This window comes from Gigantopelta aegis, chromosome 5 (genome assembly GCF_016097555.1).
Source record: "Gigantopelta aegis isolate Gae_Host chromosome 5, Gae_host_genome, whole genome shotgun sequence".
Taxonomy (NCBI): domain Eukaryota; kingdom Metazoa; phylum Mollusca; class Gastropoda; order Neomphalida; family Peltospiridae; genus Gigantopelta; species Gigantopelta aegis.
In genome coordinates this window covers 37015812-37077132 of record NC_054703.1, presented here as the reverse complement: position 1 = coordinate 37077132, position 61321 = coordinate 37015812, and the positions used below count along the sequence as shown (strand labels likewise).

At 37.3% G+C, this 61321-nt stretch overlaps 2 protein-coding genes across 2 annotated transcripts; one reads left to right on the top strand and one right to left on the bottom strand.

The window, feature by feature from the left end:
* Positions 1 to 1813: 1813 nt before the first annotated feature.
* LOC121373715 (ras-related protein Rab-27A-like) lies at positions 1814 to 9539 on the top strand. Its single transcript, XM_041500454.1, has 3 exons — positions 1814 to 2676; positions 7194 to 7421; positions 8336 to 9539. The coding sequence occupies exons 1-3, from the start codon at positions 2552 to 2554 to the stop codon at positions 8529 to 8531; spliced, it is 549 nt and encodes a 182-aa protein (XP_041356388.1). The 5' UTR covers positions 1814 to 2551; the 3' UTR covers positions 8532 to 9539.
* A 9705-nt stretch (positions 9540 to 19244) lies between these two features.
* LOC121373136 (coadhesin-like) lies at positions 19245 to 42385 on the bottom strand. The gene is made up of 8 exons (XM_041499588.1): positions 42376 to 42385; positions 39892 to 40086; positions 31622 to 31816; positions 28821 to 29015; positions 28352 to 28543; positions 27167 to 27361; positions 21961 to 22051; positions 19245 to 21315 (listed from the first exon to the last, which is right to left on the bottom strand). The coding sequence occupies exons 1-8, from the start codon at positions 42383 to 42385 to the stop codon at positions 21060 to 21062; spliced, it is 1329 nt and encodes a 442-aa protein (XP_041355522.1). The 3' UTR covers positions 19245 to 21059.
* Between the last annotated feature and the right edge of the window lie 18936 nt (positions 42386 to 61321).

The window sequence follows — 61321 nt, the reverse complement described above, 5'->3', positions numbered from 1 at the left end:
GTGAGTGAGTGAGAAAGAGAAAGACAGAGTGAGAAAGACAGAGATGAATCCTGTTGCTGCCACACAGGCTACTCTTGGACAGCAGCAGTGTGTGTTTTATGAGTGAGTGAGTGAGTGAGAAAGAGAAGACAGAGAGTGAGAAAGACAGAGATGAATCCTGTTGCTGCCACACAGGCTACTCCTGGACAGCAGCAGTGTGGTGTTTTTTATGAGTGAGTGAGTGAGAAAGAGAAAGACAGAGTGAGAAAGACAGAGATGAATCCTGTTGCTGCCACACAGGCTACTCTTGGACAGCAGCAGTGTGTGTTTTATGAGTGAGTGAGTGAGTGAGAAAGAGAAGACAGAGAGTGAGAAAGACAGAGATGAATCCTGTTGCTGCCACACAGGCTACTCCTGGACAGCAGCAGTGTGTGTTTTATGAGTGAGTGAGTGAGAAAGAGAAAGAACAGAGTGAGAAAGACAGAGATGAATCCTGTTGCTGCCACACAGGCTACTCCTGGACAGCAGCAGTGTGTGTTTTATGAGTGAGTGATTGAGAAAGAGAAGACAGAGAGTGAGAAAGACAAGAGATGAATCCTGTTGCTGCCACACAGGCTACTCCTGGACAGCAGCAGTGTGTGTTTTATGAGTGAGTGAGTGAGAAAGAGAAAGACAGAGAGTGAGAAAGACAGAGATGAATCCTGTTGCTGCCACACAGGCTACTCCTGGACAGCAGCAGTGTGTGTTTTATGAGTGAGTGAGTGAGAAAGAGAAAGACAGAGTGAGAAAGACAGAGATGAATCCTGTTGCTGCCACACAGGCTACTCCTGGACAGCAGCAGTGTGTGTTTTATGAGTGAGTGAGTGAGAAAGAGAAAGACAGAGTGAGAAAGACAGAGATGAATCCTGTTGCTGCCACACAGGCTACTCCTGGACAGCAGCAGTGTGTGTTTTATGAGTGAGTGAGTGAGAAAGAGAAGACAGAGAGTGAGAAAGACAGAGATGAATCCTGTTGCTGCCACACAGGCTACTCCTGGACAGCAGCAGTGTGTGTTTTATGAGTGAGTGAGTGAGTGAGAAAGAGAAAGACAGAGAGTGAGAAAGACAGAGATGAATCCTGTTGCTGCCACACAGGCTACTCCTGGACAGCAGCAGTGTGTGTTTTATGAGTGAGTGAGTGAGTGAGAAAGAGAAAGACAGAGAGTGAGAAAGACAGAGATGAATCCTGTTGCTGCCACACAGGCTACTCCTGGACAGCAGCAGTGTGTGTTTTATGAGTGAGTGAGTGAGAAAGAGAAGACAGAGAGTGAGAAAGACAGAGATGAATCCTGTTGCTGCCACACAGGCTACTCCTGGACAGCAGCAATGTTCTGTTTTATCTATGTACTTTCCAATAACGAAGACAGCAATATACACTGGCCTTTGATATAGCAGTCATGAGTCTCTTGTTGGGAAGGAAGGAATGTTTATTTAACAATGCACTCAACACATTTTATTTAGTTATCCATTCAGATGATTTGGTTTTTCTTGTTCCAACCAGTGCAATACAACTGGACAAAGGCTTTGTATGTGTTTTCCTGTCTGTGGGAAAGTACATATAAAATATTTCTTGCTGTATTAGGAAAAGTGAAGCGGGTTTCCTCTGATGATTACAAGTCAGAATTACCAAATGTTTGACATCCAATAGCCGATGATTAATTAATTAATCATTGTGCTCTGTACAGTGGTGTCATTAAACAAAACAAACTTTATTTTAATTAGTTATAAATATGGTATATAGGACCAGGGAAAGATGGAATAACATTCTGGTTATGTTACTTGTTACTTGTAGTAAGCTGTTTAGAAAGTAGTGTTTGAAACAGGTTATGTTACTTGTTACATTGAGTGCAGAATGTAGCAATGTAAAAGGTTGTTTTGAAAGTAGTTTCATTTAATTCATTTCAACTTATTTTCATGCTTATATCCAATTAAGGTTAAAGCACGCTGTCCTGGACACACACCTCAGCAATAGGACTGCAGTGGGTTAGTTGTTAGTGGTTAGTGAGAGAGAAGATGGTGTAGTGGTCCTATACCTACACATGGAGTCATTAAACCTCACTCTGAGTAGGAGCTGGTACCAGGTTGTGAACACTACCTGCCAGTGGGTTAGTTGTTAGTTGTTAGTGGTTAGTGAGAGAGAAGAGGGTGTAGTGGTCTTACACCTACCCATTGAGTTATTAAACCTCGCTCTGGGTGGGAGCCGGTACTGGGCTTTGAACCCTGTACCTACCAGCCTTATGCCTGATGACTTAACCATGACACCACCGAGGCTGTAGTAGTAAGTAGTTAACATGGTGGATCAGTAGGCGGAGTTACCTTTGCAATTCCAGCTAAGTTGAATCCCTTTCCAAAAGATAAATAAGCAATGTTTGGTTTCATTTATTTTATTTTCTGCGTGCGACTCATTAAAATGTTTTGTTGAATGTGATAATACCTTTTTCCTCCCCAAACGTTTCTAGGAATGTGGCAGAAACGGAAGCAGAAAAAGGGCTGAACCAAAAGCTGTTAGGCTAATCAAGGGACTTAACTCTAATATGACTGTAAATGATATCGGAGTTATCTTTCTTTTCAAGGTGCGCAGAATGCCCATCCACTCTGGTGTTGTAGGGCATGGGGAGAGAATTCTGCTACAGTTTTGGGATACGTCGGGACAGGAGAGGTATTTTGCATGCATCCTCGGTTTACACCTATCCCAGAGAAAAAACCTGAAATTCAGTGGGATCGAACCCCACTTACTGACCACCATAGTATAGATAGTGTAAACTAGAGAGAGTCGCACTGTGTGACATACTATAGAGGCACACGTGTATAGGGTCTCCACGAGTACTTGAGTACTCGGGCATGGGTCAAGTCCAGCAAGACTCGAGTCCGTTCACAGGCCTCGTGTACCCGTACAAGGTGGAATATAAGGATCAGCTACAATACAATGGGCAATGAGGACAATAATTCCAGCAGTAGATAATCAATGATATACGTTACACAATAATTATATGACAATGCACTAATTTCTCTTTTTTAAACTGGCCGTCTGTCAGTTACAACACTGAACATATCAGCCGGTTTCTAAGTGCAATACAATGGCATGATTTGGCATCCATGTTCAGTGCTGGAATTAAGATGCATAATGCTATTTTACTTTATTCCTCAGTCCCATTATCATCTAGTATAAGTGTCGGGTACTAGAGTCTGAGTCGAGTTTGATCTCCGAGTACTCGGAACTCGTGGAGACCCTACACATGTAACAACAAGGGTGATGATGTAATATCACGATGTTATATCACCTAGTCCTAGGTCAGTCAGTGCATGTGAAATATGATGTCATTTCGTCGTCTTCTAGTTGTGGTTGAATCATTCTGAGACTGTCCTTGTTATTCATAAAACAAAATAACAATAATATGGATAATAAAGAAATTATTACACTTGCACTGATTTTGCGAAATTGTGTCACATGTATTACCCTCGCTCTCGCTCGGGCAATACAAAATTCCTGACACTTGTTTTTTAAAATCAGTACAACACACAAGCTCTTATAATATTCTCTATATAACAGTAAATCAAATCCCATAGACATACATGTACATGTATAAAGGGCACAATATTTAACTTGAACAGCCATGCCGTTTGTGTGTCAGTTATGCTAGTTTTAATTCATACTAATCACCTGTAGCAGCCCCCGCAATTACTGACAGCAGTCCCCGCAATTGCCGATAACAGCCCCCGCAATTGCTGACAGCAGTCCCCACAATTGCCGATAGCAGCCACTGCAATTACCAATAGCAGCCCCTGTAATTGCCAACAGCAGCTCCTGCAATTGCCGACAGCAGCTCCTGTAATTGCCAACAGCAGCTCCTGCAATTGCCGACAGCAGCCCCGGTAATTGCCGATAGCAGCCCCCGCAATTGCCGGTAGCAGCCCCCGTAATTGCCAATAGCATCCCCTGTAATTGCCAATAGCATCCCCTGTAATTGCCGATAACATCCCCTGTAATTGCCAATAGCATCCCCTGTAATTGCCAATAACATCCCCTGTAATTGCCAATAACATCCCCTGTAATTGCCAATAGCAGCCCCTGTAATTGCCGATAACATCCCTTGTAATTGCCGATAACATCCCCTGTAATTGCCAATAGCAGCCCCTGTAATTGCCCACGGTAATGCCGGGGAGATTGTGGTGGAGTGTTTAATTCTCCACGGCACATTTGTTTTTCTGTGGACTATACATGTACATGTATATTCTGTCTGTTTTCCTCGGCATGTTTTTTGCAGGGGGAATTTTCATAAATGCATGAATTGCAGTAGGTTACATGGTAAACATTTAATGTTCTGAAGTTAAAAGTTATTAACTTAAGGAACAGCAGAAGTTTATTCATGTATTTGAAAATGATTTAAATTGATTGCGTTTAAAATGTGCTGAGGTGTCATTAAACAAACATTCCTTTTCCTTTCCAAATAGCGATAGTTTAAATGTGCTGAGGTGTCAATAACAAACGTTCCTTTCCTTTCCAAACAGCCATAGTTTAAAATGTGCTGAGGTGTCGTTAAACGAACATTCCTTTCCTTTCCAAATAGCGATAATTTAAAATGTGCTATGGTGACATCGAACAACTATTTCTTTTCTGTACAGATTTTTACCAGACTCCATTAACTGGGTAATAAAATTATATTAAAGCAATTTTTCTATAAAAAACCCCTGAAGTATAGTCCGTCCCATCATTCTATTAAAATGTTTTTTTTTGTAAATAATTTCAGTTTGGTTTGATGTAAGAATAAAAATAAAAGTGTTTTGGAAATAACACAAAAACCCCAACTATTTTTGTGTGCAGTTTACAATTCATTCGGCTCAGAAATAAATAACTTGTAGTAAATTCCATAGTATAAGAAAAAGATGTTCCCTGTGGGACGGACTATAGATGTCTGTACATTATGCATGATCCTAATAAGCATAACCTTTTTACCTGGGCGAGTCTCAAGATATTCTTTATTCAACCTCCGACTACCTGCAATTCAGGGGTGTCACCGATTGTGGAGACTGGTTCAACCTCAGACTACCTGCAATTCAGGGGTGTCACCGATTGTGGAGACTGGTTCAATCTCAGACTACCTGCAATTCAGGGGTGTCACCGATCGTGGAGACTGGTTCAACCTCAGACTACCTGCAATTCAGGGGTGTCACCGATCGTGGAGACTGGTTCCACCTCAGACTACCTGCAATTCAGGGGTGTCACCGATTGTGGAGACTGGTTCAAACATTTTTTTAGCCTCTGCGTAATCCGGCACTGTCTGTACCTCTGTCTGTTGATAGTGCTTGATTTGTGTTACAGCCAGTGCACCACAACTGGTATATCAAAGTCTGTGGTATGTGCTATCCTGTCTGTGGGATGGTGCATATAAAAGATCCCTTGCTACCAATGAAAAAATGTAGCAGGTTTCCTCTCTAAGACTATATGTCAAACTTATCAAATGTTTGACATCCAATAGCCGATGATTGATAAATGAATGTGCTCTTGTGGTGTCGTTAAACAAAACAAACTTTACTTTTTATACTTTCATTTGTTTAACAAATGTGTTGAATGTGTTTCTTGTTGCATGTTTAGCTTTGTAGTGAGACCACCTAACTACATACTATGAACAAGGGTGGACCCAGGAAATGATTTAGGGAGGGGCAAAAGAGCATATGGACCAACCCCTGGAAAGTTCACCTCAATAAATGTTTGGCATTTGTGGAACGAAATAAATTGTTAAAAAGGGTGTGTGGGGTGCACTTCAAATTTATTTAGAGGAGACAGCTCACTTGGTCCCCTCTTCCTTGGATCCACCCTTGACAAGTGTCCTCTTACCCTGTTCTGTTTATATGTGAGGTCACGGCTAGAGGGTACTCTATGTAACATATTGTCAATTTTCATTAACCAAACGGTGGCTGCACATACCTGTACGCAGGGCTTCTAGAATTTTATAAAAATTCACAAGACATGGGATCAGTGATTTTAAAAATGTACTACCCATGGTTAAAAAATCACTAGCCCTACTTGAAATAAACACATTTTAATTAATAGTAATAATCAGTTACATCACCTAAAGAGGGAGATAGAGTTTTAAAATCCTTAGATGCAGCATTTGACAAGGGTTTTTTCCCACTAGCCGTCGGGCTAGTTATAGTAGTTATTTAGTAGCCCAACACTGAATATCACTAGCGATGGGAGTGGGGCTACCATAATGTAGAAGCCCTGAATATGTTTCATAAATCTCACACAACAGACATTTTGTTTTGATCCTTTTGTGAGTGTACTCGTATCGTTAAAGATTTTAAACACACTAAAGGCATATTTTGTTCACTATTAGAGCCGTTTATGATCACTGAAATCAAACATTACTTATATTTTATTGTTTAGATTATCCATTTCCGTATAACTGAAGTTTTTCTGGTCATCCTGGTGTTTCTAATACCACAAAATGCATTTTTTTAGATTTTTAAAAATGCACATGTGTTTGAGAAGTAACGGTAATGGAGTCGAGTTTTGGTCTATTTTTAACAATATTTCACTGTTTCAACTTCACAGACTTTTTTTTTTTTTTAGTCTCTTGTAACATTATTCTAGCCAGTGCACCATGACTGGTATATCAAAGGCCGTGGTATGTCCTATCCTGTCTGTGGTATGGTGTATATAAAAGATCCCTTGTTGCTAAACGAAAAGATTAGGCCATGAAGTGTCAACAGTGGGTTTCCTCCCTCAATATCTGTGTGGTCCTTAACCATATGTCTGATGCCATATAACTGTAAATAAAATGTGTTGAGTGTGTCATTAAATAAAACATTTCCTTCCCGCTATTCAAGGATTTACGGTAGTTGGAAACATGTAAAACATGTAACTCATTCTTGAAACCCTGTTACACATGGAGTATCAAGGATTTGTATGAAATTTGATTATAGCTTTAAAAGTGACATTTGTTAAATCAACACTATAACATTCATGCTTTGATAAGTTTCTTGCTTTACGAAATAAAAAGGTGACATGCAGGTATTAGTTTACCGACGGTGGTGATGGTGTCAACTTTTGTGTTAAAGTTTAACATTAAAGTTTAGCGTTTTTGGTCGGTAAAGCATTTAATTCTGTGGAATTCTTGTTACAATCTAATGTCTTAATGGAGTTTCTTAACTGCTACTGTTGATCACTTTCAGATTTCGCAGTCTCACGACAGCATTTTTCCGTGATGCTATGGGCTTCCTATTGTTGTTTGACCTGACCAATGAGCAGTCGTTTCTGAACATACGGAACTGGCTGACGCAGCTACAGACTCACTCGTACTGCGAGAACCCCGACATAGTGTTGTGTGGCAACAAGGCAGACCTGGAGGAGCAGAGAAGGGTGTCTGATGAAAGGGCGAGGGAAATCTCAGAGAAATACGGGTCAGTTGTAGAGAATACGACATTAGGGAGGGGAGGGAGAGAAAAAGGGAGAGAGAGGGACGGAGAGAGAGGGGGGAGAGAGGGAGGGAGAGAGGAGGAGGGTAGAGAGAGGAGGATGGAGGGGAGAGAGAGGGGGAGGGGAGGGGAGGTAGGAAGAGGGGAGAGAGAAGGAAAAGAAGAGGAGAGAGATAAAGAGTGAGTGAAATCTCAGAAAAATACGGATCACTTATAGAGAATACAACATGTGGATTTTTTTATATCTTTTATCTACAAGTCTAAGCAAGGAAGAGGGAAGCAAGAGAGGGAGGGAGGGAAAGATGGAGGAGAGGGAAAGGATGGGGAGGGAGAGGGAATGAGGGGATGGGAAAAGGGATGGGGAGAGCGATGGAGGGAGAGACAGAGACAGAGAAAGTGAGAGAGAGATGGAGAAAGTGAGAGACAGACAGAGAGAGAGAGAGAGAGAGAGAGAGAGAGAGAGAGAGAGAGAGAGAGAGAGAGAGAGAGAGAGAGAGAGAGAGACACACACACACACACACACACACACAGATAGAGGGAGGAAAGAAAGTATGTGATGTGTGTGTATCTATTAAAATTTCTGTTAAATATAATTTATTTGTGCATTATTAATAGAACAATATTGTTATCTGTGAGGGCTTATAAAAGATACCTTGCTTTTAATAGGAAAATATGTTTCCTCTGAGTGAGATTTACGACAGGTTTGACATCCAGCAGCTGATGATTAATCAAATGTTTTGCTCATAAACTGTGTGCTGACTGTTTGATCTTTTATGTAATATGACAAATATTTATTTACATTGCAGAATTTTTATCCTTGTAAAAGAATGTTCCTGTAAAAATGTTTAGAAAATTTCTCTTTCTAATTCTTACAACATTTTGTTTGTTTTTGTTTCCAGATTGCCGTACTTTGAAACGAGTGCTGCAACTGGTCAGAATGTGTCAAAAGCTGTTGAGTGTTTGTTGGACCTGGTCATGACGCGAATGGAGAAATGTGTCGATAAATCGCATATGCCGTGGGGAGGTGTTCGGAACGGCCGGCTAAGCAAGGCGGAGATGGGGGAGACGAAAAATGAAGGGGGTTGTGCATGCTGATAAATATACCGTTGTTTATTTATTACTCTATTGTGATTGTGATAGCAACTTCATTAACACTGCCACGAGGCAATGGATGTTTTTATTTGAGAGTTTAAGTTTGGTGTCAGAATTGGGATGAAAAACGAAACTGGAACAAGAGTTTAGAAAACTTTGCACGGTCTTCGAAAGGAGGGGTTTACTGTGAGCTTTTCATCAAAAAACAAGGATGGAAACAGTTTTAGGGCATTCTGGAGAAATAGGGAGGATTTTCTAAAGGGGCACTGCCACCATTCCTGCCCCCCCCCCCTCTTCCACACAACTTCACTCATTGACCCAACCCAACCTCTTAGAACTGAAAACGTTTCTGCTGTTTTATCATTATCATCAGTAGCTAATTGATTTGTTTAATCATCAGCTATCAGAGATGCCAACTAATATGAATTTGCAGAATCATTATGAATTTAAAGCATAGATTACGCTATTATGATTGTCTTGTTCAAAATTCTGATTTTTAGAAAGAAAATCATAATTTCGCTTATTTGGTGTCAGATCGTATTTTGGAAGGCAGAAATGTTGTTAACACCGGAGAAATGGAACTTTTCCCCTCTTCACTGTCAACAATCATAGATTGGTTTCCTGCCTTGTTCTTTAAACTTATGGATTCTGAATAGCGAGCATAGCAAGCGTGGGCAATATAGAATAAACCAGTCTAGCAATCAGTTTTCCGAGCAGCCCCGATGTTTGCCGCTTGGGAACGGCCTTGAACTTGACTTCACTAAAATGTTAAAAAAAACGTGCTCCAGAGCCATTACTGATAACATTCCTATTTTGGGGAGGGGGTGGGGGGTGCCTATTTTTGAAGGCCTGGATTCCTATGACACTCCAACTAGGACTGGCATCTCTGAGCTATTGAATGTGAAAGACTGTAGGTCCTGAAGTTAATGCCATCATAATATTAATGCGAAACATTGTAGCTTGTGTTATTTGCATAAATAATATTACATATTTATTTCTAGACCGTCCTCGGTGGCATCGTGGCAGGCCATCGGTCTACAGGCTGGTAGGTACTGGGTTCGGATCCCAGTCGAGGCATGGGATTTTTAATCCAGATACCGACTCCAAACCCTGAGTGAGTGCTCCGCAAGGCTCAATGGGTAGGTGTAAACCACTTGCACCGACCAGTGATCCATAACTGGTTCAACAAAGGCCATGGTTTGTGCTATCCTGCCTGTGGGAAGCGCAAATAAAAGATCCCTTGCTGCCTGTCGTAAAGAAGAGTAGCCTATGTGGCGACAGCGGGTTTCCTCTAAAAACAGTGTCAGAATGACCATATGTTTGACGTCCAATAGCCGATGATAAGATTAAAAATCAATGTGCTCTAGTGGCGTCGTTAAATAAAACAAACTTTTTATTTATTTCTATGTTTTGTATACGCGTCCGACGTTATTAAAACAAAACCAACACAGATTAAAATTATATTTATAAAAGACAACTGGATAACAATTAATTGTAGGCCGGACAGACAAATTGTTCAATAGTCCAGCAGACCATGAGTTATCTCACTCAAACACTTTATAGGCACTAAACAGGTTAATTGATGTGTACACAGAAATGTTAATGAGCTGATCTCATTGAAGACGACTGTAACTCTGATTTAACAGAAAAGTACACAGATGTGTGTTGTTAGGAAAGTAATATTTCAAAAGGCGGCCACTCGCATTAATTTCATGTCACATTTTAGTCTGCACACCGTCACTCGCATTAATTTCATATCGCATTTTAGTCTGCCATGCAGCGTCACTCGCATTAATTTAGGGACGCATTAATTTCGGGATCTGCAGTAGTTGTTAACTTTGACACAAGTCTTCAGTTTTCAGTTTTTGTGGCAATCCTGTTGACCTAATAATTAAGATCAAATGCCATGCGAATCGATGCAGTGGGTAGGGCCTCCACAAGTTCAAAATATTGGACTTGAGTCCTCGAGGGTCAAACTCTGTTAGTTGATAACATCTTAAAAAGTGCAGCAAACTCAGGAATGTCCCTTTAACACAGGACAATTCAAATGGGGTGGGGTGGCCTTACACCGGGTTTATTCCCAAAATTTGACTGCTGTACAGATAGCCAGCCTTCATTAGCCAAAATTAAACACATGGCTTCTGTTTATATAGCCACTTCTATGTTAAGTGATAAAGACGACATATGCCCATTGCTGTTGTATTAATGCAATTCATCCTTGTACGCAATATTTAGCATAGTGTGTGTATAGTTGACTGGAACTGATCGCAAAAAGATCCTTGCAAAGTGTGGCATCAGGCAGTGCAGATCAAAACAGGAGATGTCAGAATGATCAGAAATTACTAAAACTGCTTTGTGTTTAATGCTATAGATTTAACTCAACAATGTCTTGAAGAAATCCAACATTATTACTGCTTTCAAAATGAAGTTTGCTAGTTAACTACAAGTAGGTTTATTCTGTACTGATTGAAAGAAATAAGGGATCACTCCTTTAGTAAGATGAAAGTGTGACTACAGCCAGAACATTTATGCATAGTGTTAGGAAGATAATTGTGTTACTGGTACTGAACTCCACATTACTGACATTCAGTGTTACTTTACGTATTTGTTTCTTATGAAAAGACTAGAACACATTGATTTGTTAATCATTGGTTCTCGGATGTCAAACATTTGTTAATCATTGGTTCTCGGATGTCAAACATTTGTTAATCATTGGTTCTCGGATGTCAAACATTTGTTAATCATTGGTTCTCGGATGTCAAACATTTGTTAATCATTGGTTCTCGGATGTCAAACATTTGTTAATCATTGGTTCTCGGATGTCAAACATTTGTTAATCATTGGTTCTCGGATGTCAAACATTTGTTAATCATTGGTTCTCGGATGTCAAACATTTGTTAATCATTGGTTCTTGGATGTCAAACATTTGTTAATCATTGGTTCTCGGATGTCAAACATTTGTTAATCATTGGTTCTTGGATGTCAAACATTTGTTAATCATTTGTTCTCGGATGTCAAACATTTGTTAATTTGACATATAGTCTTAGAGAGGAAACCGAGAATTTTTTTTTCCATTAGTAGCAAGGGATCTTTTATATGCATCATGCCTTATACAGGATAGCACATACCACAGCTTTTGATATACTGCTTACTATGAATACAAACATGTTACTAATAGTGAATTTTGTAGTCTTCAATACCACATATTCCACAATAGCTTTCTCAGCATCTTGTGTGACTGGTGGATTCTTTACACAGGAGGCTGCTTACTTGAGGTGGATATTTTAAGTGAAATTATCTATCATCTGACAATCAGTAGTCTATTTTTATCATCAAACAATCATTTGTCTAGTGTTCGTCAATAATTTTCAGCTATATGGTGTTTTTTTCATTATTTCTTTGTACATTGTATATATTTATTATATGTCTACTAAATATTGTTTTCATTTCTCTATTTCTCAGAACCAAGTTTCAAATGTTATCAAGTGCTAATTTTTTTTAAAATGCTTAAATATTTAATTCTAAAATATATTTATTATTTTTTTAATCTTCCATTGTTTAGTGTGATCTATTGTGTTTTTCGAATTGTGTATATTATATATTAACAACTGACATAATATTACTATATTTTGATTGTAAACATGTAATGTTACATTTGATTGTTACCTGTTATAATCTATTATTACTGTGTGTACAGTGACCACTTGGACTGTATGTATGTGTGTATATAACAATACTAGAATATCGAATAACAATATGGCCGCAATACAGCTCAACACTATACAAGTGGAACATACGTGGCAAACTAAGGCTATAACCATGGTACTGTCTATCTGTCTGTATGTCTGACTGTCTGTCTGACTGTCTGTCTGTCTGTCTATCGATCTATCTATCTATCTGTCTGTCTGTCCGTCTGACTGTCTCTACCTCTCTATCTATCTATCTACATGTATCTATCTACCTACCTACCTACCTACCTACCTATTTATTTGTCTTTCTGTCTGTCTGTATGTCTGACTGTCTCTACCTCTCTATCTATCTATCTATCTATCTATCTATCTATCTACCTACCTATCTATTTATGTCTATCGATATATGTATATATAGTGAAAACTCTCAAAACCGGACCCTTTATAAACCGGAATTCCCTAAAAACCAGACGTTTCACGGTCCTTTTTTAAAAATCAGTACAGAACTTAACCTGTCAAAACTGGATACCTCTTAACACTGGACATTTTACGTGTTCCAGAAGGTGTCTGGTTTAGAGAGGTTTCACTGTATATATATACTTATAGGATATTAAACGAGCTTCCATTTTGTATCATGTTTGTATCATGTTTATGTCCCGAGTGAAATAATTTCCAGTTGTTACGAGCTTCAGTTAAATTTATTTAACGAGGGACATAAACATGATACGAAATGGTAGCGAGTTTAATATCCTATTTATTACCCATAATCGATCTTAATTTATATCACTCAACTCGTTTGGTTGACGTTCCTGTAAGGTTGTACTGCGCCAATTGATGACGTCACGGAGTGTTACTCGCACTTGGCGTTATAGTGTGACGTCAGTCGTCTCACTTTGATATGTACCAATATATTTTTAACCATATGGGTAATAACTGTATATGTATATATTAACCACTTTAAATGTCTTTTTAATTGTATATGCCAGTTATGCATTATACATTAACGATTATCCATTTCGTTGATACAATATACATGGATATGATTTCTTACGCTCATAAAATGGGTTGCTTGGAACAACTCAAGGCTCCATACCACATTTATTGTGTCGTTACTAGCATATATAATATATAATTAATATAGTCCAGTTTAGGAAATGGGTGTTAATTTAAAAAATAATGAAGAATTGATAACTGCTTTTGTAACATTTGTCTTAACAATTACAGCTGGGTTGATGATTGTACCATTTAATTAAGCCAGTCTTTTGACATGGTGGCTGACTTTACAAAGCATGTCTTACACGTGTGTACTTCATACATATACAATGCTTAAACACCTACACTTAAAGCCGCACGCCCTAGTTCCATCCAGCAAAAATAAATTATAATTTGGTTAATCTACAAACCTGTAAGACACTTAGGTCACGTTTATATCGATAAATACTTAGCAACATTATTGATTTTAAGGGTTTGTAACGTTTTGTATTGAGACACTTACTTGTCTGAACTTTATTGTTACTGAAAATGTTCACGAACTGTGAAGAAAAATCTCACAAATGAACAACAAGCAAACGACAACAAATCGGATGTTGATTGCGCGAACCGTGCACGAGAAAACAAACCGAACCAAAATGATAACGGTCACGTGGTATACCAACGTCTGTGACGTTTACACAGGAAGATTCCCTCTAAAAATAGATTGGACCTCGCTTGCTTAACGTTTTTTTCTCGAGTGCGCGCGGCTTTTTAAGAAATACAAAAAATGCATTTCGTGGTTTTACAAACATCAGGATTACCAAAAAGCTAAATAATAAAATGTAAGTAAAGTGCAATTTTATTTGTGAAAAAATGGGTTTCATAGCGAAAAATAACGCCGTAATGGTTAACAACTAGCTGTAACTAGCGCGTGTCCCTTTAAGGAAGGCAGGGAACTCAATTTACGTGCCCATATCCCGAAGGTTCGGGCACGCCCACCCCGGACTTCGCCAGTGGCCAATTTTTTTATTTAACGACGCCACTAGAGCACATTGATTTTTTTATCTTATCATCGGCTATTGGACGTCAAACATATAGTCATTCTGACACTGTTTTTTTTAGAAGAAACCCGCTGTCGCCACATAGGCTACTCTTTTACGACAGGCAGCAAGGGATCTTTTATTTGCGCTTCCCATAGGCAGGATAGCACAATGGATGACTGGTCGGTGCAAGTGTTTTTACACCTACCCATTGAGCCTTGCGGAACACTCACTCAGTTTTTGGAGTCGGTATCTGGATTAAAAATCCCATGCCTCGACTGGTATCCGAACCCAGTACCTACCAGCCTGTAGACCGATGGCCTAACCACGACGCCACCGAGGCCGGTCTTCCGGGACGGGATAGTCTGCACTTAAAACAGTCTTCATAGATTCGTCTCTTTATCGTTATTGCTGTTACCAAGTAGCCACATTTCTAAGTGTGGTATGTGGTCACATGGAAATGGGTTACCTACGATTAAGTCTTGATTCCGTGTCAGTGGTTCTAACACGGGAGGTTTAAAGCTTGAACTACGCTTCAAAAAACCCAACAAAAAACCCCAACCAACAACAAAAAACAAACCAAAACAACAACCTTGGTGTATCATCACGAAAATCCGGCTGAGTTTAACCAGACCGAGCAGAAAAAACGTCTGTAGGACTGGTTCATGGGCTCCACATTAAACCAAATGGACACGTCGGAAACCAATCAAATAGTTCGCCAACGTTAGCGAAACGTTTGCTGGCTGAACTAAGGGCTGAGTTTAAACAGATTTTGGACAGAAATCAAAACAAAATCGTTGGTGTGAAATGTAATGTCCATTTAAGATCTCCATTTCCAAACCAAATTTAGACCATTAACAGGCACGGTGGAATCCCCCTACCCCACCCCCAATAATTCTGAATAAAAAATATTATTGGTAGTAAATCTTAACGCATAGATGAATTTTACTTGTAGAATGCAGGAAACTGCATTAATTTTTTTTTATATTTTTTAAAATTTTATTGGTGAGCATACCCCCGAAACCCGTAGAGACTTTGCTTTCCGCCCTCTATCTGTCGCCCCCCCCCCCCCCCCCCCCACCCCCCCACCCCCCCACCCCCATGTCTTCTTGCTTCCACCGTGGATGATTAATTGTGTTTGAACTGTCAACAAGAAATCGGGCTTGGTGTTACTGAATTATCATGTAATGTTTAATTTATAATTATACAAATGTTATAATATATAATTATATTATCAATTAATATACTCTCTTTATAAATATACTGTACATATTTCTATTAAATTCATAGAAATGTACACAGCATTTTAAAAATATTTACATTATTTTATGAAATAAAATATGTATGTATACCAACATTGTTTTCTGTTTCCAATTATTAGCCATTCTTAGTACGACTGGTTGATAGATAATAATGTGTTCGTCTAAAGGAAGGAAATATTTTATTTAACGACGCACTCAACACATTTTATTTACGGTTATATAGCGTCGGACATATGGTTAAGGACCACACATATATTGAGAGAGGAAACCCCCTGTTGCCACTTCATGAGCTACTCTTTCCGATTAGCAGCACGGGATCTTTTATATGCACTATCCCACAGACAGGATAGCACATACCACGGCCTTTGATGTACCTGTGGATGGAACGAGAAATAGCCCGATGGACCCACTGATGGGGGTCGATCCCAGACAGACCGCGTATCAAGCGAACGCTTTACCACTGGCTTCGTCGCGCCTTCCCTCCCTTGGTGAATACAATGGCTTATTTCTTATTCTAGCCAGCAGTTAACGCCTACCATTTATACTCTACACACAAAAAAACATGCAACATAAACTTCATAAATCTGAACCGACAAAACCGTTATCCGCGACCAAGAAAAAAGTTTGTTTTGTTTTATCATCGCTAGAAGATAATGGTTTAATTAATCATCAGCTATTGGTTGTGAAACGGATGGTAATCATCAGCTATTGGTTGTGAAACGGATGGTAATCATCAGCTATTGGTTGTGAAACGGATGGTAATCATCAGCTATTGGTTGTGAAACGGATGGTAATCATCGGCTATTGGTTGTGAAACGGGTGGTAACTTCGACACGTAGTCTTAACTTAAGTGTTGTTTGTGTTCAAGGATTAGAGGACATCGATTAATTAATCATTGGCTATTGGGTGTTAAAACATTTAGAGCCGAATTTACGAAGCCTGTTTGTGTTCAAGGATTAGAGGACATCGATTAATTAATCATTGGCTATTGGGTGTTAAAACATTTAGAGCCGAATTTACGAAGCCTGTTTGTGTTAAAGGATTAGAGGACATCGATTAATTAATCATTGGCTATTGGGTGTTAAAACATTTAGAGCCGAATTTACGAAGCCTGTTTGTGTTAAAGGATTAGAGGACATCGATTAATTAATCATTGGCTATTGGGTGTTAAAACATTTAGAGCCGAATTTACGAAGCCTGTTTGTGTTCAAGGATTAGAGGACATCGATTAATTAATCATTGGCTATTGGGTGTTAAAACATTTAGAGCCGAATTTACGAAGCCTGTTTTTGTTAAAGGATTAGAGGACATCGATTAATTAATCATTGGCTTTGTGTTAAAGACAGCTGTTTAAAGGGACATACACTAGGGTTTTTTAGAGCCGAATTTAAAGCACTAAAGTATTATTTTTCACCTAGACTCTAGTTTCATTGGCTATTGGGTGTTAAAACATTTAGAGCCGAATTTACGAAGCCTGTTAAGACACAGATGTTAATTAATCATTGGCTATTGGGTGTTAAAACATTTATTGTGTTCAAGGATGAGTCGATTATCATTGGCTATCGTAGTTGATATCGATTAATTAAATTGGCTATTATCCGAATTTACATAGGATTAAGGACATCGATTAATTAATCATTGGCCTAGAGCCGAATTTACGAAGCCTGTTTGTGTTCATTAGAGGACATCGATTAATTAATCATTGTATTTTAAGACAGAAGCCTGTTATATTAAAATGAGGGTTTATCCATCCTAGTTTATATAATTTATAAAATTTATCTACTGGGTGTTAAAACATAGAGCCGAATAAAGCAAAGACAGGTGTCATACTAGAATTATGGTTTCATTTTAAGACACAGATGTTATATTAAAATGAGTTATCCATCCTTGTTGATAGAATATATCTACATTAAACATCTACACAATAGAGTAAATAGAATATACAATTATCTACATTCCTAGAATATGGTATTTTAAGACACATGTTATATTAAAATAAGTTATCCATCCTATTTCATAGAAAATAAAATTATCTACATAGTAAACAGTCCTAGAATATGGTATTTTATGACACAGATGTTATATTAAAACTATTGTAGAGACCTCTCTATGACTGCGATATGGCAGCTCCGAACTTCAAGTGGCGGTTTCTCAAAATGAGGATTTGTGTACATAGAACCTTTTAATTTTCGACCCACGATTTATCGCATAATATTTTCTACAGACAACTACAAACAACTAACACGTGGGACGAATTAGTAAAAGTGGGAGCGAAATATCTGATGGGTTATGTTTTTCGGTAAAAATTCGAGTCTATCGAAGGCTGATTTCGATTGGTCCATAATTTCTCACAATGTCACGTGGAGCTCGTTGCTTTGAAAGTAATCGATTGAAAACAATTGAGACGTTTGTGGATCGTTGGTGATTCAATCAGAGAATTATTTCCGAATGTAGACAGACAGACAGATAGACAAATTCTTTATTTACGTCTCACGTTGTGTACAGATTAAAATAAAAACAGTAATGATAGAATAATACAGCAGTAAAAGGACACAAGCCACTCCTGTGGAGTTAGAGAGACTTTAAACTATTAAAAGACTATCAATAACATTTAAAAAAATATTGTATTTATAAGAATTAAGACTAAATCCCTAAAATATGTATATGTCTATATAAAAGTCTGTATAAAAGTCTTTACTACTACTACTACTACGACTACTTATTATTGTATTACTGCTTGCTATTTGCGATAACTTGTAAGAAATTGACGACAATCATTTTGATCACGGTGTCTCTTATTTTTCAAACTACCCTAGTTTTGTCTCTGTAAACATAATGAACATAAGATAATTCGTTATTTACGTCTCACCTTGTGTACAGATTAAAATAAAAAGAAAAGTTCAACAACAACAACAACAATAATACAGCAATACAAGTACACAAGCCACTCCTATGGAGTTATGAGAGACTCTAAAACTATTAAAAGACTATCAAAAACATTTTAAAAATATTGTATTTATAAGAAGTAAAACAAAAACCCCTAAAATATGTATATGTCTATATGTATAAAAAATCTTTACTACTACTACTACTTGTTATTGTATTACTACTTGCTATTTGCAATAACTTGTAAGAAATCGAGGGCAATCATTTTAATAAAATTATCTCTTATTTTTCGAACTGTCCTAGTTTTGTCTCTGTAAAGATAATGAACAGAAGGTATATTAATGAAACAAATGTGTATACAAATTAAATACAGAAAATTACCTTAGTCTCCTGGAGTCACTAATTTTGGTAGTCTCAAATATTTACTAATTCAAATAGTTTCAGTTTGTAAGAATTACTAACACAAATGTTCATTCTATCAAAATAGTTAATAATGAAACTTTTCACCAGCATATGGCTAGCTTCTGCGAAAATGATACAAGCTTGAAAACCCTTGTTTACGTTTATTATAATAGTCATTGGTGAGACAGAGAGTTATAACTGATAGAAGAAGAAACTTAAAAGATACATGACGCAACAGTAATTAATTAACAGTTGCCCATTTTTGTTAAAACGGTTTTATTGTTATACGTTAAAGGTGTACCCATCTGAGTTCTTTTTAAAGCCAACATTCATGAACAAGATCTTTTAGTTGCTATCGTGTATATTCTCTTGACTATTTGTTTAATATTTAAGTATTTGGAATATTAGTATATCATCTCTCCACCCCCCATCCCCCCACGCACCCCCCCCATTTGATGTGCGATTCGTTTATTTCTTTAGAGCTTACTGATAATCAATGTGGCAATTAAAGGCTATGAACATCGAGCAGTGACTAGCAAGTTCTTTAGTAAACTATATCGCACAGGAGTACCATACAAAAATATACTTGCTTCTACAGTTTATTTCTAGTGTTTGAGACAAAAACCTTCCCAAATAATATGTATAATACAAAATGGCTTTTGATAAATCCAGGAGAGGAAAATTGGGAAGGAATCACTTGCTTTCAAAATTGACTAATAAACTTCTTTATATCACAGATTAAGGAATGAGTCGCAATAATTTTACTCCAGTAAAATTCCAGAAATAATTATTTCTGTTTCGCGACTTATTATGCTTATTAGCAAACAGTGTTAAGAAACAAATTAATAAGTACGATACCTGATGAAAACAATAACATAGTTTTCAAGAGTTACTAAAATTAAAAAATCTCAGTTTTTAAGAGTTACTAATTCAAATTCCCATAGTTTTCATGATTTACTAATTCAAATGTTCATAGTCTCCAAGAGTTATTAATTCAAATTTTTATAGTTAACAGAAGTTACTAATTCAAATTCTCATAGCCTCCAAGAGTTACTAATTCAAATTCTCATAGCCTCCAAGAGTTACTAATTCAAATTCTCATAGCCTCCAAGAGTTATTAATTCAAATTCTCATAGCCTCCAAGAGTTATTAATTTTTTTTTTATAGTTAACAAAAGTTACTAATTTAAATTCTCATAGCCTCCAAGAGTTACTAATTCAAATTCCCATAGTTTTCATGATTTACTAATTCAAATGTTCATAGTCTCCAAGAGTTATTAATTCAAATTTTTATAGTTAACAGAAGTTACTAATTCAAATTCTCATAGCCTCCAAGAGTTACTAATTCAAATTCTCATAGTCTCCAAGAGTTATTAATTCAAATTCTCATAGCCTCCAAGAGTTATTAATTCAAATTCTCATAGCCTCCAAGAGTTATTAATCCAAATTCTCATAGTGTGCAAGAGTTATTAATTCAAATTTTCATAGTCTGCAAGAGTTACTCATTCAAATTTTTATAGTTAACAAAAGTTACTAATTCAAATTCTCATAGCCTCCAAGAGTTACTAATTCAAATTCAAATTCGCATAGCCTCCAAGAGTTACTAATTCAAATTCTCATAGCCTCCGAGAGTTATTAATTCAAATTCTCATATCCTCCAAGAGTTATTAATTCAAATTATCATAGTCTCCGAGAGTTATTAATTAAAATTTTCATAGTCTCCGAGAGTTATTAATTAAAATTCTCTTAGCCTCCGAGAGTTATTAATTCAAATTCTCATAGTGTGCAAGAGTTATTAATTCAAATTTTCATAGTCTGCAAGAGTTACTCATTCAAATGTTTATAGTTAACAAAAGTTACTAATTCAAATTCTCATAGCCTCCAAGAGTTACTAATTCAAATTCTCATAGCCTCAAAGAGTTACTAATTCAAATTATCATAGCCTCCGAGAGAGTTATTAAATCAAATTATCATAGCCTCCAAGAGTTACTAATTCAAATTGTCATAGCCTCCGAGAGTTACTAATTCAAATTGGCATAGCATTCAAGAGTTACTAATTCAAACTGGCATACTTTTCAAGATTTAATAGTTCAAATTGTCATACTTTTCAAGATTTAATAGTTCAAATTGTCATACCTTTCAAGATTTAATAGTTCAAATTGTCATACTTTTCAAGAGTTTCTAATTCAAATTCTCATACTTTCAAGAGTTATTAATTCAAATTGGCATACTTTTCCAGAATTAAATAATTTAAATTCCTACAGTCCCCATGCGTTGACAATTAGTTCATCTCATCATACACATTGTCGTCTGTTGGGAGGTTAGCGTTTGTGTATGTGCCATCACTGGGAGCATCATTCGGGTCTTCCCGGGTCTCCGACAGACCCTCGTAGAGGTTTTCAGGCGACTGTGAAGAAGTAGTCTCGTAAAGATTCTCAGCGTTGGACTCTGGCTTTGTGACGTCATTCACATATGGTAACTCTGACACGGGTCGTTCCTTGATGTTTGATTTCTTCTTCCCAATTCTTCTTCTCAATCTGAAAAATATATGTTTTCTCCTGTAAACTATCTAGAAAGCATGTCCATGAGATTAGACTGGTGACACTCAATCCAGCAAAGGTAGCACACTATTTGGCATTTGGAATCGTGTCTCTCTGTCTTTATCTCTGTCTGTCTCGGTCTCTCTTTGTCTCGCTGTCTCTGTCTCTGTCTCTCTCTGTCTCTCTGTCTCTGTCTCTCTCTCTCTCTCTCTCTCTCTCTCTCTCTCTCTCTCTCTCTCTCTCTCCTCTCTCTCTCTCTCTCTCTCTCTCTCTCTCTCTCTCTCTCTCTCTCTCTCTCTTCTGTACACATTGATAAGTGTAAGGTTACTACAAACACTTCTATATTTTCTAAAACCTAACCATTAAACCACTATCCTGGACAGATAGTCCACATACTTACGTTCCCAAGACAGCATAAATTATCATAGCCTCCAAGAGTTATTAATTCAAATTCTCATAGTCTCCAAGAGTTACTAATTCAAGTTGGCATAGTTTTCAAGAGTTTTTAATTCGAATTGGCATAGCCCCCAAGAGGTATTTAACTTTGTTCTAAACAAGATTCTTATGCCATTCTACAACTATAATTCCTGGCTATTCTTAAAACAAAATCTTTAGAAAAGAAGATTTAAAATATCTACTCACCTGAAGAAGACGACAGCAGCCACAGCAAGGAATATGAGGAACACTCCAGACACAGACACGGCTGCAATGAGACCTGGGCCAAACACTGATTCTGAAGAGGAATATCGAAATATTTCAGATGAGATGACTATTAGTAATTACAATATCAGTAGTAGATTAAATATTGTCATTAGTTTGTTGCGGCTGCATTTTGTGAAGCATGTTTTTATAGTATTTATGAGATAAACATCTCATCACCATTTGCGTAACCACGATGTTATATTTAGGACCACCCACATTGGTGTGTGGACACCAGCACTGGTTCTGTCTACGAGTCATGTTGTGGAGGTGATAGACAAATATACAAGGTACATGGATCATGACCGATATGACCACCACACGAACTATGCCAGATACTATCGGCCTTTGTGGTGGTAAAGTCATCGGACCGAAGGTACATGGATCATGACCCATATGACCACCACACCAAATATGCCAGATACTATCGGCCTTTGTGGTGGTAAAGTCATCGGACCGAAGGTACATGGATCATGACCGATATGACCACCACACGAACTATGCCAGATACTATCGGCCTTTGTGGTGGTAAAGTCATCGGACCGAAGGCTGGTAGGTACTAGGTTCCTGTCCTACTAGAGGCAATGGGTGATTTTTGATTCGAATACCAGCTCCGAACTAGAGTAAGTACACCACTAGACTCAATGGAGAAATGCAAGGCAAAACACGTCTTTCTCCAACGTGTCACGGGTGGGAACTATGGAAGAATTTCCCCCGATTGATCACATCAGATAGGGGCTAATTGCCTGTGGGCGTGTGATGTGTGTGTTTGTGTGTGTGTGTGTGTGTGTGTGTGTGTGTGTGTGTGTGTGTGTGTGTGTATTTAAAGTACTTGTTGGTTTTGTTGGTTTGATTTTGTTGGGGGGGGGGGGATTGTGGTATTTGTTTCTTTGTTGTTAATTTGTGGGGATTTTAAGCTTTTTAGGGTGTGAGTATTTGGATTTTTGTTTATCCCATTTTCATATTTCACTGAGATACTGAGGTAAACCCTTCAATGTCTTGCTGGTGTCCGCATTTCAATGTGGGTGGGATGTAGCTCAATAGTAGAGTGCTCGCATGAGATGCGACGAATCGCAGAATTTGTCACCATTGGTGGACTCGGATTTTCCCCTCCCAGACACGTGACCAACGACTTGTGTCCCGTCCTGTCTAAGGGCTAATAAGATATCCCTTGCTGCTTTATCGGTGGGCTTTGTCTATGTGGCGGTAGTGGGTTTACCCTCTGTCTGTCAACTGAGCAACTCGTGAAATAACTACGTTAGACACAAAAGAGCTGTAGTTTCCAACGTGCTTAATGTCTACAGGACAAAATTCGACGACCTATGCTAAACAAAGTCGAACAGCACTTTATTGTGGTGACATAGCACAGTGTGTAGACACGTGAGGCATGTTTTGTGAATTGGGGCGGTATCGCGTGAGAGGGGGAATCATCCTAACCCCTGAATTCCCCAGCCTGGTGTCTCTATATGCAGTGTGTTTCTAACCGTCATAACATTTATAGCCCAAACTGAATTTATCTCCAATAATTTCCTTTCTCCGAGACAATTAGGATGTAATATTCACCGTGTTTTGTTGTTAGCCACAAGATTTAACGCACAATTCAATTTTTATTTTGTGGCAGACCCGATTGTCGAGAGGTTAATGTTGCAGGCTGTCATTTGCCATGAGAATCTGTGTATATGTACATGTATATATGTTGTTATATGTTTGAAATACAATTTTTTTTAATAATGTCTTCTATATGAAGAGATTGATGTATTATATTTCCCTAATGTTTAATTAGTCAAATGTACATACAATTTGCCATGAGAATCTGTGTATATGTACATGTATATATGTTTGTATATGTTTGAAATACAATTTTTTTTAATAATGTCTTCTATATGAAGAGATTGATGTATTATATTTCCCTAATGTTTAATTAGTCAAATGTACATACAATTTGCCATGAGAATCTGTGTATATGTACATGTATATATGTTTGTATATGTTTGAAATACAATTTATTTTAATAATGTCTTCTATATGAAGAGATTGATGTATTATATTTCCCTAATATTTAATTAGTCAAATGTACATACAATTTGCCATGAGAATCTGTGTATATGTACATGTATATATGTTTGTATATGTTTGAAATACAATTTATTTTAATAATGTCTTCTATATGAAGAGATTGATGTATTATATTTCCCTAATGTTTAATTAGTCAAATGTACATACAATTAACATAGAAATGACCTCAGAATTAACAGATGCACCGTTCTATAAAGTTTTATGTTTATGTTTAATAATATTAAATCGTGATTCTGTAGAATATCACATACAAGTAACTTGCTACAGCTACGGTTTCCTCTGGTTCGCTTGATACAAAAGTAACCAACCTGCAACAACTTCATGAATATATTATATCTAGTCAGCTGGCACATTTGTACATCTAGGTAAGAAGACGATTATCTCCGAATTGAAAAGTGACTGTTAATTCATCTTCATCATTCAAGTATCCCCACAAAGGTCTGAATGTGAAAACTATAGTTAAACATCCTATTGTACACCAATTGTACCTTCGCCTGACCTCGATCCCAAAATAAAAATCCTGCCAAAGAGAACTGGACTCGATAATCATATTCCTGTCAACAGATTCGTAGAAATCACTGTGTAAAAACGCAATGACCTATGGTCGATGAAATGGGTGTTGCAGTCAGCAGAGACGTTTTTAAGACAAGGCAGTGTCTTCTTCAAACAAGGGAAGGTTATCCTCGTGTACACATAGTTTCAAACACACGTCACATTGGATGGATGAGGTTTGTCTGGTTAGTCCTACTAGGTAATTTGTAGAAATTTTCTCTGTATCTATCAAAAGGTTTCTTAAAGTTAGTTTTCTTTAACGACTCCACTGGAGCACACTGAATTATAAATCATCTGCTATTGGATGTCAAACATTTGGTAATTCTGACTCGTAGTCATCAGAGGAAACCCGCAACATTTTTCCATTAGTATACACTTTCCAACTTCCAACAGACAGGAAGCACACACTATGGCATTTGACTAGTTGTGGTGCACTGGTTGGAAGTAGGAAAAACGCAATCAGCTAAATGGATCCACCGAGGTGATTCGATCCTGAGACACAAATACCTTAGGCGAGCACACAGACTCAGCTAAACCCCGCTCCCTCATTGTTTTTGTTTAACACCACCACTAGCTCACACTGATTTATTAATCATCGGTCACTAAATGTCAAACATTTGGTAATTTTCGCATATAGTCTTAGAGAGGAAACCCGGTATATTTTCCCATTAGCAGCAAGGGATATTTTACGTGCACCATCCCATAGACAGGATCGCAGATACCACGACCTTTGGGTATCTATCAAATAAATATCAATTCTACTGTGTGCACTTCCCAGACAAAGAGTGTAGGAGAATATTTAAGAATACACACACAGATCACACATATACACACACACACACACACACACACACACACAGAGATCACACACACACGCACACACACATATCACACACACACATAGATCACACACACACACACACACACACACACACACACACACACACAGGGAGAGATCTCACACACACACATATCACACACACACAGATCACACACATACACACACACACAGATCACACACACACAGACCACACACACATAGATCACACACACAGATATCACACATACACACACATATCACACACACACACACAGACACAAACACGCACACAGAGATCACACACACACACACACACACACACACACACACACACACACACACAGACGCTAGTATATTAAATAATTTGTGCAAGGGACAGTGGCTGTATAATGACTGTATCCATCAACATATGTGCATGTTTCTATTTATCCATACATAGCTTTTAGACTTGATACTTGATTTGAAATTCTTCACAAAATTATGGATTAAATGTTTGGGAACAATCTTATGCCACTTGTCTAGTAGACAATATCACCAAAGGGTCCACATCCTCATAATATAAGGTACATCATCAAACACCACAAACCATTCACTGACAGTTTTTGTGCATGCATACCTAAAGTATAGTGTTGCAATTTAATACTTTGATGGTAGTGGCCCAGTCATTGCATATATCGTACCCAAGTTGTCCATGAAAATGGTGAATATGACTGATAGAAACATCACAGAAATGTCATACACAACTTCATTCGTATACAAAACGTAGAAATAATCCATTATTATTATATACATAGGAATGAAAAATATAGATCTACAGAAACCATAAAGTGGTATTCGATAAAAAAAAAGTCATATGTTCACTGTATTTTAGTTACAGTGAAAACATAGAAATCGTATTTATATTTTTGTGAACATTCATCTATCAGTTATCTCCTTTGTTAATTATTACGAATTTAAGTTTGATGATTACCAATGCATCTGGTCATATTTGAAAAATAAATACATTTAATTTAAACAATGAACCTATAACGACATGAAACCAAAACTAGGTAATTTAGTTGCTATCCCAGCATTTACCCTTTGTGGATGCAAGTTTATCAATGCCAAAGGATATGTAGGTGTGATTCAATTCTTTCAATAAAAGCTATACCACTGTGATGTTCAAGTTACCAGTCAGGGACGGAACATAATTCAGTAGTAAAGCGTTTGCTTGATGCGCAGTCGAATTGTGATCGATCTCCATCGGTGGGCCCATTGTGGTATATATCGTTCCAGCCAGTTCACCACGACTTGTATATCAAAGGCTGTGGCATGTGCTAACCTGTCTGTGGGATGGTGCATATAAAAGAGCATTTGCTACCAATGGATAAATGTAGCGCGATTCCTCTCAAAATTACCAAATCTTTGACATCCAATAGCCGATGATTAATAAATCAATGTGCTATAGTAGTGTCGTTAAACAAAAGAAACTTTTAAGTCACCAGTCATTGAGCAAATGTAGCCACTTTTTCAAAATGATATTAAAATACCAGTCTTTTCAAATTATTGTCAACACACAAATGAAGATATAGACGTAAAAAGATAGAAATTGAAATGTTGTTCTCAGATTATTGGCAACATTGTGCTAGACAAACAGACATACTGACAGACATACAGACATTAAGATAATATTTCACGAACATAAACTGTTAATTTCACTACCTGGACATTTGACCTGGGTATCACAAGACTCTGTTGAGCTACGTTTGTTTTCTGTTCCACAGTCTTTGCCTCCATTTTGCGAAGCTGGATTAGTGCACGTTCGTATCTGATATCGTGTCCGAGATCCCACACCGCACGTGACACTGCAGACACCCAGTCGATCTAGATTCCAGCTAGACCAACTTGAATGACCATCTGAAACAAGAAATGAGATACATGGAACTATCACACAGTGTTGTAACTATCACACAGTGTTGTAACTATCACACAATGTTGTTAAGAATCAGTTGAGCTTGTATATGCCTACCTTTCCAGTCTTGTCGGTTTTGCTCCATTTCACAAAATGTACTTCAAATAGGTTTTGGAAAGATGTAATTACTAACTTTGCATTAATTAGACATAACGGAATGGAAAATTAAAATCAATTTATAAATGTATCACTTCTCAATTTTATTCTGCATCAATAAATAAATAAATATATATATAGATATATATATATATATATATATATATATATATATATATATATATATATATATATATATATCACACTTTGAACATATATTAAAAAACCAATATTCGAACAAAAAATACATCGGCTATTGGGTGTCAAACTATGGTAAATGTAAACACAATATGATGATCAACATCAATATAAAAATGCAACAGTTAAATTAAAACACAGGTAAAGAACTGTGCAAAAATACAAATATCACAGATAGATACGGACCTTTACTCAATTTGTGCTGTATTGGCCATTCTCAAGGAGAATGTTACACCCCTGCACCACAGTGAGGTTACAGCACGCGCAATCTAAGTACTTTCTGTTCTAACGAAGCAGAGTCACCAAAACATGTATTCTTCACCTATTATCAAAGCAGTTGTAAGTAAATGTTAAAAACTGGTCTGAGATCAAAACAGGTATAATCGTGAACTTAAATATTTGTGGTATACTACTTGGAGGTCCACATTTAAATATGTTATTAAAATATATATATTTTTAATAGAAAAATGGTACATTGATAGTTGTAAATATTCTCGTACCAGAAATAGGTAGATAGATAGATAAATAGGTAGATAGATATAGACAGATACACAGACAGACACTCAGAAAGACTGATAGACAGATACTCAGAAGATCATGTAGATAGCATTTCACGAAAAAAAAGATGTTAATCTTGGTACTTGGACATTTGTTCCGTTTACAAGACACTGTTAAAATTCGTTTGTTTCCTGTTCCACAGTCCTTGCCGCCATTTTGTGGTGCAGGGTTAGTGCAAGTTCGTATCTGATATTTTCTCTGAGATCCCACACCACACGTGACACTACAGACACCTAGTTGATCATAACTCCACCTGCTCCAGGCTCCGTTGACAACTATAAGTACAAATGACATACCTCTTACACAAGGTTGTTGGGAATTAGACGAGTTTGCATATCATTTACAAATGATGTTAAGTACAAGTGTTTTCAAACTATTGGCAACACAGAAATAAAATAGACATACAGATAAACATATACACATTGAAATTTGTTTCTAAATTATTGGGAACATCGTACTACACATAGATAAACGGACAAACCAGACACTCAGAAAGACAGAGAGACCTTTGGAAGATAGTATTCCACGAACAAAATCGGATAATCTCGTTACCTGGACATTTGATGTTTGTAATACAGGACACTGTTGAGATACGTTTGTTTTCTGTTCCACAGTCTTTGCCGCCATTTTTTGGAGCTGGGTTAGTGCACGTTCGTATCTGATATCTTCTTTGAGATCCCACACCACACGTGACACTACAGACACCTAGCTGATCGTAGCCCCAACTGCTCCAGCCTCCGTTGACAACTATAACAAGAAATGAAATACTTCTGACACAAGGTTGTTGGGAATTAGACGAGTTGGTATATCATTGCAGTCTTGTGGTTGTGAACACACATTTTAATATGGGTTGGATGTAGCTCAATAGTAGAGTGCTTGCATGATGTGCGACGGATCGCAGAATTTGTCGGCCGCAGTGGACTCGGACCTGTATTGAGTGTGTCGTTAAATAAAACTTTTCCTTGTTCCTTCCTTCTGATACTTAATTTGAAATTCTTCAATAAATTGTGGCATAAACGTTTGGGAATGATCTTATGCCAATTGTCTAGTAGATTGTTAATATCACCAATGTGTGTCCACATCCTCATAATAATGCATAATATACCACAAAACTTTCAGTTTTTGTGCATGCATACCTTTAGCATAGATTACAATTTAATACTTTGATGGCAGTGACTCAATCAATGCATCTATCGCACCCGAATTGTCAATGAAATGGTGAGTATGACTGATAGATTAGATTAGATTAGATGTTTAACGACACACCAGCATGAAACATGCATCGGGTATATTTTACTATGGTAAATGCAAAAATAATGCGATGATAACCATGAATATAACAATTCAACAGTTAAATAAAAACACAGTTTAAAGAACTGTGCAAAAAATGCAGAAATCGTATTCGACCCCCCCCCCCCCCCCCTCAATGTAATAGCCTTTATATATTATGAATAATGCATATCCCAATTAGAAGCCCTTTTTCTTTTAGTAAGCTAAATGTGGCCATAATTAATTCATTAATTTGATGTAATATTCAATCAAAACAGATTAAAAACCAATCAGCCATTTTGGTAGCCGTCTTCGATTCAGTTAAAGAAAACATTTGCCTGATTAGAAAGTTGAATGTGGGAATTGAATTCCTGGCAACCTCAAATCTTGTATTTAAAGTACTTTTGTTGTTGGTATTGTGGTTTATTTTGAAGGTGAGACATGGCCAAGTCTGTATTAGTGCTTACTTTCCTAACCATCTTAGATTAAAATGAAGATGCAATATTATAGTTACCAAACATTATTTCCTCGCCATCTGAAACGTTATAACTAACATAAAAACCTTGCCCTTGTTAATGTAAACTGTAATAAATTGCAATTTCCTTGTTCTGATTGATATTGACCATCTTGGATTTAAATGATGTTGCAATGCCTTGATTATCTGAGAGTGAAATTGTTTTTCTTTGACACCCTAAAAGCCATTCATAGACATTAATAGTTTGTCATAGGTGATAAACTAAGTGATATATTGCCAGTTCTGTGTTTTGACAGCCATCTCGAACGTCATGTTGAATATTTTAAAATGCTAAAGGCTGCCCAGTCCTTAATTATCACTTCCCAAAGACACCCCCCCCCCCCACTCAATCCCCACAAAACAATTGAATTACTAGTTTCATTGTGCACATTTTGGTGCTTCTTCTGCATTTCCTGAATAACATTTTAGTTTGACCTTTAACCTTAACCTAACTTTGACGTGTAAATTGGGGAAGTCGCCTCATGAATGTTTTGTACATGTACAGAGTAAACATACGCCTAATAGTGTGCTTTGAAACAGCTTTTCTGGATATCGTGAAGCTTTGACATTGACCTGACATTCATTGTGACCTTAAAATTGGGTAGTTCCGTCTACAATTGTGTTCGGTCCTAAAGTATAACTATGCCAAAATTTGGTGCTTTGGTCAAGCAAGTCCTGACTATTCCCCTAAACCACTCCATTCGTCTGTAGAGAGGCCTTTCTGCTTTGCTAGTATGCATTTTGTAAGCTATGCTATTTTGCAAAACCTCGGAATGAAGTGTAACAAACAGCAATATGAGCACAATGATGCTATTACATGCTGTTTTGTTTTTACTGGCAAAGACATCACCACAAAATCACGCATCAAAGCACAGGCAGGGGCACAGATACCTTTCCCCTGGCCATAGTCAAGCATGTTTTCTTAATTAACATAAACTTTGAGTACAGTTGTGTCATTGAGAGTCATTCAAGTACATTTCTGCCCACTCTATTGCTGCTGCTTTGAGTGCTGATAGGGTCCATGTTTTTCAGTCCTAACCAGCGTTATTCTACGAGTGTATGCGTGGTGTCCTGGCTTCCCTGTGGGAAAGTTCCCATGTGAAAATATCCTTTGTGTTATTCATGTAGCAGTAGGCTTCTACTCGCACACTAGACCAAATATGCATGTAAATACCAAAACAAATGTTCCCTTCCTTTCATTTCTCAATAGTTTCCAAGAATTATGTTTTCTACATGCCTTTTTTGGCTGCGACACAGTCTCAGCATTTTATGATATTGATAAAAATAACGCATGGGATCAATCATTGATCAAATCTAGCCAGTCAATACAAGTAATGATACATCATATATTTTGTCAAAATGATGTTAAGTACAAGTGTGCTGAAACTATTGGCAACACAAAAATAGACAAATATATAGATAAACATATATACATTGTTATTCTTTTCAAATTATTATTGGCAACATCGTGCCACATATAGACCTACAGATAGACACTCACAAAGACAGACAGGTAGTCAGAGGGTCTTATAGATAGTATTTCTCGAACATAATCTGTGAATCTCGTTACCTGGACATTTGATGTTTGTGTCACAAGACTGTTTTGAGCTTCGATTGTTTCCTGTCCCACAATCTTTGCCTCCATTTTTTGGAGCTGGGTTAGTGCATGTTCGTATCTGATATCTTCTCCGAGACCCCACACCACACGTGGCACTACAGACACCTAGCTGATCATAGCCCCAACTGCTCCAGCCTCCGTTGACAACTATAAAATCAAATGAAATACATCTGACACAAGGTTGTTGGAAATTAGACGAGTGTTTATATCAATGCAGTCTTGTGGTTGTGTCCACATTTCAACTTGGGTGGGATGTAGCTCACCACTAGAGTGTTCGCATGGAATGCAAAAGGTCACGTTCAAAGTGAACATTAAAACTATTAATTTAGGAGAGAATACCACAGGAATTTTGTTTAACTTTCTGCAAAAAATTGTAATTCAGAATTAGTAAAGTTGTTTGTATCACTTGCTTGCATTTATATTTGGATTCAGCATACCTTAAAACACATAATAATACTTTCTGCCAGATGTACACATCGTTTTCACCTATCCGTCCTACTAAGGCGTTCATATTAGCTGTTACGTTTAGTGCCTAACAGAGAATAATTCCAGACACATGGAATCTTTCTACTAGAGAGTTCTCATTGCACGTAACTTGATGGGATTGCACACCAACATTCAGGTCACAGCCTCAATGCAGATGTTGTCAAAGAATACATGGTGTGAAAATGACATCTGACAAGTAAATAAGTGACTATGTGTCTTCTTCGTTTTTTGAACTTACAGTTACCTGACAAGTGGCAGAAAAAAACAATAGGTTGACTGCAATGGTTTTGAATTATTAACCCATAAGTCTAAAGCTATTTTATCTTGTACCTATGTACCCATTTCTATGTTACCGCATAAAATACTTAAAAATGCTGTTGTTTATTATTAATTATAACTAGTAGCCGAATACTGGGTTATTTAAATATTACAAATATCAACCTAATTGAGTGGTTTCATGTGGTGAGTCTCTCTCTCTCTCTCTCTCTCTCTCTCTCTCTCTCTCTCTCTCTCTCTCTCTCTCTGTATGTGTGTGTACGTGTTTTGGGTTTGTTTTGGCTATGGTTACGATTTTTTTTGGGTGTGTTTTTGGTATGTCGTGCTTTTGTGTTTTCTATGGTATTTGTTTTTGTTTTTAGAGGGCGACGGTAGGGCGTTTTATACATATTTAATGATTTATTTTTACGTTATTATTATTATTATTATTATTATTATTATTGTTGTTATTGTTTAATTATTGTTAACTTGGGTATATGGGTGTATTTGAATGACTCGTTGGTTTGTTTGGTGTTTTTTTTTATTCTGTTTTGTTTTGGTGTTTTTTTTTTGTGGTTTTTTTTGTCTAGTTCATATTTTTTGTCGTTTATTTATTCTATTTGGTTTGTTGTCAATTTTAGTGGTGGACAGATGGATACAAAGGTAAACACTAATTGCTGAAAAAAAATATTACCCCAGAAAATAATACGGTTTCAACATTAGCGTTGGGAATATCCAAATCATTACGTCTTAAAACATATACTCAAATATTGCAAAACACTACATATACATATAAGAAAACACTGGGTAATTTAGCTGCTATGATAGCATCTCCCCTTTGTCATTGTAAGTTTATCAATGCCACGTGATATATAGGTGTGGTATGATATTTTCATTAAAAATCTACTCCACTATATATTTGTTTAGTCACCAATCATTTGTTTCTTTCTTTTACTTATTTTAGTTCTTTTATCTAAATAAGGTCCAAGCACGTTGTCCTGGGCACATAGCTCAGCTATCTGGGCTGTTCAGGACAGTAGATTAAGAAAACCACCCAAAAACCAAACCAAGACAGCAAATTAATATCTATACTACACGTATTCAATGTTCTTTAGTAAACATTTGCCACAAATTGTCCTAAAACCTCATAACAACAATCACGGAAACTATACTCTGTCAAAAAAGAAACACATAGGCGTAATATTCATGGAATTATCTCTTTAATACAAAGTGGCATAATTTCGTTATTTGTGATCGTATCACAGTCAAATATGATATGAGTATGTGACAATGTTCTTGCTATGGACTGACGGCAGTGGAGGGTTTTCTTCACCAAACAGCGTCGCACGAGGACGCTGAAATTAGTACCTTGTGTGGCCACCAGCAGCAGCAATCACTGCGCGACATCTCCTTGGCATAGACTGAACGAGTCTCTGAGTCCGGGCACGTGGAATCCTAGCCCATTCTTCCTGCAGTGCATGTGACAGTTGCGGAAGCGTCTGCGGCTCTGGGTCACGCTGGCGTACACGTCTGCCCAGTTCGTCCCATAGATGTTGATGGCCATGGCAGCACATATTAATGTTCTCATTCTGTAGGAAATGCATTGTTACACGGCCTGGCATTGTCCTGCTGAAAGAGTTCTCTCTGTCGATCCAAAATGGGAAGCATGTGACGGCGAAGAATTTCATCCCGGTAGCATACACCTGTCAGGGTGCCTTGTACCAACACAATTTCACTTCTGCCAGTGTATGAGATGGCTTCCCACGTCATGACACTCCCTCCACCGAATCTGTCAACTTGGGCGACGCGGTTGTTGGCAAAACGTTCATTGCAGCGTCTGTAAACACGTTGTCGTCCATCACGTCGCTGTAGAAGGAAATGTCACTCGTCGCTGAACCATACTCGTCGCCAGTTTCCAAAATTCCACCCCTGTACACTCGTGCACCAGCGAACACGTAAATGTCGATATTGACGTCGCAGGACGGGGCCAACATACGGTCTCCTAGCCCGTAAACCAGCTTCTCGAAGTCAGTTCCGAATGATTTGTGCAGACACCCTTCTCAAACCAGGTATGCGTCCAGCAGTGTTCGTTGCTGTGGCAGTTCGGTGACGCAAGTGCAGAACCCGGATATAGCGATCTTGTGGTGCAGCTGTTATGCGAGGTCTTCCACTTCTGGGCCGGTCTTCAGCTGATTGAAACTGCTGGTACCTGTCCCAGAGACGTGAAATGGTGCTCTGATGGACGTTCATGTGGCGTGCGACTGCTGACTGCGATTCACCTAACTAGAGGCGGCCTATTGCAATGTTTCGATTCGGCAGGCTTAGTCTTGGCATCTTGTAACTCGTCTACTTCGAAATGGAAATGAGCCATCATTGCTAGCATTGCAAGTTTAAATACTCATCACTAGCCCAATCTTTTCCCGGAGATTCGCGTGCCAAAATCTGACCATTTCACGCCGATTTCTTGCAATTGTCGCACAACGTGCCACAACGTGCGTTAAATTTGTTTTAGGGTGCATTTGGGCATGCTGTCCCATTCCAGGAACATTAACAAACATTGTAAAAAAATCCTCGATATTTTGTAAAATCAAACACTTTTTTTCTTTCCCTATCGCCCATGCGTTTCTTTTTTGACAGAGTATATTAGTCATGGAGTATTGTGAAAAAAGGGTTCTACATACCCCAAACAGTTTGGTACTAAATCTATATAATTAGTGCTATCACTGCTAAGCATGAATAGCAAAGATACATTTTTTCAAAACGGATTTCCTTAATATAGTATACCATATTCCATAGTGAATGGGCATTGTAAGCAAGGAAAAATGCAATTTTGGACCGAAATTTGTGATCGATCTGTGATGCTAAATCCGGAGAAATAGTTATTGTTGTGCATCACATTAGTAATTATGTAGTGCATCACGTTAGTAATTATGTATATATTGAAGTACAAATAGATAATTTATAAGCACATGGAATCGTTTGTATAGTTCCTGTTTTCCTTAGTGTCTGACACATTGTGCTAAAACACGTTATTTCCAATGTTTGAAACAATGAACATGTTCCTTTAAAATGTAAAGCTATGCTGATTTACACAAATACAAAACATTTTTAGTATCTTTTTCAGGGCATCGTATAAGCAATATAAAACAAATTTCGTTCAAATCGGCCTTGTAGATTTCTGTATTTTAAAACAACCACTTTTCCTTCGCTTTGCTCATAAAATCGTTTTTTTTTATCCAAAAAAGGAGGCATTTTTATACCAAATTAATTTTTTTTTCTTCATATTTTGTTTAGCTACTTGTATAAAACATTTTGGAACCAAAATTAATTGTATTCCTATTTGTGTTAGGTCACAATTTATATTAACTCCTGTCACTGATTAATTTGTTAGAACTGACATTTCACTCAAATGCTCGTGAGGATGAGGCGACAATTTCATCTGTAACATCCAAATTTGATGTCGGTAAACTAGACATATTTCCAGTTCAGAAAATAAATCATACAAAAGAATATCTTTCCAGGCACTTTTGTTTTCATTCAATGTTATTGGCTCTGGCTCCCAAACTATATATTATCACAAGGCTTTGAACGTATATTAATTATTTTTTTTAAATTCGAACTTATACACCGTATTGTAACCACGACTATTTACCTGAATAAATGTGGCATACAATCTGATAATCTATGTACTTTCTGTTCTAATGAAGCAGGGTCATCAGAACATTTATTCTTCACCTGTCATCAAAGCAGTTGTAAGTAAATTTTAAAAACTGGTCTGAGATCAAAACAGGTATAATCGTGAACTTAAATATTTGTGGTATACTACTTGGAGGTCCACATTTAAATATTTTATTAAAAATATATAGACAGTGGCTATATAATGACTGTATCCATCAACATATGTGCATGTTTTTATTTATCCATAAATAGCTTTTAGACTTGATACTTGATTTCAAATTCTTCAACAAAATTGTGGATTAAACGTTTGGAAACGATCTTATGCCACTTGTCTGGTAGATTGTTAATATTACCAAAGGGTAATGGGTCCACATCCTCATAATAATGCATAATATAAGGTACATAATCAAACACCACAAAACATTCACGGACAGTTTTTGTGCATGCATACCTTAAGTATAGAGGTGCAATTTAATACTTTGATGGTAGTGGCCCAATCAATGCATCTATCATACCCAAATTGTCAATGAAAATGGTGAATATGACTGATAGAAACATTACAGAAATGTCATATACGACTTCATTCGTATACAAAATGTAGAAATATCCATTATTATTATATACATAGGAATGAAATATATAGATCTACAGAAACCATAAATGTGATATTCGGTGAAAAGTCACATTTTCACTGTATTTTAGTTACAGTGAAATATAGAAATCGTATTTATATTTTTGTGAACATTCATGGATCAGTTATGTCCCTTGTAAATTATTACGAATTTAACTTCAATGATTACCAATGCATCTGGTCATATTTGAAAAATAAATAAATTTAATTTATACAATGTACCTATAAAAATTGATAATAAGTGCAATTACAATAAAATATCTAAAACTGATTGAATACGAAGCTAAATAATGATGTAGTTGAGTGTAAGTTTTTAAACTTTCCATTTGATTTGTTTTGTTTTTGTAGGAGGATCGTTGTGTCAGGTATTATTGCACAGCAGTACTATTAAGTAATTATTAATTTAATAATTAAAGATACTTTTTATTCGTATTTCTTTTTAAAATTCCATGGTGAAGTAAATTTTAACAGGATCAGCGAAATATATTAACGAAAAAAAGTGGAAGATATTGTCCAAAAAACTAGGAAAGATGCATATAATAAAAAGAGCATTTCATGGTGTTTTTTTTCGAATACGATTTTTAGATTAAATTAGATTACATTAGATGTTTAATGACACACCAGCATGAAACATGCATCGGGTATTGGGTATTTTACTATGGTAAATGCAAAAATAATGTGATGTTAACCATGAATATAAAAAAATTAACAGTTAAATAAAAACACAGTTTAAAGAAGTGTGAAAAAAAATATGCAGAAATCGTATTCATAGACATTACGAGTTTGTCAAAGGTGATATTGCTAAAATGCCAATTCTGTGTTTGACAGCCATCCTGGACGTCATGTTGAATATGTCAAAATGTTACAGGGTGTCCAGTTTGCACTCCAGGGGACCTTAATTAACACCTCCGAAAGATCCCCCCCCCAGCAATCACCACAAAACAATTGAAGGTTTGGCAAATGGATTACTAGTTTAATTGTGCAAATGTCGTTCTTTTTAGGCATTTTCTGAATACTATTTTAGTTTGACCTTTGACCTTAACCTAACCTTGGCATTCAAATTGGGAAAGTCGCCTCACGAGTGTTGTGTACATGTATAGGGTAAACATACACCTAATGTAGTGCTTTGAAACAGCTTTTCTGGATATCGTCAAATTTTGAAATTGACTTGACCTTCATTGTGACCTCTAAAATTGGGTAGTTCCGTCTACAAATGTGTTCGGTCCTAAAGTACTACTATGCCAAAATGTGGTGGTTTGGTTAAGCAAGTCCTGACCATTCCCCTAAGCCATTCCACTATAGAGAGGCCTTTCTACTTTGCTAGAATGCATTTTGCAAGCTATGCTATTTTGCAAAACCACGGAATGAAGTTTTGCAAATAGCACCATGCGCAAAATGATGCTATTACATGCTGGGTTTGTGTACTGGCAAAAACACCACCACAAAATCCTGCAGTTACCCTTCATCTGGCCATAATCACAGCATGTTTTCTTAATGAACATAAACCTTCGAGTACAGTTGTGTCATTGAGTCATTCAAGTACATTTCTGCTGCTTTGAGTGCTGACAGGGTCCATGTTTTTCAGTCCTAAACTATGAAGAGCTGCGTGGTGTCTGTATGGGAAAGTTCCTATGTAAAAATACCCTTTGTTGTTATTTATGTAGCAGAATGTTGCCACTGACACTCTAAACCAAATAGACATGTAAACACCAAAAGAAATGTTCCCTTCCTTTCATTCCCCAATAGGTTCCAAGGAATATGTTTTCTACATGCCTTTTTGTTCCTGCGACACAGTTTCAGCATTTTATGAAATTGGTAACGAAAATACATGAGAAGTGTAGCAGGTTTCAATCATTGATCAAATCTAGCCAGTGAATAATGATACATTTTATATTTTGTCAAGTACCAGTGTTTTCAAAAATAGACAAATAGATAGATAGACATATATACATTGTTCATTCTTTTAAAATTACTGTCAACATCGTACCACATATAAACAGACAGATAGACACTCACAAAAACAGACAGATAGTCAGAGGGTCAAGTAGGTAGTATTTCACGAACATAATCTGTGAATCTTGTTACCTGGACATTTGATGTTTGTGTCTTCAAACAATTGTAATTTTTAACTAGTAACCTTGTTCCTATCACTTGCATCCATTCATACGTGAATTCTGGATACCTGAAAACACTTATGTAGCATATGTCACACTTTCTGTCAGATGTGCATATCTTTTTGACCTCTCCGCCCTACTATGATATTCATATTAGCTGTTACATTTAGTGCCCAACAGGGAATAATTCGAGACATAAGAAATCTTTCTACTACAGAATTCTCAGTACAAGAAACATGTTATGATTGCATAAGAACTCAGCTGCAATGCAGATGTTGTAAAAGATTAAATAGTGTAAAAATTAAATATGATAAGTAATAAATCAGTACCGTTTTGAGAACCTATAGTGACGTTGTAAATGGCAGAGAAAACTAAATTAAGTTAACCATAAGCATTTTGAGTTATCCACCCATACGCCTACTAAGAGTCGTATCTCTCTCTCTCTCCCCCCCCCCCCCCCCCCCCCCCCTCCATGCACTCTTTTCTATTTGGCCGCATAGCATACTTAGAAATGCTATTATTATTAATAACAATAAGTAATAGTGTCCAAAGACTGGTTCATTTAAACATTATAAAGGTCAACTTGATGGCTGGTGTGATGTCTCTCTCTCTCTCTGATGCTAGGATCGATCCCCGTCGGTGGACCCATTGGGCTATTTCTCATTCCAGCCATCCTATCTTGCTGCTAATCGAAAAGAATAGCCCATGAAGTGGCGACAGCAGGTTTCCTCTCTCAGTATATGTGTGGTCCTTAACCATATGACTGATGCCATATGTGAGTATTTTTGGGATTGTTTAAGGGGTGGACATTTGGAATATCTTTATTTCGTCTCCAGATCTCTTAGACTGATACAAAGGTAAACATTTGAGTGCCAAACAAATCTTCATTACCCACAAAATAATAAGATTTAACGTTAGCTATGGGAATATCTAAATCATTACGTCTTAAAACATGTACTCAAATATTGCAAAATACTAAAAGCTAATCGACTGATCAAATATAGCCAACCAATAACCATTCAGTGGGTTTTTTGTTTCAGAATGAATAATCTCGTTACCTGGACATTTGACCTCTGTGTCACAAGACACTGTTGAGCTACGTTTGCTTCCTGTTCCACAGTCTTTGCCGCCATTTTCTGGAGCTGGGTTAGTGCACGTTCGTATCTGATATCTTCTCCGAGCTCCCACACCACATGTGACACTACAGACACCTAGCTGATCATAGCCCCAACTGCTCCAGCCTCCGTTCACAACTATAAAATCAAATTAAATATCTCTGATACAAGGTTGTTGGAAATTAGACGAGCGTTTATATCAATGCAGTCTTGTGGTTGTGTCCACATTTCAACTTGGGTGGAATGTAGCTCACTACTAGAGTGCTCGCATGGAATGCAAAAGGTCACGTTCAAAGTTAACATTAAAAATATTAATTTAGGAGAGAATACCAAAGGAATTTCAAAATTGATGTACTTTCTATATTTTGTTTAACTTTCTGCAAACAATTGTAATTCAGAATTAATGAAGTTGTTCGTATCACTTGTTTGCATTTATATTTGGATTCAGGATACCTTAAAACACCGAATAATACTTTCTGCCAGATGTACACATCGTTTTCACGTATCTGTCCTACTAAAGCATTCATATTAGCTGTTACATTTAGTGTCTAACAGGGAATAATTCCAGACATATGGAATCTTTCTACTAGAGAGTTCTCATTACACGTGACGTGATAGGATAGCTGTTACATTTAGTGTCTAACAGGGAATAATTCCAGACATATGGAATCTTTCTACTAGAGAGTTCCCATTACACGAGACGTGATAGGATAGCTGTTACATTTAGTGTCTAACAGGGAATAATTCCAGACATATGGAATCTTTCTACTAGAGAGTTCCCATTACACGCGACGTGATAGGATAGCTGTTACATTTAGTGTCTAACAGGGAATAATTCCAGACATATGGAATCTTTCTACTAGAGAGTTCCCATTACACGCGACGGGATAGGATAGCTGTTACATTTAGTGTCTAACAGGGAATAATTCCAGACATATGGAATCTTTCTACTAGAGAGTTCTCATTACACGCGACGTGATAGGATAGTTGTTACATTTAGTGCCTAACAGGGAATAATTCCAGACATATGGAATCTTTCTACTAGAGAGTTCTCATTACACGCGACGGGATAGGATAGCTGTTACATTTAGTGTCTAACAGGGAATAATTCCAGACATATGGAATCTTTCTACTAGAGAGTTCTCATTACACGCGACGTGATAGGATAGCTGTTACATTTAGTGCCTAACAGGGAATAATTCCAGACATATGGAATCTTTCTACTAGAGAGTTCTCATTACACGCGACGTGATAGGATAGCTGTTACATTTAGTGCCTAACAGGGAATAATTCCAGACATATGGAATCTTTCTACTCAAGAGTTCTCGTTACACGCGACGTGATAGGATTGCACACCAACATTCAGGTCACAGCTTCAATGGAGATGTTGTCAAAGAATACATTGTGTGAAAATTACATATGACAAGTAAATAAGTGACTACAGTTTTTTTGAACTTACAGTTACCTGGTAAGTGGCAGAAGAAGAACAATAGGTTGACTGCAATGATTTTGAATTATGAACCCATAAGCCTAAAAAACATCTTATCTTGCACCCATAGCACACTTAAAAATGCTGTTGTTTATTAATAATAATAACTATTAGTAATAGTGTCGAAAGACTGGGTTAATTAAATATTACAAATATCTGCATGAGGGTGTATGTGTGTGTGTGTGTGTATGTGTGTGTGTGTGTTTGTGTCTTTGCGTTTGTTTGGCTTGGGTTATGTTTTCTTTTTGTTTTGTTTTTTCATGTCGTGTTTTTGTGTTTTCTATGGTTTTTGTTTTTGTAGGTGGACGGTTGGGCGTATCTAAAACATTTCCTGTATTAGTTGATACATAGTTTATGAATTATTTTTATGTTATTATTATTATTATTATTGTTGTTAACTTGCGTATTTGGGTGTATTTGAATGACTTGTTGGTTTTGTTGGTTTGTTTGGGTTTTATTTCTATTCTGGGTTTTTTGTTGCTTGTCTAGTTCATATTTTTGTTGTTTAATTTTTTTAATAAATTGTAGGGGTGGACAGATTGATACAAAGGTAAACACTAACTGCTGAAAAAAGACCCAATTATTACCCCAGAAAATAATAAGGTTTTAACATTAGCGTTGGGAATATCTTAATGTCTTAAAACATACTCAAATATTGCAAAACACTACATATACATATGAGACAAAACTGGGTAATTTAGCTGCTATGAAAGCATCTCCCCTTCGTCAATGTATGTTTATCAATGCCACGTGATATATAGGTGTGGTCTGATATTTTCATTAAAAAGCTACTCCACTGTGTATTGTTTTAGTCACCAATCATTTCTTCTTTCTTTTACTTATTTTCATTCTTATATCTAAACAAAGTTCAAGCATCTGGGCTGTTCAGGACAGTAGGTTAGTGGTTAGTGAGAGAGAAGAGGGTGTAGTAGTCTTACATCTACTCATTCTGGTGTTAAAACTCGCTCTTGGTGGGAGCCTGTATCGACCTGCGAACCCAATATCTACCAGCAATATGTCCGATGACTTAACAACGACACCACCGAGGCCAGTCACCAATCATTGATGAAGTCTCGCCAGTAAACAATGATACACTTTATATTTTCTCAAAATGATGTTAAGTACAAGTGTTTTCAAACTATTGGCAACACAGAAATAAAATAGACATATACAGATAGACATATAGATATTGACATTTGTTTTCTTCAAATTGTTGGCAACATCGTACTACACATAGATAAACGGAGAAACAGACACTCAGAAAGACAGAGAGACAGAGAGACAGTTGGAAGATAGTATTTCACGAACAAAATCAGATAATCTTATTACCTGGACATGTGATGTTTGTATTACAGGAGACTGTTGAGATACGTTTGTTTCCTGTTCCACAGTCTTTGCACAATGGACCCACCGACGAGGATCGATCCCAGACCGACCACGCATCAAGTGAGCGCGCGTGCGCGCACACACACACACTCACGCACGCACACACACACACACAGACACACACACAGACACACTCACACACACACACACACACACACACACACACACACACACACACACACACACAGACAGAAACAATATTGCATTCACGTTTTCTCAAGGTGAAAAAGTATTTGATCTACGAGTCGTATGGCTGCTTGGTGTGTGTTGTAAAAATACCCTGAGAGAAAACAAATAAGGGATTTTATCCTGCAACCATTGTTTCTATTGGCAGAATATGTCGGATAAAGCAAAGTCATATCCTGCTACTAGCTACTTTGAATTCCGCGAGGTTCTATTATAGCAAACTCATAAACGTATACTTACAGGGTATGATTTTTGACGTCACACACAAAATGACACATTCGGGAAAAATGGCCCATATATAATTGTGGAATGTCGTTCGTAATATTTTACTCACACAACTTTGTAGTTTGAGAGACATTGTCAGAGAAGTCGTATTTTAAAAGTACTTTTGAATATCTACTTTTTGAATATTTGTGGAGACGCATTGCCACCACTCAGGCTACGCGCACTGAAAAATAGTAAGTGATCTTTTAATTGCACGTCCATTTAAAAAGACGCAGGATTTAGCGCAGTCAGTAGAACGCTGTCGCGATGTACATGTGACATAGGATCGAAATTCTCTGCGGCTCAGTGTGTCGAACATAATGTTGTAGTTTAAGTGTAAATGTTTATACTTGGATTGTGATTCATGAGTGTGCCCAATGTGTTCGAAAACAGTTCATTCTCAAACGTACTCACTGAATAGATCTGTAACAACATCAGTGTGTGCGGGTGTGTGCGTGTGCGTGAGAGAGAGAGAGAGAGAGAGAGAGAGAGAGAGAGAGAGAGAGAGAGAGAGAGAGAGAGAGAGAGAGAGAGAGAGAGAGAGGTGGGGGAGGGAGAGAGATACAGATAGATAGACGTACACACACACACAAATAGACGTGCAGAGTAATTGGGATGACGACCAAGATAAACGAATTGGAACACAAAGGGCGGGAGAAATAGATAGGTTTAAATATGATCGACTAAAATGGAATATTAGCAATGCCGTACATAATTCAAGAGAAATGTTCACACAACGTTGTAGTTGTAATTTTGATTTGGTAGTGTACACCTTGAAGCATAAACTATTATGTTTACAAACACACTACTATTAAAAATGACACATTCGGGAAGAATGACCCATATATAATTATGGAATGTCTTTTGTAATCTTCTAGTTACAAAACGTTGTAGTTTGAGAGACATTGACAGAGAAGTCTATTATAAAAGTACTTTTGAATATCTACTTTTTGGATATTTGAGGAGAGGCATTGCCACCACTCAGGCTAGGCGCTCTGAAAAATAGCAAGTGATGTTTTAATTGGACGTCCAATTAAAAAGGCGCAGGATTTAGCGCAGTCGGTAGAACGCCGTCGTGATATACATGTGACACAGGATCGACATTCTCTGCGGCCCCATGTGTCGAACATAATGTTGACTTTAAGTGTAAATGTTTATACTTGGATTATGGTTCATGAGCGAGCGCAATGTGTTCGAAAACAGTTCATAGGGACGACGACGATAAACGAAAGGGAACACAAAGGGCGCGAGAAATGCACACTAACGTATTCACAAATGCATAATGATCTATATTCAAAACGACACATTCGGGAAGAATGGCCCATATATAATTATAGAATGTCTTTTGTAATGTTCTAGTCACACATCGTTATAGTTTCAGAGACATTGTCAGAGAAGTTATGTTTTAAAAGTACTTTTGAATATCTACTTTTTCGATATTTGAGGAGGAGACGCATTGCCACCACTCAGGGTATGCACACTGAAAAATAGCAAGTGATCTTTTACTTGCACGTCCAATTAAAAAGGCGCAGGATTTAGCGCCGTCGTGATGTACATGTGACATAGGATCGAAATTCTCTGTCGCCCCATGTGTTGAACATAATGTTGTTGTTTAAATGTAAATGTTTATACTTGGATTATGGTTCATGAGTGAACGCAATGTGTTCGAAACCAGTTCATTCTCAAACGTACTCACCGAATGGACCTGCAATTTAACAGAAACAAACAATATTACTATTCAGTACATATAGTATTAAGCAAAGACATTATTGTTATGTTGGGAATTATATTCAGTAATACACTATCAACTACTGTTGAAATGTTTAGTGTAATCAAGTGCGTCTTGCAATGTCCATAGAACTCAAGATAAACAAAGTAAGGATAAAGACTATGGCAAGTAATCCAAAACCACAAGGAGGTAACAACATCAGTGTGTGCGGGTGTGTGTATGTTCGTGTGCGTGTACGTGTGCGAGAGAGAGAGAGAGAGAGAGAGAGAGAGAGAGAGAGAGAGAGAGAGAGAGAGAGAGAGAGAGAGAGAGAGAGAGAGAGGGGGGGGAGGGAGAGAGATACAGATATATAGACGTACACACACAGAAATAGACGTGCTGAGTAATTGGGATGATGACCAAGATAAACGAATGGGAACACAAAGGGCGGGAGAAATAGATAGGTTTAAATATGATCGACTAAAATGGAATATTAGCAATGCCGTAGATAATTCAAGAGAAATGTTCACACAACGTTGTAGTTGTAATTTTGATTTGGTAGTGTACACCGTGAAGCATAAACTATTATGTTTACAAAGACACTACTATTCAAAACGACACATTCGGGAAGAATGGCCCATATATAATTATAGAATGTCTTTTGTAATGTTCTAGTCACACATCGTTATAGTTTGAGAGACATTATCAGAGAAGTCATATTAGTCGGGTCAATATATGAAAAATAATGGCTGAACCCCAAACAAATTTATACAAAAGGTTTTTTGGTTTTAATGTTATCCATGGGTCATCAGTTATTGCAGAAAAAAAGTCTCCCAAAATCTGACCCCGAGAACATGATTAATTTTCATAATTTCAAGATGGCGACCCCCTCAAATTTCAATCTACTACAAACTTTTTACTGGTTCAATTTAGACCCTATAAATGTATTACCAACAGATAGAAACATGATACCAAACAAACAAAAAAACAAAAAAGTCTATCGAAATTGTTTTGTGACGTCATAGTTACATCAAATTGACGTCATAGCTGCCATTTGTAATTTCAAGTAAAATAAAATAAGCTAATTATGAGATGGACAACCCTTTCACAGAGGATAGCAAAGACTTACTGAATTTGAATTCAAAGCTTACAATGCCGGAAAAGGTCATCAGTACAGTCAGGAAAATAGAGGACCTAGGGAAATCTCAAAATCTCAAAATTTATCAATACCACAATTCCGCGGAACAAATTGCCCCTGTTCAGCAGACCAGGTACGGAGAAAAGTAAGATCACGGGAAAGGTGTCTGAACTGAAGAATGACCAGGCCCTATTTTCAAGATTATACATTGCAAGCCAACGACGAGAAGGGGACCTTGCTGAATTCTTTCGTCACGAAAACCAACCTGCACCACCATCTCTTTCTGATAAAGGCAACATTAGACAAGGGGGCAAATACCATCTCCTCGTGTGGGATGTGTATCTAGACGACAGTCTCAAGGCTTACACTAGGGAATGCCGAGGTGAAGGTACACGACGACGTGTTACTTCCGATACAAGGGTAATAGGCAATTGGTCGGGTTTTCTCCGCAATGATGAGAACAAGAAAGAACTGTTTGAGTTTCTAGCTTACAAATGTGCTGAATGTAATTCCGAAGACAAGGTCATCATATCCACCACTGGTCAAACTGTTGTTTGTTCTGTCAAGGATATGAACATTCAGGAACTACAGCCATGTACACAGGAGGAGGCTGATACCCGAATTATGTTGCACATCAGGGATGCTGCCCAATGTGGGCATGGAAAAGTCATGATTCAAAGTGTTGATATTGATGTTGCTGTCATTGCAACATCTTGTTTCCATTCGACTGGACTCCAGGAAATGTGGCTGGCCTTTGGAACTGGTCAGAAGTTCCGATGGATTGCGATACATGAAATTGCAACTCACCTTGGTCCAGCTAAATCCAAAGCACTGTCCTTTTTTCATCCTTTCACCGGGTATGACACTGTGTCCTTATTTTTAAACCATGGAAAAAAATCATCATCGCAAACGTGGCAGAGTTACCCTGAGGTAACAGAAGCATTTGTAAAGTTCTCATTGCAGCCCAAGGATGTCACCAATGATCTCATTACTATGCTTGAGCGCTTTGTGGTTCTTTTGTACGATCGTACATGCGTATTGGATAGTGTAGATGAGGCTAGGATGTACTTATTCAAAAAAAGATCCAGAGAAATCGAGAGCATTCCACCAACGGCAGCTGCCTTAAAGGAGCACACAATGCGGGCAGCTTATCAAGCAGGACACATCTAGGGGCAAGCTCTGACTGGCGAGCCAACAGTTCCCTCCCCCTCAGATTGGGGTTGCAAGAAGCAGGATGGTCTTTGGGCACCCGTATGGACGAAACGACAAGAAGCAGCCAAGGCCTGTTATGAATTGCTATGCTACCACTGCAAGTCGGCTTGTAAAGGAAATTGCAAGTGTTTCAAAGCTAACTTGTAGTGTACAGCACTTTGCAGTTGTGATGGTCAATGTTTCGAAGACTAGGCATTCTTTGCAGGGCATAATTGCAGATGACTTAGATTTTGTTTTTCTGTGGCGTGGAAAAAGTTATCAAAAATACTGATTATGATCATACTGATTTTGATGCAAGTGAGGCGAGGACAAGTGAAATGTAACGGGTGTTCGTTGTTGAATTGTCTTGAAAATCTGCACTTGTTTCGCCATCATGGATAATGTGCTTAACATGATAATTTGAACCCCTGTTGAACGTATGTTGGTGTACGCTATATTTTGGAGAATATTGTCACCAAACAATTGACCACAATGGCAGCCATATTGGATTCCAAGATGGCAGAGATTGATACAGATTGTCCAGGTTGTCAACTGATACAAGATCATTGAAAGTTCACCGTAATCATTGAAAGTATGAATCATTTAACATGTCAGTCTTAAACACTTTTAACGAAAATAAGGATCAGATGGCGGCCATCTTGAATTATAGGCCTTCGTAAATGATCTCATGTTATACTACGAGCATGAAATCACGGGTGTAGGAGTTGAAAGTATTTTTGTATCTGCAATAACTGCAAAGATATGGACAAAATATGGTTCATGTGGTGGCCATCTTGAAATCCAAGATGGCGGACAGTACAGGAAGTTGTAAATGGTCTCATATGATTCTATGACTAGGAAAACATGTGGGTAGCCATTTAAAATATATCTGTACCTGCCCTAATATTGAAGATATTGAGGGAACTATATACTGGATGGTGGCCATATTAAAATCCAAGATGGCCACCACCAGGGGCTTTTCTGAGATGGGTCCTAATCGAAAATTAATTGTATTGGGATGTACTACCCACCTGCAAAGTTTCATGCTTTCCCCAAAAAGTGAACGATTGTCCCCCTTACCCGCTGGACTATAGGGCATTATTTGCAACAAATCTCACCTATGATGTCACGTGACGTCAATTTGACGTAACTATGACGTCACAAAACAATTTCGATAGACTTTTTTGTTTTTTTTGTTTGTTTGGTATCATGTTTCTATCTGTTGGTAATACATTTATAGGGTCTAAATTGAACCAGTAAAATGTTTGTAGTACATTGAAATTTGAGGGGGTCGCCATCTTGAAATTATGCAAATTAACCATGTTCTCGGGGTCAGATTTTGGGAGACTTTTTTTTCTGCAATAACTGATGACCCATGGATAACATTAAAACCAAAAAACCTTTTGTATAATTTTTTTTGGGGTCAAACCGTATATTGACCCGACTATATTTTAAAAGTACTTTTGAATATCTACTTTTTGGATATTTGAGGATGAGACGCATAGCCACTACACAGACTACGTGCACTGAAAAATAGCAAGTGATCTTTTACTTGCACGTCCAATTAAAAAGGCGCAGGATTTAGCGCCGTCGTGATGTACATGTGACATAGGATCGAAATTCTCTGTCGCCCCATGTGTTGAACATAATGTTGTAGTTTAAATGTAAATGTTTATACTTGGATTATGGTTCATGAGTGAACGCAATGTGTTCGAAACCAGTTCATTCTCAAACGTACTCACCGATGGGACCTGCAATTGAACAGAAACAAACAATATTACTATTCAGTACATATAGTATCAAGCAAAGACATTATTGTTATGTTGGGAATTATATTCAGTAATGCACTATCAACTACTGTTGAAATGTTTAGTGTAATCAAATGCGTCTTGCAATGTCCATAGAACTCAAGATAAACAAAGTAAGGATAAAGACTATGGCAAGTAATCCGAAACCACAAGGAGGTAACAACATCAGTGCGTGTGGGTCTGAGAGAGAGAGAGAGAGAGAGAGAGAGAGAGAGAGAGAGAGAGAGAGAGAGAGAGAGAGAGAGAGATAGAGAGAGAGGTGGGAGGAGTGAGGGAGAGAGATACAGATATATAGACACAGACACAGATAGACGTGTTGAGTAATAGGGATGACGACCATGATAAACGAATGGGAACACAAAGGGTGCGTGAAATGCTCACTGACGTATGCAGACATGCATAATAATCAATATTATGATGAAACAGATAGGTTTAAATATGATAAACTAAAACAGAATATTAGTAATGCCTTACATAAATCAAGGGAAAATGTTCACACAACGTTGTAGTTGTAATTTTTATTTGGTAGTGTACACCGTGAAGCATAAAACTGCTAAAGCTATTCACAAAATATCAACTAAATATATTGGGGTATTGCGAGAAAAGTTGGCATGAATCCTTTTGTAGATGTTTTTTATTTATGACATTAGTCTCAAATAAATAATCTACAAAAAGTCGAGTGTCAGAAATATTGTTTAGTTCAACCAGTCTTTAGATAACAAATAATCTATCATGAGTGGCTGTTGAAGACAGTGAATTCCCATCCCCAGAGTTACAATTGTTTGCTTGAAACGAGCCTTAGCGAGGTTTAGACAAAACACATGCACTGTGTCTGGAGTTTTGGATCTCTCAGTCTTCAAATGCCACGAGTGTTTGATTATTTTTCTTGCATACCTAAAATCCGAACCACATTGTTAACAATTATGAGAAAATTACTCTTCCCCCCACATTTTGAAAAAAATTGTAAAACAACCATTACAACGACACAGATTCCAGATGATAACTATGTCGCCTACACCGACTTCGCTGCGATCGCATAGAATGAAGAAAAAAACACCAAAAACCCCCAAAAAACCCCCAAACAAACAAAGAAAACAAACAAACAACAGTCATGTAATTTTCTGCCAGGTGACATTTTGCCTTTTTATGAAATACTCTCCAAGGAATGCACGTTCACCTATTATGTGTCAGCAGCGTTATGTGTAAGTCAACGAAAATGTTGCATAGAAGAATTTTGGTTCATTGTCTTGGATAATTTTCCAGTCATTTAAGAATGTTCGATGCCTCACCATTTGTTACGATGTTGACCACCTATCACGCACTATTCCATAAAAAGTTGAAAAAACAAAGCTATTTAAAGATCGCTGCTTGGTCTTCAAACGCATTCACCTGATCCCAGAGATAAGACATGACTATAAAGTATAAAACATTATCTTCACAAAGGCACTGCTATGCAAAGTGACACATTCAAGGAAAATGGCCCATATGTAATTATGGAATGTCTTTCATAACGTTTTACTCATACAGCGTTGTAGTTTAAGAGACATTGTCAGAAAAGTCATATTTTAAAACAGCCCGATTACTCTGACTGTGAAAGAGCTAGACGGACATTTAAACAATTATACGCTCTCATTACAGTCAGAGACCAAGCTGTGTAAATTGTTGGCAATCGCTGCCCACCACACGGTAGTCAAAGATTCCCGCTCTAATACCACAACAATCTATGTTTGATGTCAAATACACTTACTTCAATCATTTTTGAGTTGCTTGATTAAAACAAATCCAGATATTAATCACTAATACACACACTACAGAAAGAAACCAGACAGCACCCACATTCAGCTAAGCTTCGGCAAATTCTGGACAGCAGAATTCTAAGTTCGCCGATCTATATTGTGACGAAGCGTCACATGATCGCCCACTCAGGCATTCCGTCTTCCAAGGGCCGTCTCATACGATATTACGACAAGTGCCCGACAATCACCAAAATAAAAAGAAGAAGTTTGTTTTGTTTAACGACACCACTAGAACACATTGATTCATTAATCATCGGCTATTGGATGTCAAATATTTGGTAATTTTATCACAGTGTTAGAGAGGAAACCCGCTACATTTTACCATTAGTAGCAAGGGATCTTTTATATGCACCATGCCACAGATAGGATGGCACATACTGCAGCCTTTGGTATACCAGTCGTGGTGAACTGGATGGAGCAAAAAATAGCGCAATGGACCCACCGACGAGGATCGATCCCAGTCCGACCACGCATCAAGTGAGAGCTTTACCACTAGGATGCATGGACAATTACCAAAGAGAGTGGTACACACACAGGCATGCGCCCGCGCACACACACACACACACGCACACGCGCACCCACCCACCCACACCCACACCCACACCCACACACACACAGAAACAATATTACATTCACGTTTTCTGAAGGTGAAAAAGTATTTGATCTACGAGTTGTATGGTTGCTTGGTGTGTGTTGTAAAAATACCCTGAAAACAAATAAGGAATTTTATCCTGCAACCATTGTTTCTATTGGCAGAATATGTCGGATAAAGTAAAGTCATATCCTGCTACTAGCAGGATATGACCTTTGACGTCATTCATGTGACGTCACACGCATAGCTACATTACAAAATAGCTCTAGGTCATCGTACAATGTGGATGAAATAACAGAAATAATAGCTTTTCCCCTTAATTTTTATGGTTTGCAGGATAAAGATAATAACTAGTTAATGACGTCGGATATCTGCTTTATCCTGTGAAGGTAAGAATGGGGAATTCCGCGAGGTTCTATTATAGCAAAGTCATAAACGTATTGTCACGGTGTTTGACTTTTCATATTTGTTCGTGTACAACACCGTGTTTTCTTGAACTGGCTTCGACGACGTATTTGTAACCTTTCCCTTGCGCTTCTTTGGGTAAAAGGATTAGTTCCTTACTTTACAGGTTTTTATATAAACCATAGTTGAGTGTTTTTGAAACCTACTTTGTCTGCCTTGTAGACACCTTAAATGACATTACTTAATTTTATGTTTATGTTAGCCAACTTTAAAACATCACACAGATGCGTTTTATTACCAGCTTTCTAATGCACCTAATAAAACAATTATCAGGTTAGTGAGTAGAAGGTTATATGAGATTAAGTGATGTTAACTAACACAGCTCCGCGCTCGGTGCTCGGCACTCAGTTTTTGGGGCAGACTTTATCACGGCTTTTTGTGACTATTTTCTTTTACCATAATTCTGTGTTTGTTTGCGACACAGTATGTGCTATAACCATATTTGTTTATAATTCACAATGGAATGTTTTATATGTATTTGTAACCCTTTCCCTTACGCTTCTTTGGGTAAAAGGATTAGTTCCTTACTTTACGGGTTTTTATATAAACCATAGTTGAGTGTTTTTGAAAGCTATTTTGTCTGCCTTGTAGACACCTTAAATGACATTACTTAATTTTATGTTTATGTTAGCCAACTTTCTAATGCACCTAATAAAACATTTATCGGGTTAGCGAGTAGAAAGTTATATGAGATTTAGTGATGTTAACTAACACAAAATGGCCGTCGGGTAATCTTGAGTACGTCTAAAAATGGTGGCTCCAGTGACGTCCATACTACTTCCATTAGACCAATCGGATACCGAGTTGGCTGGGGTATTTAACGGTTGGCACTCAGTTTTTGAGGGAGATCAGTACATTTTTGAAGTGCCCAAAAAGCATGTAGTTTATTTCGATGGGGTATTCCCCCCCTCCCCCCTCTGGATATTTTTTCTTTGTGCCATGTGTTCGAATGGATGGATATACACAGCGGGGTATGGTGAGATACTTTTAGTTCTTGCGTTTGCCTGGTATTTGTTGACAATGTAATGTTATAATTGTGTCTTATTTCCAATCCCGATGTGCAATCGAAATGGAAACCACCGTAAGATAGCCTCCAAAATGCTTTATCATAAATTGTCGTAGGTTTAAATTATATTGATATTTTGGTTATATAGATATAGTTAGGGTATCCATGTGATTTTAACCTGAGCTAAAAACATTTGGCCATATTTGCATAACTACCCACAGTGTAAGCTATTTGCAATTTATTGTAGTTGTTAGATCTTTAAGAATCTAGGGTTATATAAGTATAGTTAGGGTATCCATGTGATTTTAACCTGATCTAAAAACCTTTGGCCATATTTGCGTAACTACCCACAGTGTACGTTATTTGTAATTTATTGTAGTTGTTGATGTTCTGTTTAGTAGATAGATGTGTATCTGACTAACTTAGTATAATTAAATTATACTTGAGTGTAATATTGTTTTATACAGATGTCATAAATAAATAATTATAATATAGTTAGTGTTGGTGTAGTTAGTTTAGTGGATATTAGAGATTGTGGATAGTTTTATCATTAACTAAGCAATTAGACTTTTCTTACTGAATTAAACCTTCCTGCGGCGTGGCCAGCTAGACATTATGTCATACTCCTAGACTGAGACGTAGCTATACAGTTCGCCCCGTTACACGTATACTTACAGGTTATGACTTTTGACGTCACTCATGTGACGTCACTCACACGCATATATAGTTACATTACAGAATTGCTCATTTGACCTGTAGGTCATCGCAAAATGTAGCTGAAATAACAACAACAACAACAACAAAATAATAGCTTTTCCACTTAATTGTTATGGTCTGCAGGATAAAGATAATATTTACTAGTTAATGACGTATGATATCGGCGTTATCTTTTTCAGGCCGAATGATAAATTCCACTAAGCAAGCCTCGTGGAATTTCCCATTATTACCTTCATATGATAAAGCCGATATCCTACGTCATTAACTAAACGCGGATGCAGGTTTTCTGAAGAGGTGGGAAAGGGTGCGGGGGGTGGGGGGGTCCAAATGTAATATTTTTATTATTTAAGCATTTAGAACAGTCAATATAATCACGTTTCCCCTTTAAGGTTATGGTCGGTTTTCAAAAAGGGACCCCTGGATACCCCCCCCCCCCCCCCGGATCCGCTACTGGTGAGGGCGCCCAATGTTTTGTTTTTACCAAAATGTACTCACCGTTTTTTTCTTCGAACAGAGTAGCTGCAATTAATAAAATAACAATATTAATATTTAGTACAGTAACAGATCTGCTGTGTTCTTTTCGGATTAATTTTGGTAATACACTATAATGAGTATTGAAGAAATGTTTAGTGTGACCATATGCATATTGCATTATCCATTATATAACACAACATAGGATAAAGTCGATGAACCGGCCTCCATGGCGCAGTGGTTAAGCCATCGGACTACAGGATGGTACGTACAGGGTTTGCAGGCCGGTACCCGCTCCAATCCAAAGCGAGTTCTTAAGGGCTCAATGTGTAGGTGTAAGGCCACTTCAATCTCTTCTCTCTGACTAACCACTAACCATCTAACAACTAACCCACTGTACTGGACATACAGCCTAGATAGCTGAGGTGTGTGCACTGGACAGCATGGTTGAACCGTAATTGGATATAAGCACGAACATAAGTAGAAATGAAAAAAAGAAGTCTATGAGGCCCGTATTAATAATAGTTTTTGCGTGTTTGTGTGTTTATCTCTGTGTTTGTCGGATGTCACTGTTAACAGAGTATAAATAATATTGTGTTGAAACTGTTACTGACAATAAATTAAAGGGACGGACCGTATTTTCCACTATTAGAGCCGTTTACGATCACTGAAATCAAACATTACTTATATTGTATTGTTAAGATTATCCATTTCCGTACAACTGAAGAGTATCTGGTCATCCTGGTGTTTCTAATAGCACACAATGCATTTTTTTCTTTCATATTTTTAAAAACGCACGTGTGTCTGAGAAGTAACAGTTATGGAGTCACGTTTTAGTTTATTTTTAAGGGTATTTCAACATCACAGACTCTTGTTTCACTCTGTTGTATCCAAACCGCAGGATTGAAGCTTTTAAGCTGGACTGCCAGCACTAGAGCCTTATAAATAAATGCCCACAAAGAAACTGCGTAAACTAAGATCTGTTAATTTTGACTCCACCATCTTATCATGTATTTATTATAACCCTGTGCATCCAGTGTTGATTTGAGTCGTATGGCTGCTTGGTGTGTGTTGTAAAAATACCCTGAGAGAAAACAAATAAGGGATTTTATCCTGCAACCATCATTTCTACTGGCAGAATATGTCGGATAAAGCAAAGTCATATCCTGCTACTAGCATGATATGACCTTTGGCGTCATTCATTCGACGTCACACGCATAGCTACATTACTAAATAGCTCTAGGTCATCGTACAATGTGGCTGAAATAACAGAAATAATAGCTTTTCCCCTTAATTTTTAGGTTTGCAGGATAAAGATAATAACTAGTTAATGACGTCGAAGATCTGCTTTATGCTGTGAAGGTAAGAATGGGGAATTCCGCGAGGTTCAATTATAGGAAAGTCATAAACGTATACTTACAGGTTATGAATTTTGACGTCACTCATATGACGTCACTATCACGCATACATAGTTACATTACAGAATTGCTCATTTGACCTGTAGGTCATCGTAAAATGTAGCTGAAATAACAAAACATAATAGCTTTTCCACTTAATTGTTATGGTCTGCAGGATAAGGATAATATTTACTAGTTAATGACGTATGATATCGGCTTTATCTTTTTCAGGCCGAATGATAAATTTCACTAAGCAAGCCTCGTGGAATTTCCCATTTTTACCTTCATGTGATAAAGCCAATATCCTACGTCATTAACTAGACACGGATGCAGGATTTCTGAAAGAGGTGGTGTGTGTGTGTGTGTGTGTGTGTGTGTGTGTGTCCAAATGTAATATTTTTATTATTTAAGCATTTTTGTTTTTTTTCCAAAATGTACTCACGGTTTGTTTCTAGTAATGGAGTATCTGCAATTAATAAAATAACAATATTAATATTTAGTACAGAAACAAATCAGTTATTTTCTTTTGGGATCAATTTTGGTAATACATTATAATGAGTATTGAAAAAATGTTTAGGTTGACCACATGCTTATTGCATTATCCATTAAACAGAATGTAACACAGCATAGGATAAAGTCGATGAACCGGCCTCGATGGCGCAGTGGTTAAGCCATCGGACTAGAGGATGGTACGTACAGGGTTCGCAGGCCGGTACCAGCTCCAACCCAGAGCGAGTTCTTAAGGGCTCAATGTGTAGGTGTAAGGCCTCTACACCCTCTTCTCTCTGACTAACCAACTAACAACTAACCCACTGTCCTGGACAGACAGACAGTGTGCACTGGACACCACGATTGAACCTTAATTGGATAGAAGAACGAACATAAGTAGAAATGAAAAAAAAGAAGAAGTCTATGAAGCCCGTATTAATAATAGTGTTTACGTGTTTGTGCGTTTATCTGTGTGTTTGTCGGATGTCACTGTTAACAGAGTATAAATAATATTATGTTGAAACTGTTACTAACAATAAATTAAAGGGACGGACCGTATTTTTCACTATTAGAGCCGTTTATGATCACTGAAATCAAACATTACTTATATTGTATTGTTAAGATTATCCATTTTGTGTGTCTGGTCATCCTGGTGTTTCTAATACCACACAATACATTTTTCATATTTTTAAAAACGCATATGTGTCTGAGAAGTAACAGTTATGGAGTCGCGTTTTAGTTTATTTTTAAGGGTATTTCAACGTCACAGATTCTTGTTTCACTCTGTTTTATCCAAATTTGTTACAGGTTTGTAAATTAACCAAAGTTAGTGTCCATTTTTACGAGTTGAAAGTAGGATCTAGGTAAAAAATACGCCTTAATCATTAAAAACTAGGGTCTGTCCCTTTAACAACCGGCGGACGGGATTTAGCTCTGTCGGTTGAAGGCTCGCCTGAGGTGCTTGCGTCGCAGGATCGAACCTTTTAAGCTGGTCTGCCAGCCCTAGAGCCGTATAAATAAATGCCCCAAAAGAGACTGCATAAACTAAGATCTGTTAATTTTGACTCCACCATCTTATCATTGTTTTATTCAAATAATTATAACCCTGTGCATCCAGTGTTGGTTCGGATCCCTGTCAATTCAGAACAGAAATAAATTAAATACAATTATCAATATAAGTAGCAAAACAGCAGGATGCCCTACTAGAAGTGTAGTTACTACTTACAAAAAAACACACAAAAAAAAACAAACAAAAACGAGCCTTGAAACATCCGAACAAATGATTGACGACCCACCATGTTTTAAACAGGGTAGTTCCCAGATCGATAACCAACAGTTTAAAACAGACCTTTCCCCACGATTATTTTAAGGTGCTTTCATTTTCAGATTCAGTTTATTTAACTCAAATTAAGCCAAGATAAGTGGGGTTGGAGTAGTGGTTTGAACATATTTTAGTGTTTGCCTTAAAACCAGCAAATCATGTTTTTATGTATTAACTTTTTTTTATTATATTATTTATTTGATATTTCTTTAATTTTTTTTATATTTTATTTATATATATATATTTTTTATTATTATTATAATTAGTATTTTATGTTTATTATGTCATCATTTTGTCACTACCATGTTTAAATGAAAATATTAGGAAGTGTTCTCGTTGGGTGAAAATTAATTTCTGGTGTGTCCAGAATAAAATACAATTTTACCTTAAGAGTATTATTTTTTATCAACATTTCGTGATTTCCTTTTAAAGCTCTTCTATAGATATATTTGTCCATACGACCGCAGTCTATTGTTTTCAGAGAGTCAGTTTCATATTGATATAATCCATCTAGGTTTGCAATCGCGGGGGAGGGGGGGGGGGGGGGGTCAAGGAAGTAAAAAAGAGGGCTTTATCCTAGAATACAAACCGTTTTGCCTTTTTATGGAATACTCTCCAAGAACTCCACGCTCACCTATTCTGTATCAGCAGCGTCATGTGTAACTCAACGAAAATGTTGCATATAATTTTGGTTCATTGTCTTGGATTATTTTCCAATCATTTAAGAATGTCCGATGCCTCACCATCTGTTACGATGTTGACCACCTATCGGACCCTATTCTGTACAAAGTTGATAAATAAAGCTATTTAAAGATCGCTGCTTGGTCTTCAAACGGATTCACCTGATCCCAGACATAAGACATGACTATAAAGTATAAAACATTATCTTTACAAAGGTACTACTATGAAAGTGAAACATTCTGGGAGAATGGCTCATATATAATTATATGGGAATATTTTGTATTCGTTGTAGCTTCAGAGACATTATCAGACAAGTAATATTTTAAAAGTATTTTGAATATCTACTTTTTGGATATTCGAGGAGGAGACGCACTGCTACCACATAGGCTACGCATACTGAAAAACAGCAAGTGATCTTCCATATGCAAGTTCACTTAAAAAGGTGCAGGATTTAGCGTAGTCGGTACAACGTAATCCTAAACCACAATGAGGTAACAACATCAGTGTGTGCGGGTGTGTGTATGTGTGTGTGTGTGTGTGTATGGTGTACATGTGCGATAGGATCGAAATTCTTTGCGGCCCCATGTGTCGAACATAATGTTGTACATTAAATGTAAATGTTTATACTTGGATTATGATTCATGAGTGTGCCCAATGTGTTCGAAAACAGTTCATTCTCAAACGTACTCACCCTTTGGGCCTGCAATTAAAAAGAGAGAAACAATATTACTATTCAGTACATACAGTAATAAGCAAACACATTATTGGTACGTTGGGAATTATATTCAGTAATACACTAATTATTGTTGAAATGTTTAATGTAATCACGTGCGTCTTGCAATGTCCATAGAACTCAATATACACAAAATAATGATAAAGACTAGGGCAAGTAATCCGAAACAACAAGGAGGTAACAACATCAGTGTGTGCGTGTGTGTGTGTGTATGTGTATATGAGAGAGAGAGAGAGAGAGAGAGAGAGAGAGAGAGAGAGAGAGAGAGAGAGAGAGAGAGAGAGAGAGAGAGAGAGGTGGGAGGAGGGAGGGATAGCGATACAGATATATAGACACACTCACACAGATAGACGTGTTGAGTAATAGGGATGCCGACCAAGATAAACGAAAGGGAACACATAGGGCACGACAAATGCTTACTGACGTATGCACACATGCATAATAATCAATATTATGATGAAACAGATACGTTTAAATATGATAAACTAAAACGGAATATTAGCAATGCCTTACATAATTCAAGGGAAAATGTTCACACAACGTTGTAGTTGTAATTTTTATTTGGTAGTGTACACCGTGAAGCGTAAAGCTACTAAAGCTATTCACAAAATATCAGCTAAATATATTGGGGCATTGCGAGAAAAGTTGGCATGAATCCTTTTGTAGATGCTTTTTTTTAATGACATTAGTCTCAAATAAATAATCTACAAAAAGTCGAGTGTCAAAAATATTTTCTAGTTCAACCAGTCTTTAGATAACAAATAATCTATCATGAGTGGCTGTTGAAGACAGTGAATTACCATCCCGAGAGATACAATTGTTTGCTTGAAACGAGCCTTAGCGAGGTTTAGACAAAACACATGCACTGTGTCTGGAGTTGTGGATCTCTCAGTCTTCAAATGCCACGAGTGTTTGATTATTTTTCTTGCATACCTAAAATCCGAACCACATTGTTAACAATTATGAGAAAATTACTCTTCCCCCCACATTTTGAAAAAAATTGTAAAACAACCATTACAACGACACAGATTCCAGATGATAACTATGTCGCCTACACCGACTTCGCTGCGATCGCATAGAATGAAGAAAAAAACACCAAAAAACCAAAAAAAAACCCCAAACAAACAAAGAAAACAAACAAACAACAGTCATGTAATTTTCTGCCAGGTGACATTTTGCCTTTTTATGAAATACTCTCCAAGGAATGCACGTTCACCTATTATGTGTCAGCAGCGTTATGTGTAAGTCAACGAAAATGTTGCATAGAAGAATTTTGGTTCATTGTCTTGGATTATTTTCCAGTCATTTAAGAATGTTCGATGCCTCACCATTTGTTACGATGTTGACCACCTATCACGCACTATTACATAAAAACTTGAAAAAACAAAGCTATTTAAAGATCGCTGCTTGGTCTTCAAACGCATTCACCTGATCCCAGAGATAAGACATGATTATAAAGTATAAAACATTATCTTCACAAAGGCACTGCTATGCAAAGTGACACATTCAAGGAGAATGGCCCATATGTAATTATGGAATGTCTTTCATAACGTTTTACTCATACAGCGTTGTAGTTTAAGAGACATTGTCAGAAAAGTCATATTTTAAAACAGCCCGAGTACTCTGACTGTGAAAGAGCTAGACGGACATTTAAACAATTATACGCTCTCATTACAGTCAGAGACCAAGCTGGCCTCAGACTAGAGTTATCCACCCATTTGGTTGTCCAAAATACGGAAGTTAATGCGAGAAAATATAGTTTTCTTGTGATGTGATTAATGGCTGGGGAGCTGCTTAGTATACTGGATTGTTACACTGGGTTTGACAGGTGAGAGGATGCAGTTAGTGAATATGTGCACTTGGTTTACACTGAATACTGCATAATGTCCCCCAGAGCACATTGAAGTCATGCAAAATTTGTGTAAAATGCAGAGAAATGGGTGTGATTCGGTCCCTTAGCCCACGTGTGTTTGTTTACATTGATATAACGCGGAAAAGAGCTGGACAACAGATGTCGTCCTTTCGAGTGTTCAATGGGCCCAGGCAGGTAATGTTTCCCGTGAAATGCTAATGGCCTGGTGAAATTAATAAAAGTGCTACAGCCACTGGGGCTACATGAGAATACATAGTGAAATTAATTGTGGTCTGAGGCCTGATATAGTAGGATGTTTGACACAGGGTGACACACTTTGATACCTAATTGTGAGGTAACAGTGTCAGTTACAGCACTCAAAATGTACATGCTAATTGTCCAGATAGGTGGAAATCTGAAACTAATCAGTTTGGGTGGTGAATATTTTATTTTGTTTAATTAAATTAAATTTTATTATATTTATATTTTCAAAATTTGTAATTTCACAAATTATGACATAATTCAGCATGCATTGTACCCCTATCAGGTCATAGGTCATTCTTTTCAATCAGGCTGTATCCCTACACCCTATGAGAGCCTCACTTTGAAGGTTAAGGTCAAATAAGTCAATATGGAGGATTTCTTCAATGATGTTTGACACAGGGTGACACACTTTGATACCA

What these genes read in the sequence shown, in the direction of transcription:
- LOC121373715 (XM_041500454.1), top strand. Translation starts at nt 2,552, where the DNA reads ATGACTGTAAATGATATCGGAGTTATCTTTCTTTTCAAGGTGCGCAGA. An exon ending in GATACGTCGGGACAGGAGAG is followed by an intron (nt 2,677 to 7,193) that starts GTATTTTGCATG and finishes GATCACTTTCAG; the next exon opens with ATTTCGCAGTCTCACGACAG. An exon ending in GAAATCTCAGAGAAATACGG is followed by an intron (nt 7,422 to 8,335) that starts GTCAGTTGTAGA and finishes TTTTGTTTCCAG; the next exon opens with ATTGCCGTACTTTGAAACGA.
- LOC121373136 (XM_041499588.1), bottom strand. An exon ending in TACAAACATCAAATGTCCAG is followed by an intron (nt 28,544 to 28,820) that starts GTAACGAGATTA and finishes TTGTACTTATAG; the next exon opens with TTGTCAACGGAGCCTGGAGC. An exon ending in TAAACGGAACAAATGTCCAA is followed by an intron (nt 27,362 to 28,351) that starts GTACCAAGATTA and finishes TTCTTGTTTCAG; the next exon opens with ATGGTCATTCAAGTTGGTCT.